Raw genomic sequence first — 72,089 nt, 5'->3', positions numbered from 1 at the left:
TTGATAGTGTGTATACCAAAAGATAGCCATATGATTTAGCTGATGGCTTTCAGAGTTCAATACAGGACTGTAACGTTAAATAGCTCGCTAACTTATCCAGCTAGGCTAGCAAGCTTGCTAACGTTAGATTACCTCTAATTGAGAATCATCCGTTTTGTAGTGAAAGAAAAAAATCACTTCTCAGCTGTCATTGAAATGGATTCTTGATCAGTTCAGCCTGAAAATCCCTCTGATAATCTTTGGTCACTGCATTATTCTTGATAGCCTCAAGCCACTTGCAGAGTCAGGGTGAATCTCTGGTCGATAGAACGGTAAAAGGTATAACATTTTCGCTCTTGTTTTGTAATTAGCACAGCCAGGCACAGAACACTTCAGATTCGTCGCCAAACCCCTGGCTCCAGGTCATCTATAAGTCTCTGCTAGGTAAAGCCCCGCCTTATCTCAGCTCACTGGTCACCATAGCAGCACCCACCCATAGCACACACTCCAGCAGGTATATTTCACTGGTAACTCCCAAAGCCAATTCCTCCTTTGGCTGCCTTTCCTTCCAGTTCTCTGTTGCCAATGACTGCAAAAATCACTGAAGCTGGAGACTCATATCTCCCTCACTAACTTTAAGCATCAGCTGTCAGAGCATCTTACAGATCATTGCACCTGTACATAGCCCACCTGTAAATAGCCCATCCAACTACCTCATCCCCATATTGTTATTTATTTATTTTTTGCTCCTTTGCACCCCAGTATCTCTACTTGCACATTCATCTTCTGCACATCTATTACTCCAGTGTTTAATTGCTAAATTGTAATTACTTTGACACTACGGCCTATTTATTGCCTTACCTCCCTAATCTTGCCTCATTTGCACACACTGTATATAGACTCTTCTATTGTGTTGTTGACTGTACGTTTGTTTATTCCATGTGTAACTCTGTGTTGTTGTTTGTGTCGCACTGCTTTGCTTTATCTTGGCCAGGTTGCAGTTGTAAATGAGAACTTGTTCTCAACTGGCCTACCTGGTTAAATAAAGGTGAAAGAAAAGAAAAAGAAAAAACACACGGGCATGATGACAAACATTAGTGAAAAACAAATGTTTTCAAAATAATCTTGCCTAGAGAATTTCTGAGATTACTGTTGGTCGAAGGAAATAACGCCATTACTCAAGTTTGTGGGAACGCCCCCTCTACCTAACGAGCAGTATCAGCATTTGCTAAGAATGCCAGACACAGGGAGACAAAACTTCCTGATTCTAAAGGTGAAATGAAAATGTGCGAGTTCTAGCTTGTGGTTTGGATAATTGTGATGTTTTATGATAAAAACGTAATGTTGTTAATATAGCAATAACTATATGCCGTGTGTCACGACTTCCACCGAAGTCGGTCCCTCTCCTTGTTCGGGTGGCGTTCGGTGGTCGACGTCACCGGCTTTCTAGCCATAGCCGATCCACTTTTCATTTTCCATTTGTTTTGTCTTTGTTTTCTACACACCTGGTTTCTATTCCCCAATTACATGTTTATTATTTAACCCTCTGTTTCCCCCATGTTTGTGTGCATGTTTGTATATAATGTTCAGGTCGTTACTTGTTGGCTGGTATTGTTTGCCGGGTTCGTTATTACGCCCGTTATTTTACGAGTGACCGGTATTTCACTCACCTTTTAGTATTTGTTTTATACTGGTGCTGTTCGTGGAATAAATTACCTCTGCTCTCCTGCGCCTGATTCCATGCACCAGTTACCCACAGCCTGACACCGTGGCAGATCCAGGGTGAAATTCCTTTTAATTTGAGCCAATTTGCTACAGCAGGAAAATTATTTTGCAGCAACAGGAAATGTGAATTATTATGTGGACGATAATAAATGGACATTTTTTAGGGTTGATACATTTTTCATAAGGGAAAATCTAAGTGCACATTAAAAACTTCAGAAGCCTTTTTAAAACTGAAATATACTGCAAGTTTAAAAGTTCCTGCATTGAAGGAAAGTTCTGCAACAGGGAGATACAATAAATGTCTTACATCTGTACTTGTTCAAGTCATTTTTTCATTGTTGTCGGCCATAGGACTGGACAAAGAATCAAACAGGGACAGTTTTAGTCCCAGAGGCTTCCTGCGTATGGCCGTCGTCAGCTCTCTGCATCCCAAATGGTACCCTACTCCCTATTTATTTCACTACTTCTGGTCATAAGTAGAAAACTAAATAGGGAATATTGTGCCATTTGGGATGCAAACATTGTCAACTGCCCGCAAGGCATTCACATTGCAGTAGGTCATGCGAAACATCTAGGTCACTAGTTCTGATATGAAGTGGGTCAGGCCTTGGGCTTCTCCAAGTGTGTGTTATTAAGTGCTCTCATCATTTTGATTGATATGATAGACAAAAGACTGTCCGATTATTTTCCAAGTCCGAGGAAGCTTGTTGCTCTGATTACGTTCAGACAGAGTCATCCAGTTGCTCAATCCCAGCATTTTCTGATTTACCAATGGGACGGCTATTGATATCTATTTCAATTGTGCTATTTAAGCAAACAGCCTGAAGCCTTTTTAATGAATTAACAATTTAGAATATGGAGCAACAATGTCTTATTAGATTACCATTATGTACTGGAAGCTTGTGTGTCCCCCCCGGCCTAGACCGTCTTTATTGAACAGTTTAATATCAAGACTGTTATTACATTACATTTTCATGTTGATGATTCAGCTGTGATTCAGGAGAAACCATTATTCTCACCTTGATCCCTCCCTGTGTCATCACGTCTGGGATTCCATGAACTGGTGGTTACAGTGTATCTCTGTGGGGTCTGTGTCTCTCTCGTCTCTCTTCTCTTTATCTGTCTGCATGGCTCATAACCTCAGACAGTATCTGGACCATGTCCAAGACATCTGTGTGCTGTATCTTTCATTAAGTTACACAAATAATCCAAGGTAGAACACCGGGGCGTGCCTGCCCAACTGATTGCCTGACTAACTCCAACAAGCCCAGTGTGCGCTCGCTCGCTCTCTCCCACTCCATCTTTGATTTGATTTCATTAAATATTATGAGTAACAAGCCTCCTTGTCGTAACGAGTCAGGCGGAGCAGAGTTGATTAGCATTGTTTTCCAACATGAGTGGGACATCAGCAGAAAATATCCCAGGAAGGAACTGTCTCTATTCTGGTGATTGCTCTTTCCATTGTACCAAAATGAGAGGCATAGAGAATGGATGGATCATATGTATTATATGGTAGTCATTTGTCTGTTTCATAGATTCAATACAGTGAGATATCATGGGTTTTCTCATTGTTTTTGCAACATCCTATCGTCATTGTATTTGTAATTTTTTTTTTTTCACATTTCATTTAATCTAATTGAAATATTATCTTTGTTGCAACAGCACACAGCATACAGTAGACTGGACAGTACGTCTGTGTATGTAGTGCCAATCAAGTTCTGTCTCAGCAAATGCAAAAGGATTATCCCAATTCTCAGGGTTCTTTGACTCGTTCATCTGCCAAATGTCTTTGTCTTTGACCTAGAGAAAGAGGGCAATAAATCATGTGTATTTAGACGTCAACAGCAGCTCAAACTGTTCATGTCTTTTTGAACTCATGTACAATGTGTGTCTTGGGTTAAATATTCAGTGTCATCGTGTTTTGATCCAGGGAACTCAACCCTATGGCGGGACTCAAAGGGCTTGATGAAAGATTGTTTCTCAGGTGTGTCTGTTCAGAGGACCAAGGAACAGGACACTGTCAAACACACGCCTACATCTCACCTTTCCCTTTGTGGGAACACTTTTACACGTGACATGAAATCAAGCTCTTTCAGGAGTGTTTAAAAACCACACACCCATGATATCAATTGATTGAATTCCTTTACTCTGGATATCACCTTATATCACCCACACAGTAACAGCCACCTGTAGGCGAAAACAAACCCTCACCAAAATAATAGCAACAGTGCAACTGAGTTTGAAAAAGATTCATTTTAATATTTGTTCTTCTGTTCCGTGTCCAAAATAATAGCAACAGTGCAGCTTGTAGTTTGCAAACGCCTTGCAGTAGGATTTGCCCTTTTGGTCCAAAATCAGGGCACCAACTTCAGATTGATAGTAGTGGTTTCTTTGCAAAGGTCAGGTTAGAGGTTAGGTTTATGAGTGTGTCCACTCCGGACTGGAATGAGGGTTTTCTGGCTGGCCTGCTGCCCCTGATAAATATAAATACAAAATAAGAATAAAAAATAAGAATAAAAATGACAATGGCAATGAGCGGGTGCAAGTCACTGATGGACAGAGTCACTGTCCAAACTCTTGGAAAAACCCCATTGACAGATAAGTACAGTGTGTAATCTCCAGGAGAGTGTTTTTCCATTGATTTCACTAGTGCTAGCTCTTTCCATTTGCATTTTTTTTGTATATTCTTCGTAATGTCAATAAAGTTTTAAGCGGTCTGATACCCACTTATGTTCCGGGGTTCACAGGGCAACTGAGTGGAAAACAAAACAAAAAAAGATAGTAAATGCATTCTGGGAAATATTTGAATTGATATGTCATCCATGTAAATGCATGTTTTCCGTGGGGTTGATCATTTGAAACATATTGATCTCTTTTCTAAGAAAGCACCATATGAAATGTCAACCCCATTTGAATGTATTGATATGACAACAGAGAGGTGGGTGGTTTGCGGTTCGAGCTTCACTGTGACCTCTGTGTCCATGTTGTACAGATACAGAATAAACACCACAATTATGTCTACATGTCTGGTGTCTTTTCTGTTGGTATCTCAGCGAGCTGTTTAGTTTTAGCATTTTGTCATGTGGTCAGCACTCACACGAGAAGCATGTTGGACAAAGAACGAGAAGTCACTCCGAAAATCTGAACATAAACGTTTTTGGGGGGAAGTGAATAGACTGAGAATGAATGAAAAGGTCTATGTTGGTCTGTTTGTGTCTGTGTGAATGTATGTGTCTATCCATTTCTAGGAAGCAATCTTAACTCCGGCATTTGCGTGTGTGTGTGTGTGTGTGTGTGTGTGTGTGTGTGTGTGTGTGTGTGTGTGTGTGTGTGTGTGTGTGTGTGTATTTGTATTGGGAGAGACCTGGGACTGGCCCGAGAAGTCTGGACAGACAGACAGACGACCGATAGACTCACAGACATGCCAAGACCAGACCGAGGGAAAGGGAGCGGGAGGCTGAGAAAACGAGGGTGGAAAAGAAAAGGAAAGATAGAGAAAATGAGTGGTGTAGAGAGAAAGGGAAGGGAAGGAGAGCGAGACAGGGCCCCTGACCTGACCACACTGACACACTCTGGTCTCTCTCTCCTTGCCAGCTGTGCACTGTGGTTAGGTCTGAGAGGACACACTCACACACACATATACTTATCTATGCATGTTGCAGATGAGGACATACTTGGCCTGTGTGTGTGTGTGTGTGTGTGTGTGTGTGTGTGTGTGTGTGTGTGTGTGTGTGTGTGTGTGTGTGTGTGTGTGTGTGTGTGTGTGTGTGTGTGTGTGACCATATCCGCATATGCGCAAGCGTAAAACAGGTTGCTAATGAGAACAAATAAGTAAGCGGTGTGTATTTGTTTTCATCACAGCGTGTGTTTGTCTATGACCGTGAATTTTACACAGACATACACAAACATGTATGTCCGTGTGTAGTTGCATTTAAACATCTACTGCTCATGTGAGCTCATTTCAATGTGTTAAACTTGCTGTGCTGTCTGAGTGGGACAGGATATCAATGGCCTTTTCCGAACACCCATATTAACGTATTAAATAGTATGAGTAAAAATAATGTTTTATAGTAAGTTACATTTTTAAATAGTACTCCGCATTCGTAATCTAATGCATGATTGTGTTGACTCCCGTCATTCGCTCATTTTTTGATACAGCTCGTCAATTCACCTGATTATCAGTTGAGTCGGAAAAGACAAGTAAATTATACTAGATCAAATGCTAAAATTAGTATGCAGTTTAAGTATGTATTACGCTAGTATGGATATTTGGACATGGCCAGTGTGTAGAATGTCCCCACACGGCACTCCATCATCCCTGGTGCTCCTTCTCCACGTGTGACATGTCTGTGAGCCATTAGTGCGAAGTAATTACAATATAGCAATTAAACACTGGAATAGTAGATGTGCAGAAGATGAATGTGCAAGTAGAGATACTGAGGTGCAAAGGAGCAAGATAAATAAATAAATAAATACCGTATGGGGATGAGGTAGTTGGATGGGCTGTTTACAGATGGGCTATGTACAGGTGCAGTGATCTGTGAGCTGCTCAGACAGTTGGTGCTTAAAGCTAGTGAGGGAGATATGAGTCTCCAGCTTCATTGATTTTTGCAGTTAGTTCAAGTCATTGGCAGCAGAGAACTGGAAGGAAAGGCGGCCAAAGGGGGAATTGGCTTTGGGGGTGACCAGTGAGTTATACCTGCTGGAGCGCGTGCAACAAGTGGGTGTTGCTATGGTGACCAGTGAGCTGAGATAAGGCGGGGCTTTACCTACAAGCAGAAACTTGTAGATGACCTGGAGCCAGTGGGTTTGGCGATGAGTATGAGGCGAGGGTCAGCCAACACAGGTAGGGTCAGAGTACAGGTCGCAATGGTGGGTAGTATATGGGGCTTTGGTGACAAAACAGATGGCACTGTGATAGACTGCATCCAATTTGTTGAGTAGAGTGTTGGAGGCTATTTTGTAAATGACATAGAAACCTTGCTGCTAACAGGCAGTGTGGGCACCCTGTGTTTTTAGAGTGGAGCTTTGCTACTGCTTTCCAGGGGTTATTTTTACCGTGTGTGGAGTTCCGTTCAACTGGCAAGGGAGCGAGCTGCAGGAAACGCAAATGGTCAAGGAGTCAAGGAAATGTACTGTACATTAGTGTGTGTGTGTGTGTGTGTGTGTGTGTGTGTGTGTGTGTGTGTGTGTGTGTGTGTGTGTGTGTGTGTGTGTGTGTGTGTGTGTGTGTGTGTGTGTGTGTGTGTGTGTGTGTGTGTGTGTGTGTGTGTGTACGACTGTGTGTGTTTGGGTGTATGACTGTGTATAAGTGTGGGTGGGCATTTACATGTGCACAATGGTGCCTCTTTTTATGCAAAGGCAACTTTCTATTTGTTATGTTTGTCTCTCCATTTCTAGGAAACAGGCTTTCCTTGGCACACAAAGCAGCCCGCAATCTGTATAACCTCCACAACCTCCACCCACCACCAGCACCACCTCCATCCTGAAAGAGAGGCGCAACACTGGGATTCAATACTCCACAATCTGGGGGAGCGAGCATGCCAACATCCGTGAGTTTAGGTTTGGGCACAGAACCTGTTTCTATCTCTCTCTCTCTATCTGTCTCTGTGGTCTCTGTCTCTGTCTCTCACACACGTATAGTACCAGTCAAAAGTTTGGACACACCCACTCATTCAAGGGTTTTTCTTTACTTTTTTCAATTTTTGACATTGTAGAATAATAGTGAAGACATCAAAACTATGAAATAACACATATGGAATCATGGAGTAAACAAAAAAGTGTTAAACAAATGTAAATATATTTTATACTTGAGATTCTTCAAAGTAGCCACCCTTTGCCTTAATGACAGCTTTGCACACACATTCTTTCAACCAGCTTCACCTAGAATGCTTTTCCAATAGTCTTGAAGGAGTTCCCACATATGCTGAGCACTTGTTTGCTGCTTTTCCTTCACTCTGCGGTCACACTCCTCCCAAACCATCTCAATTGGGTTGAGGTCGGGTAATTGTGGAGACCAAAGGACAGATTTCCACCGGTCTAATGTCCATTGCTTGTGTTTCTTGGCCCAATTTTATTTTTATTAAAAAAATATATATTTCACCTTTATTTAACCAGGTAGGCTAGTTGAGAACAAGTTCTCATTTGCAACTGCGACCTGGCCAAGATAAAGCAAAGCAGTGTGACACAGACAACACCACAGAGTTACACATGAAGTAAACAATAAACAAGCCAATAACAGAATAAGCAAATCAATGACACAGTAGAAAAAAGAAAGTCTATATAAAGTGTGTGCAAAATGCATGAGGAGGGAGGCAATAAATAGGCCATATGAGCGAATAGTTACAATTTAGCAGATTGACACTGGAGTGATAAATGAGCAGATGATGATGTGCAAGTAGAGATATTGGTATGCAAAAGAGCAGAAAAGTAAATAAAAACAGTATGGGGATGAGGTAGTTTAGATTGGGTGGGCTATTTACAGATGGACTTATGTACAGCTGCAGCGATCGGTTAGCTGCTCAGATAGTCAATGTTTAAAGTTGGTGAGGGAAAAAAAGTCTCCAACTTCAGCGATTTTTGCAATTTGTTCCAGTCACTGGCAGCAGAGAACTGGAAGGAAAGGCGGCCGAATGAGGTGTTGGCTTTGGGGATGATCAGTGAGGATGATCTGGGAGGATGATATGGGGATGATCAGTATACCTGCTGGAAGGTGTGCTACGGGTGGGTGTTATTGTGACCAGTGAACTGAGATAAGGCAGAGCTTTACCTAGCATAGACTTATAGATGAGCTGGAGCCAGTGGGTCTGGCGATGAATATGTAGCGAGGGCCAGCCGACTAGAGCATACAGGTCGCAGTGGTGGGTGGTATAATGTGATTTGGTAACAAAACGGATGGCACTGTGATAGACTGCATCCAGTTTGCTGAGTAGAGTGTTGGAAGCTATTTTGTAGATGACATCGCCGAAGTCGAGGATCGGTAGGATAGTCAGTTTTACTAGGGTATGTTTGGCGGCATGAGTGAAGGAGGTTTTGTTGCGAAATAGAAAGCTGATTCTAGATTTGATTTTTGATTGGAGATGTTTAATATCAGTCTGGAAGGAGAGTTTACAGTCTAGCCAGACACCTAGGTATTTATAGTTGTCCACATATTCTAGGTCGGAACCGTCCAGGGTGGTGATGCTAGTCGGGCGGGCGGGCGGGTGCAGGCAGCGAGTGGTTGAAAAGCATGCATTTGGTTTAACTCGTGTTAAAGAGCCGTTGGAGGCCACGGAAGGAGTGTTGTATGGCATTGAAGCTCATTTGGAGGTTAGTTAGCACAGTGTCCAAGGAAGGGCCAGAAGTATACCGAATGGTGTCGTCTGCGTAGAGGTGGATCAGGGAATCGCCCGCAGCAAGATCAACATCATTGATATATACAGAGAAAAGAGTAGGCCCGAGAATGGAACCCTGTGGTACCGCCATAGAGACTGTCAGAGGTCCGGACAACATATGCCCTCCGATTTGACACACTGAACTCTGTCTGCAAAGTAGTTGGTGAACCAGGCGAGGCAGTCATTAGAAAAACCAATGCTATTGAGTCTGCCGATAAGAATCAATCAATCAAGTCTCTTCTTATTATTGGTGTCCTTTAGTAGTGGTTTCTTTGCAGAAATTCAACCATGAAGGCCTGATTCACGTAGCCTCCTCTGAACAGTTGATGTTGGGATGTGTCTGTTACTTGAACTCTGTGAAGCATTTATGGGTGTTCCTTTCCTGTGGCGGTCCTTATGAAAGTCAGTTTCATCATAGTGCTTGATGAATTTTGTGACTGCACTTGAAGAAACTTTCAAAGTTCTTGATATTCCAGATTGGCTGACCTTCATGTCTTAAAGTAATGATGGACTGTTGTTTCTCTTTGCTTATTTGAGCTGTTCTTTCCATAATATGGACTTGGTCTTTTACCAAATTGGGCTATCTTCTGTATACCACCCCTACTGTACCTTGTCACAACACAACTGATTGGCTCAAACGCATTAAGAAGGAAAGAAATTCCACAAATTAACTTTCAAGGCATACCTGTTAATTGAAATGCATTTCAGGTGATTACCTCATGAAGCTGGTTGAGGGAATACCAAGAGTGTGCAAAGCTGTCATCAAGGCAAAGGGTGGCTACTTTGAAGAATTTCAAATATAAAACATATTTTGATTAGTTTAACACTTTTTTGGTTACTACATGATTCCATATGTGTTATTTCATAGTGTTGATGTCTTCACTATTATTTTGCAATGTAGAAAACAGTAAAAAATAGAAAAACCCTTGAATGAGTAGGTGTGTCAAAAACTTTTGACCGGTACTGTACACACAAGAAAGACTATCATTCATATACACACACACACACACACACACACACACACACACACACACACACACACACACACACACACACACACACACACACACACACACACACACACACATACACACACACACACACACACACACACACACACACACACACACACACACACACACACACACCACACAGCATACTCAAATCTGTGTGGCTATGGACATGGGGACTTCCCACACAAACACATGACATCTTAATTCAGCAGGCCCCGATGAGGCGAGGCAGTACCCTGGGGAGGGAAAAACAGACAGAATGGAAAACTGCAGAACTGAGGTCTGCCCTGGAGAAAAAGCCAAAATATGTGCCTTAATCACTGTCCTTACATTGCCCTCTAGGAAGACGTGACATTCTCCAGTGAGATTCAGATAGAAGAGAGAAGCAGGGACATGAACATTTACATACACAGTGCCACCATCAAACACACATGAATGAATGAAATCAATATACACACATGCCTAATCAATTATTCATACATACAAATCTATCCTGGTATGCATGCACTTTACGAAAATAACACACACGTGCACACACAAACACACACACTGAGGCACTGTGTGCCACCATAAATTACAGTCAACCCATCTGGGAGCATTAAGAATCTGTTAATGAATAGGGTGCTGAACAGCCACCACAAGTGGAGCGAAGGAGGAAGAGAGGAGGAGGGAGGAGGGGGAGAAGAAGGTGGGGGGGGGGGGTGAGTAGCATCTGGGATGCAGATACACTGTATGTGTAGCAATGTACGAGAGGTTGTGGTAACAGTGTACTTCTGGGGGAGGAGAAGATTCAAAATAACTGTGTCATAACTAGTGCTCTATGACCCATTTGAGCACAGACTGTCTTTGTTGTGTAATGTCAGCTCACATGGAGGCTGCATTCTGTTGTAGTCTTTGAAAGAACACTTTCTGTGTAAGGTTGAATATGTGAGCTTTTAAAGGTTGATTATATCCATGTAACATTAGTTTTACATATTGGAAGACCAGGGCCCATATTCACAAAGCATCTTAGAATAGATTTAGGATCAGATCCTCTCTGTCCATATGATTATATTAATTATTATTATTATTATCTACAATGCTAAACTGATGCTTAACCAGTGCTCCTACTCTGAGACACTTTATGAATACAGGCCGAGGAGGAATAGATCAATGCTGACCCCATAACCCTGTGGCCTACTGAGTGAGATTACAGGAAAAAAAGATGTGTCCAATTCCAGGCAGCAGAGGGAATGACAGTACCTTATTTGAGGAGGAGGTGTCGGAGGGAGTGCGGCAACAGAAGAGCCAGTTATCTTCAGTGACCTTTTAATACCCTCTTTCAGTCACAATGGTCTGCATGCGCTCAAAGTGGACACATGGGCATCGCAGAGCAGAAGTGTGCCTGGGTGGGGGGGACAAAGGTTGCCACCTGTATGCTAATGAAAATAAGGGCCCCTCCGAGAGAGGGAGGAAGCAGCAGTGCAGGGATGAAGAAGAAGTGTGCCACTCTTTAGGAGTGTGAAGGGGCCATAAACTGGGTGATAGAGCAATAAATGGATTTTCCCCTCTTTTTAAAGTAAAATGCGCCAGAAACAAGAAATGCGAAGTGTGCCACTTCTTTACGAGGGATGGAGGGGGTGCTATGAAATCCATGTTCTCTCTCCTTAGGATTGTGAGGGAAAGAAACAATGGAGCCAGTGTGGAATTGGTGGAGAAACGGTGGAGAGCAGAGCAGAGGAAGAAAAGGCAGTAAAATTCATTTCCAATCTTTCGGTTAAGTAATGAGAAGGGGGGGGACTGGTGGAGTGTGCCATGTCAAATAAGAGGGAGGGGGGCTGAGTGGGTGGGGGGTGAAGTGACTGATAGGTGCCCGGAGCTGTACAATTAATTTTCTCTTCCATTCGTTTAAGTAATGAGGAAGAAAGAGAACGGTGGAGTGTGTCGCTTTGCATACGAGCCCTTGTCAATAATAGGGATACGAAGGGAGAGGGGCAATACAATTAATTTCCTCGCTCATTCCTTTTCCTTATTTTCTTAAGAGGAGGAAAGAGGGAGTAGTGGAGTGTGCAGTGGCAGAGGGGGTGATGGAGGTAGATATGTACAGTCATGGCCAAAAGTTGAGAATGACACAAATATTAATTTCCACAAAGTTTGCTGCTTCAGTGTCTTTAGATATTTTTGGTCAGATGTTACTATGGAATACTGAAGTATAATTACAAGCATTTCATAAGCGTCAAAGGCTTTTATTGACAATTAACATGAAGTTGATGCAAAGAGTCAATATTTGCAGTGTTGATCCTTCTTTTTCAAGACCTCTGCAATCCACCCTGGCATGCTGTCAATTAACTTCTGGGCCACATCCTGACTGATGGCAGCCCATTCTTGCATAATCAATGCTTGGAGTTTGTCCGAATTTGTGGGGTTTTGTCTGTCCACCCGCCTCTTGAGGATTGATCACAAGTTCTCAATGGGATTAAGGTCTGGCCATGGAGCCACAATATCGATGTTTTGTTCCCCGAGCCACTTAGTTATCACTTTTGCCTTATGGCAAGGTGCTCCATCATGCTGGAAAAGGCATTGTTCGTCACCAAACTGTTCCTGGATGGTTGGGAGAAGTTGCTCTTGGAGGATGCGTTGGTACCATTCTTTATTCATGGCTGTGTTCTTAGGCAAAATTGTGAGTGAGCCCACTCCCTTGGCTGAGAAGCAACCCCACACATGAATGGTCTCAGGATGCTTTTCTGTTGGCATGACACAGGACTGATGGTAGTGCTCACCTTGTCTTCTCCGGACAAATGTTTTTCCGGATGCCTCAAAATAATCAGAAAGGGGATTCATCAGAGAAAATGACTTTACCCCAGTCCTCAGCAGTCCAATCCCTGTACCTTTTGCAGAATATCAGTCTGTCCCTGATGTTTTTCCTGGAGAGAATTGGCTTCTTTGCTGCCCTTCTTGACACCAGGCCATCCTCCAAAAGTCTTCCCTCACTGTGTGTGCAGATGCACTCACACCTGCCTGCTGCCATTCCCGAGCAAGTTCTGTACTGGTGATGCCCCGATCCCGCAGCTGAATCAAATTTAGGAGACGCTCCTGGCGCTTGCTGGACGTTCTTGGGCGCCCTGAAGCCTTCTTCACAACAATTGAACCACTCTCTTTGAAGTCTTACTGGCAGCAATATCCTTGCCTGTGAAACCCTTTTTGTGCAAAGCAATGATGACGGTACGTGTTTCCTTGCAGGTAAGCAGGGTTGACAGAGGAAGAACAATGATTCCAAGCACCACCCTCCTTTTGAAGCTTCCAGTCTGTTAATCGAACTCAATCAGCAGGACAGAGTGATCTCCAGCCTTGTCCTCGTCAACACTGTGTTAACGAGAGAATCACTGACATGATGTCAGCTGGTCCTTTAATGGCAGGGCTGAAATGCAGTGGAAATGTTTTTTGGGGGGATTCAGTTCATTTGCATGGCAAAGAGGGACTAATCGCAATTCATCTGATCACTCTTCATAACATTCTGGAGTATATGCAAATTGCCATCATACAAACTGAGGCAACATACTTTGTGGAAATTCATATTTGTGTCATTCTCAACACTTTTGGCCACGACTGTATATGGGTAAGGTGACTGGGCATCAGGATATAAGATAAACAGAGTAGCAGCAGCTTGTATGTGAGTGGGTGTGCGTGTGTGTAGAGTCAGTGAGTCAGTGAGTCAGTGAGTGAGTGAGTGAGTGAGTGAGTGAGTGAGTGAGTGAGTGAGTGAGTGAGTGAGTGAGTGAGTGAGTGAGTGAGTGAGTGAGTGAGTGAGTGAGTGAGTGAGTGAGTGTGTTTGTGGGGCAGTGGTGGAAAAAGTACTCAATTGTCATACTTCAGTAAAAGTAAAGATACCTTAATAGAAAATTACTCAAGTAAAAGTGAGTCACCCAGTAAAATACTACTTGAGTAAAAGTATTTGGTTTTAAATATACTTAAGTATCAAAAGTAAATAGAATTGCTAGAATGTACTTAAGTATCAAAAGTAAAAGTATAAATAATTTCAAATTCCTTATATTAAGCAAACACTTAGACATAATTTACAAACAAAACATTTGTTTTTAGTGAGGTAGTAGGGATGACCAGGGAATTTGACCATTTTCCTGACAAAATGTAATGAGCACTTTTGGGTGTCAGGGAAAATGTATGGAGTAAAAAGTACGTTATTTTCTTTAGGAAGGAAGGAAGGAAGCTGGGGGAGAAGTAAAAGTAGCCATAAATATAAACAGTAAAGTACAGATACCCCCCAAAAACAACTTATAAAATATTTTTACTAAAGCACTTTATACCACTTATGTAAGGTCCTGTGAGTAAGCACAGAGAAAGTGCAAAGATTAAAAATAAAAATAAAAAGATTAAAGGCCAATAAAGACACAAGGTAAACTGGACCAGACACATGCTGTACAGTATACTCACAAACAAACACGTGTCCGTAAATAGACTACACACATGCTATCATTCTTTACACTTTTATTTACCGGTTGTACACTCGAAGAAAAAATGTTTCAAAATGGTTCTTCGGCTGTCCCCATAGGAGAACCATTTTTGGTTCCAGGTAAAACCCTTTTGGGTTCCATGTAGAATCCTCTGTGGAAAGGGTTCTACATGGAACCCAAAATGGTTCTACTTGGAACCAAAAGGTTTCTACCTGGAACCAGAAAGGGTTCCTCAATGGATTCTCCTATGGGGACAGCCAAAGAACCCTTTTAGGTTCTAGATAGCACCTTTTCTTATATATTCCAAACTTGGAGTATATATTCCAAACTTTTCGATGCCACAATTACACGGAGTATCTATTTCCATTCATATTTCAATCTCAACTTGAAGGCATTAATCAGTAGGCTTATATCATATCATTCCTAATTGATGGCTGTTTACTCTGAATTCCCTGTTATGCAGCACAATAAGCTGCAAATTGCAACTTTTCGTAGTTGGGGCATTACTTCACATCACATCTGTCAGAGGAAATGAACAACAATGTCATGGAATTGGAATGTAAATATTCTCTCTTGTTAGCACCGGTGTCAGTCACTGTCCCCATCAATATGACAGGCTGGATCGCTCTGTTCCGGAAGTGACAGAGACCAGTCTCTTCTCCCCCATAAGGGTTCTGAGAGGATGTCAATGTCACGGAGGTCTGGGTGCTTTGGACAGATCACTTCTCTATTGGGAAGAGAGCTGCTGTGGCTTATGTTTCAACAATTTTATGAGGTAATGTGCGATTGCAGGGCTGGGACTGGTCCCAAATGGCACCCTATTCCCTATGGCCTATGGGCATTTTCAGGCCTTGTGGTGGTTTCGTTGACTATGTACTTTTGTATATGTGTAATGCGGTAATGTGTAATGTGTTATCATTTGGTTTTCCTTACACTCTGGTTGGGATGTAATGGTGTAATTGTGTTGTTGGCAACAGTGTAGTGTTGTAATTTGGTGGGCAGGTTGTTTGAGTTGGGCTTCTGCACTCAGAGCTTGTTGTTTTGTTGTGTCAGGGAAATGCAGGGGGATTGTTAACACGGCTTCTGGGTGGTCTCTTGTTCCTGCTTGTATCTCTTGGACATGCAGAAACGTCTTGTTACTGCAATAGAGTAAGAGTCCCTTTTCATGAACATTTTAATTCCTCCTTCTCCCTCTCTTTCTTCTCTCTCTCTTTTATCGCTATAGTATCGTCTCTACTTGCACAGAAAACCTTCTCAAACATGTTGAAGTAGCTATTGAGGACTACCGGCAGTGTGCTCTGGGCAATTTATTCTCTCTTTCTTCCTCCTTACTTTCTTGCTTTGTTTACGTGTGTTTGTGTGTCTCCCTCTTTTTGACAGTCCTTTCCCTTCCTTAATCTGTTTACAGTCTATTTGTGTCACAAACTCTCTCTCTCACTCCGTACCTTTCTGTCTCTTGGTATCCCTCCCTCAATCCGTCTCTCTTCGTCACTCCTTTTTGCATCTTTTTTGTTTACATTTCTTTACATCTTTTCTTTTGGCTTCTCAACCTGCTCCATCTCTTGACCCTGACTCTTTCTCACCCACTTTCTCTCTAAATCTCTGTCTCTGTGTTCTCTGTCAGAGAACCGTCTGGTTATCTAACACTGTGATTGCATTTCGCCTCATTCCTCCTCCTCTCCTCTTCCTCTCCTCCATTCTTTGATTCTGTGCTCTTAAGCCTGAGAGCACACCGAGTGCTGAGCTCACCGTGAGACCTCTGACTGAGATGTGTTGTCTTAATACAGTAGGTTTACCTGAACACAACACTCCGCTGGCAGCACACTGATCAATAACAGTAGCAAGGCTACAATAGTAGCGAGGCTACATACAGACACCGGTTAGTCAGGCTGATTAAGGTAGTATGTACATGTAGACATGGTTAAAGTGACTATGCATATATGATGACCAGAGAGTAGCAGTAGCGTAGAAGAGGGGTTGGCGGGTGGTGGGTGGCGGGTGGCGGGTGGCGGGACACAATGCAGATAGCCCGGTTAGCCAATGTGCATGAATGTATAGTTAAAGTGACTATGCATATATGATGACCAGAGAGTAGCAGTAGCGTAGAAGAGGGGTTGGCGGGTGGTGGGTGGCGGGACACAATGCAGATAGCCTGGTTAGCCAATGTGCATGAATGTATAGTTAAAGTGACTATGCATATATGATGACCAGAGAGTAGCAGTAGCGTAGAAGAGGGGTTGGCGGGTGGTGGGTGGCGGGACACAATGCAGATAGCCTGGTTAGCCAATGTGCATGAATGTATAGTTAAAGTGACTATGCATATATGATAAACCGAGAGTAGCAGCAGCGTAAAAGAGGGGTTGGGGGAGGCACACAATGCAAATAGTCCGGATAGCCATTTTATTACCTGCTCAGGAGGCTTATGGCTTAGGGGTAAAAACTGTTGAGAAGCCTTTTTGTCCTGGGCTTGGCACTCCGGTACCGCTTGCCATGCGGCAGTAGAGAGAACAGTCTATGACTGGGGTGGCTGGGGTCTTTGACAATTTTTAGGGCCTTCATCTGACACCGCCTGGTGTAGAGGTCCTGGATGGCAAGCAGCTTAGCCCCAGTGATGTACTGGACTGTACGCACTACCCTCTGTAGTGCCTTGGGGTCGGAGGCCGAGCAATTGCCGTACCAGGCAGTAATGCTCTCGATGTTGCAGCTGTAGAACCTTTTTAGGATCTCAGGACCCATGACAAATCTTTTTAGTTTCCTGAGGGGGAATAGGCTTTGTCGTGCCCTATTCACAACCGTCTTGGTGTGTCTGGACCATTCTAGTTTGATGGTGATGTGGACACCAAGGAACTTGAAGCTCTTAACCTGCTCCACTACAGCCCCGTCGATGAGAATGGGGGCGTGCTCAGTCCTCCTTTTCCTGTAGTCCACAATAATCTCCTTAGTCTTGGTTACATTGAGGGATAGGTTGTTATTCTGGCACCACCCGGCCAGGTCTCTGACTTCCTCCCTATAGGCTATCTCATCGTTGTCAGTGATTAGGTGTTGTGTCGTCTGCAAACTTAATGATGGTGTTGGAGTCGTGCCAGGCCATGCAGTTGTGGGTGAACAGGGAGTACAGAAGGGGACTGAGCACGCACCCCTGGGGGGCTCCCGTGTTGAGGATCAGCATGGCAGATGTGTTGCTACCTACCCTCACCACCTGGGGGCGGCCCGTCAGGAAGTCCAGGATCCAATTGCAGAGGGAGGTGTTTAGCCCCAGGATCCTCAGCTTAGTGATGAGCTTTGAGGGTACTATGGTGTTGAACGCTGAGCTGTAGTCAATGAATAGCATTCTCACATACAGTGGGGAGAACAAGTATTTGATACACTGCCGATTTTGCAGGTTTTCCTACTTACAAAGCATGTAGAGGTATTATCTGTATTTTTTATCATAGGTACACTTTAACTGTGAGAGACGGAATCTAAAACAAAAATCCAGAAAATCACATTGTATGATTTTTAAGTAATTAATTTGAATTTTATTGCATGACATAAGTATTTGATCACCTACCAACCAGTAAGAATTCCGGCTCTCACATACCTGTTAGTTTTTCTTTAAGAAGCCCTCCTGTTCTCCACTCATTACCTGTATTAACTGTACCTGTTTGAACTCGTTACCCGTATAAAATACACCTGTCTACACACTCAATCAAACAGACTCCAACCTCTCCACAATGGCCAAGACCTGAGAGCTGTGTAAGGACATCAGGGATAAAATTGTAGACCTGCACAAGGCTGGGATGGGCTACAGGACAATAGGCAAGCAGCTTGGTGAGAAGGCAACAACTGTTGGCGCAATTATTAGAAAATGGAAGAAGTTCAAGATGACGGTCAATCATCCTCGGTCTGGGGCTCCATGCAAGATCTCACCTCGTGGGGCATCAATGATCATGAGGAAGGTGAGGGATCAGCCCAGAACTCCACGACAGGACCTGGTCAATGACCTGAAGAGAGCTGGGACCACAGTCTCAAAGAAAACCATTAGTAACACACTACGCCGTCATGGATTAAAATCCTGCAGCGCACGCAAGGTCCCCCTGCTCAAACCAGCGCATGTCCAGGCTCCTCTGAAGTTTGCCAATGACCATCTTGATGATCCAGAGGAGGAATGGGAGAAGGTCATGTGGTCTGATGAGACAAAAATAGAGCTTTTTGGTCTAAACTCCACTAGCCGTGTTTGGAGTAAGAAGAAGGATGAGTACAACCCCAAGAACACCATCCCAACCATGAAGAATGGAGGTGGAAACATCATTCTTGGGGATGCTTTTCTGCAAAGGGGACAGTACGACTGCACCGTATTGAGGGGAGAATGGATGGGGCCATGTATCGCGAGATCTTGGCCAACAACCTCCTTCCCTCAGTAAGAGCATTGAAGATGGGTCGTGGCTGGGTCTTCCAGCATGACAACAACCCGAAACACACAGCCAGGGCAACTAAGGAGTGGCTCTGTAAGAAGCATCTCAAAGTCCTGGAGTGGCCTAGCCAGTCTCCAGACCTGAACCCAATAGAACATCTTTGGAGGGAGCTGAAAGTCCGTATTGCCCAGCGACAGCCCCGAAACCTGAAGGATCTGGAGAAGGTCTGTATGGAGGAGTGGGCCAAGATCCCTGCTGCAGTGTGTGCAAACCTGGTCAAGAACTACAGGAAACGGATGATCTCTGTAATTGCAAATAAAGGTTTCTGTACCAAATATTAAGTTCTGCTTTTCTGATGTATCAAATACTTATGTCATGCAAATTAATTACTTAAAAATCATACCATGTGATTTACAGACCTCTACATGCTTTGTAAGTAGGAAAACCTGCAAAATCGGCAGTGTATCAAATACTTGTTCTCCCCACTGTAAGTGTTCCTTTTGTACAGGTGGGAAAGGGCAGTGTGGAGTGCAATAGAGATTGCATCATCTGTGGATCTGTTTGGGAGGTATTCAAATTAGAGTGGATCTATGGTTTCTGGGATAATGGTGTTGATGTGAACCATTACCAGCCTTTCAAAGCACTTCATGGCTACGGACGTGAGTGCTACGGGTCTGTCATCATTTAGGCCCTTGTGTTCTAGGGCACAGGGGCTATGGTGGTCTGCTTGAAACATGTTGGTATTACAGACTCAATCAGGGACATGTTGAAAATGTCAGTGAAGACACCTGCCAGTTGGTCAGCACATGCCCGGAGCACACATCCTGGTAATCCGTCTGGCCCCGCAGCCTTGTGTATGTTGACTTGTTTAAAGGTCTTATTCACGTCGGGTACGGAGAGAGTGATCACACAGTCGTCCGGAACAGCTGATGCTCTCATGCATGCCTCAGTGTTGGTTGCCTCGAAGCGTGCATAGAAGTGATTTAGCTTAGCTCGTCTGGTAGGCTTGTGTCACTGGGCAGCTCGTGGCTGTGCTTCCCTTTGTAGTCTGTAATAGTTTGCAAGCCCTGCCACATAAGACGAGTGTCGGAGCCGGTGTAGTATGATTTAATCTTAGCCCTGTATTGACGCTTTGCCTGTTTGATGGTTCATTGCAGGGCATAGCAGGATTTCTTGTAAGCTTCCGGGTTAGAGTCCCGCACCTTGAAAGCGGCAGCTCTACCCTTTAGCTCAGTGCGAATGCTGTCTGTAATCCATGGCTTCTGGTTGGGGTATGTACGTACAGTCACTGTGGGGACGACGTCCTCAATGCACTTATTGATAAAGCCCATGACTGATGTGGTGTACTCTTCAATGCCATCGGAAGAATCCCGAAACATGTTCCAGTCTGACCACTTTTTTATAGACTGAGTCCCTGGTGCTTCCTACTTTAATTTTGGCTTGTAAGCAAGAATCAGGAGGATAGAGTTGTGGTCGGATTTACCAAATGGAGGGTGAGGGAGAGCTTTGTACGCATCTCTGTGTGTGGAGTATAGGTGATCTAGAATTTATTTTCCTCTGGTAGCACATTTAACATGTTGATAGAAATTTGGTAAAACTGATTTAAGTTTCCCTGCATTAAAGTCTCCGACCACTATGAGTGACGCCTCTGGGTGAGTGGTTTCCTGTTTTCTTATTTCCTTATACAGCTGGCTGAATACAGTCTTAGTGCCAGCATCTGTCTGTGGTGGTAAATAAACAGCCACGAAAAGTATAGCTGAAAACTCTAGGCAAGTAGTGTGGCCTGCAATTTATCACAATATACTCTACTTTAGGTGTGCAAAATCGAGAGACTTCCTTAGATTTCGTGCACCAGCTGTTGTTTACAAATATGCACAGACCGCCCCCCCCCCCTCCTGGTAGCTGAATATCCATGTCGTCATTCAGCCACGATTCCGTGAAACATAGGATATTACAGTTTTTGGTGTCCCGTTGGTAGGATATTTGTGATCGTACCTCGTCTAATTTATTGTCCAATGATTGCACGTTGGCGAGTAATATTGACGGTAACGGCAGCTTTCCCACTCGCCTTCTGCGGGCCCTCACGAGGCATCCGGCTCTGTGTCCTCTGTATCTGCATCTCTTCCTCTTGCAAATAACGGGGATGTCGGCCCTGTGGGGTGTTTGGAGAATGTCTTGTGCGTCTTGCTTGTTGAAGAAAAAATCTTTGTGATCACTGTCCTGATATCCAGCAGCTTTTTTTTGCCCTAAGATACGGTTGCAGAAACATTATGTAGAAAACAAGTTACAAATAACGTGAGCAAAACCCACATAATAGCACAATTGGTTGCACAATTGGTTGGGCGCCTGTAAAACTGCTGCCATTTCTTCCGGTTCCATGTCAAATACTGCAACAGTAAATGCTCCCTAGTTAAATGTTATGTCTATGGGCCTATGTCATGTTGGCAATGTCACCGGGCCTACACAAAACCAATCACTGAAATTGAGGAATGAGATTTTATTTTATTTAACCAGGCAAGTCCGTTAAGAGCAAATTCTTATTTACAATGACCCGGTCTACGCTGGGCCAATTGTGCGCCGCTCTATGGGACTCCAAATCACGGCCGGATGTGATACAACCTGGATTCAAACCACCACTGAGATGCAGTGCCTTAGACCACTGCGGCACTCGGGAATCAAGCATATAATGTTTTTTTGCATCCCAAATGGCACTCTATTCCCTATATAGTGCACTACTTTTGACCAGCGCACTTTGTAGGGAATCGGGTGCCATTTGGGAAGTAAAATAGCCTAAAGGTCTGTTAATTAACTGACCACTATAAAGTGGTTGTGGTGGAAAGCTATTATACAACTTATTTCCCTCAGATTGGGTCGTTTGATTCTGTGAAAATCGTGTTATTTCTTAATTTATATATCTATCCTTCTGCGAATAAGTCTGGAAAAAGAAATCGTCAATAGAATAGGTCCTAATACTTCTTAGAAATTCCCTTCCTTGTCCTGTACCACAGAGGGCGTGCATCCCGCATCTGACAAACAAAATGGGGAGAAGGGGGGAGCGGCGAGGCGCTATGTCTTCCCATTGGTTCTCATTCATTATGAGGCGTGTTTAACAATAGTAGGCGTTCCACAAAACTAGAAACCAAGCAAATTGTTGTTCATTCATTGCGGACTGTGCTTGACTGAAACAGGCTCGTCTTATTTTGCCGAGTGCTTCGTATTTTTGCTTTCTGTTTAGAGGCTGTTGCGTGCATAAGTACATTTGTTGAGTAAATAACCTACTCGAACGCATAGATATTTTCCTACATTTGTTTTGACTGCAAGACTCGCCGGTTTTCCTCTGAACGCAACCTCTCCACTCAAATAATGGATTTGGTCTGGAGCCTGTGCTTCGTTGGGAGTCTCGGCGCTTGGTTTGCTTCTGCAGAAAGGCACAGCATATATTGGAATAACACAAACAGCAAGTAAGTTAAACTATTTGTGATCGCTTACGTGTTTTTTTTGTTGTCATTCTATTTCATTACTGTTCATTTGTAAAGATTTGCAATTCAGATTCGCAAGTGCAACAAAGTAATACCATGTATCAGAAGCTGTGATTGTGACTTGCATGATTTGCTGACTAGGATTGTCGGCAAACTAGTCAATGCTCAATAATGCTACAGTACCTCTATCTGTGCATATAAATGACTATGCAATAGCCAATACCTTTCAATTACCACATGAATGTGATTGTTAGGGTATTTTAAATAGATTATGTTGTAGCCTACTACTTTAATTGGTTTACATTCTGAGTCTACTGAATATGCAGCTGGCCACTGTTGTCATGATAATGCAAGGCAGTTACAGTATCTTCTTGTTCACTAGCTTCACTACTGCCTGAGGGGAAACTTTTTTATTTATTTGTATCTGTAATTCCTTGTATAACCTGGTCAATTTCTGTGTCACAATCTGTCTGTCTACCCTTTCGGTGAATTGGTAGTTACACATAGTTATACCATAAGTCTGATTTATTTATAGGCTACCATCTAAATTGCCCCACTTTCAAGGACATATGGTATGGATTGGGAGTTGCATTATTATTAGCACCACTGTTAGCAACTGAGTTTAAGCTTGTGTAATATCTATTTAATAATAATAAAATGTCCTATTTTAAAAGACCCAACCACACTAACAGTAAATGTAATTCCACATTCCATTTGTATCAACAGATATAATTGTTTTTAAATGGGTTTGCCTATCTTTACCCAAGGCTTTATAACAGTCACCCAGAGACGTGACCGTGGTAGTAAATATCGGTTGCAAACCCATCCCCACTGATGGCGTTGATATCTCCATCTTACATTTTCATTACGCGTGTCTGTCTGTCCACTAAATCACTGGATATATATGATGGGCTGACGGGACAGGACAGGGAGACATATGAGGGTTCATATTTCAGATGGAAATATGAGGAATAATGGTCAATGACAGAGACAGAGGATGTAACTTGAAGCCTGCCTAGTAGGTCATATTGCGGGAGTGCGATGGATAGCTTGGGAATTGGAGCCCAAATTGTTGGGGTTTGGAGCCCACTCTGAATAAGTGGAGATCAATTAGAGTTATGGTGGTTGGGTCGGGGTGAAAAGTTGGGAGGGTGAGACTGAAACACACACACTCACTCATACACTAACACACTCTGGCACAAACTCACTCAATCACACACAAACAAACAAGACAAACGGCCATTCAATCACAGCAGGGCATACACTCTCACTTGAATGCAAACACATTTTTTAAAACCTTTATTTAACATGTCCTGTCTTGTATACATACATACATACATACATACATACATACATACATACATATATATTCAAATTCACACAGTACTAAACTGTTCAGTTTATCTTGCTGTGATCCCTAGAGATTTCCCATAAAGCCATGCCACTGCAGTCATTGTTCTCAGAAACACATCCATGTCATAATCTTAGAGAATTAAGTTACGAGTCCCAGATGTGAGCATGCTACGTCAATGCAGTGACAACAATGATCATAATTTCTGAAAATAAACGCATAATCCCCACGTTTGCTATTTTTACTGGATATCTGCACTAAATCTCTCCCTCTGGCTGCACTTAATCCCACACTCGCAGAAATAAAGGAGAGTTCGGGAGAGATGGTTTTTTTTCTCCATTTATTCTCCTTTTCTTGGTTTTCTCTAAATCTGTTTTTCCCCCTCAAACCCAATGCTTGATAAACCTACTGTTGTTGATTTGTTCATGGCTCTCTCTCAGTCCTTTTTGGGTCGACGCCCTCCCCCTCCCCCCCAGTTTGTGTGGCAGATCAATCAATGGTCTTGATTAGAAAGCTATAGCTAATCTACTTGACAACAGACAAATCATTTTGGTCAGTTAGGTGGTAACGATTTACCCTGTCTGCTTCCCTACGGAATAAACAGTGTGTGTGTGTGTGTCAGTTACAGATGCCCTACTATGCATTGGTGTGTACTATGTTTGTGCCTTGGGGCATGTTGATGCTGCCTGTGAGCGAGCTGCCGCTGTGTTTCAGTCCAACAGAGATCTGTTTCTGGCTGGGTTGTTATGTGTGTGCGCCCGGGGCTCTGAAGTGCGACCAATTTTGTTGGATGCGACAAAATTATTTTGCTGTGGGACCGGGAGTTTTATTTTAGGAGCACCGTGTGACTATAAAAACAAAATCTCGCAGATATCAATTGTTGTAATGATAAGGCTTCCCTGTACCGTTGCTTCCGAGTGCCCTAGAGAAACAAGCGAGTGCAGATTTGTTAGGGTCATGGTTGTACCATAACTACAACGAAAAGGCTTTGCTTTCAGACCAACTAGGTCAAAAGATCTGACTCATATTATCAGCGCCACATTTTTATCTTCCTATACCGGAACGTCGTGGGTAGTTCTAAAACAGATTGTGCGTCGTTAAAACATTAGTTTACACTTTTTCAGCCATGTTACCTCATTGGCTGGCTAGCTAACAACCTGGTAACTTTACCACTATATCTAAACATTTGGTGCCACTGAAAGAAAGGAAAAGTGATAGCTTCTTCAGAAAATCAATGAGCATGGTGATGCATGAATGACAGTCATCACAAACCGGACTTTTTTTTTTAACGAGACCGTGTACACTTTTAAATGTAATGCAGCTAAATAAGAAATGTGTGCTTTTACACAATGTAGGATCCTAATGTTCCACAACTTTCATATCAACATTTGAGCTTTTATAATAAACTAATGTATTTACAGTGTTACATATTTGTTTCTAGGGTGCAACGTAGGCTCAATATAGGCTGTATTTCAATCAATGAATAATTTTGGGGGGGTTCTCCTAACATTCTCTAATTTAGAGCCGTGTGCCTACATGTGTCAATCTGCAAGCTTGCATCATAGGTTAAGAAGGGCTTTATCATTCACAATGGTTCCCAGAAGTTGATCTATCAGTATGCTTTGCTCGGTGTGTGTCCGTACGTACGTGTCTGTGTGAAAGGTGTGTCCAATGGGGGAAGCAGTGTGTTAAAGCACCAGCTCCTAAATCACTGACTTGCTCGCTCACACACACATGAACCCAGACGTTCACCCTCACACACTGCTGGGCAACGGGCACACTGCACTGCATTGCTGGGATTTGATGTTAACATTCATAACCCAAAAGTAAAGTAATACTGTAGCCTACTCATTCAGCTTGCTCTTTCTCCCTCCTCCTCCCCGTACCTGTTTCTTCCTCTCTCCACCGCCCCCTCGCTCATTTTGGCTCTGTTCCTTGTTTCAAGCTGGTTGTGGCAGAAAGTTCAACACGTTCAATGTTAACGCTTTCCTTACTCCTTACTTACTTAGATTTTTTTTCTATTTTTAATTGCCTCTTTTCCATCTTAATGGCTTTTTTTCTTATCACATAATTCCAACCATCCCTTTTTCTCGCTGCACATTTTATCTTTTGGGGGGTTTAATCTTCTTCGCTAATGTATAGCATTTTTTTTTTTTACCTCAATAAGCTTTGTGATATTTTCACTCAACAGGCTTATCGCTCTATAGTGTATTTCATCAAAATAAGTGACCTTTACAGTGCATTTGCCTCGAATTAGTGATTTTTATGGTAAGTTTCACCCATATAAGTGATTTTTGCAAGTTTTATACAGCCAATTTGGAGGTTTTTGTAGTGCTTCCTTTACAAATTGGGGGTATTCTCTTCACGGAGTGCAACAGAAGAGAATAGTAACTGGTGTGACTGATTGGGGGTCAGAGTGCACACGGTGATGAAGTGCCATTGCCTCTATCAGTCTGTCAGTCAATTCTGTCACTGAGGTGGCCTTTGAATGCTGTCTGCCGCTCAGGCCTCCCCTCTTCACACGGTTTTGGAACGGCCTCGGAGAGATTCATTCTTCCTCATGTCTCTGGTTCCCTCTCTGCTCCCTCCACCTTTTATCTCATCTTTACATGCTGCCCCCAGTCCATTATTTCCTCACCTCCTAGTCTCCCTCTCTAAAGGGAGGAAGGAGAAAAGAATGGTAAGAGGTGTGGATTTAAAATAAATAAAAACATTTTGGCACCCTTAGCCATTCGTCACTAGGCACTTTGCCATCTTTTTCTCTTTCTCCCGGCTTTACCTTTCCCTCAAGCAAACCCCTACCCACCTCTCCTTCCAGCTGCCATGGGTTATTCAATGAACTCAAGCAATTTCGACCCCTCTTTCAGTTGTTGGCTCACTCTGTATGCTTTTCTCTTCTTGTTTTTTTCACGAGGCAGTGGAAGTGGTCGAACCAGTCTGAGAACTCTCTGCCACTGAAAGGAGTAAAATTGAGAATAACAAAGGTGTGTGTGTGTAGAGCGGGTTGGATAGCCACGTCTTCTGGTTTAAGTAGGTGGTGTGTGAGAAGGGATTTCTACATTGCTTAGACAATCTAAATTGTATCTCATCTCCTATTTTCTGCAAAAAGGGGCAGTTTTTCCTCTTCTCGCTAATCTCATATTATTCCCTTCTTTTTCACCCCCTTTCTAGTTATTTCTGTGAATGACTCTTCCACGCCCCACTCATTCTCTGTTTCTCTACCTCTCCCAAATCCCATAAACTGCTCCCTAATCTCTGTCTAGTGAATTGGAATCAGAGAAAACACGCTGAGATTGAGGACTACCAGTAGTCTGATGTGATAGCCTCAATTTTTTTTAAATTTTTTTATTAGGATCCCCATTATCTGTCGCAAAAGCAGCAGTTACTCTTCCTGGGGTCCACACAAAACATGAAACATGACATAATACAGAACATTAATAGACAAACCACTCAAGGGCAGAACGACATACTTTAGAATTTTTTTTTAATTCTTTTTTTTTTTTTTTACAAAAGGCACACGTAGCCTGCATATCAATACACACAAACTATAAACCGTTGAAGTCGGAAGTTGACGTACACTTAGGTTGCAGTCATTAAAACTCGTTTTTCAACCACTCCACAAATTTCTTGTCAACAATCTATAGTTTTGGCACGTCGGTTAGGAACTCTACTTTGTGCATGACACAAGTAATTCTTCCAGCAATTGTTAAGACAGATTATTTCACTTATATTTCACTGTATCACAATTCCAGTGGGTCAGAAGTTTACATGCACTATGTTGACTGTGCCTTTAAACTGCTTGGAAAATTCCAGAAAATTATGGCATGGCTTTAGAAGCTTCTGATAGGCTAATTGACATCATTTGAGTCAATTAGAGGTGTGCCTGTGGATGTATTTCAAGGCCTGTCTTAAAACTCAGTGCCTCTTTGCTTGACGATTTGAGATTCTTGTTTCAAGTGCAGTAGCAAAAACCCTGAGCGCTATTATGAAACTGGCTCTCATGAGGACCGCCACAGGAAAGGAAACTCAGTTACCTCTGCCCCAGAGGATAAGTTCATTAGAGTTAACTGCACCTCAGATTGCAGCCCAAATAAATGCTTCATAGAGTTCAAGTAACAGACACATCTCAACATCAACTGTTCAGAGGAGACTGCGTGAATCAGGCCTTCATTATCGAATTGCTGCAAAGAAACCACCACTAAAGGAGACCAATAATAAGAAGAGACTTGCTTTGGGCCAATGGACATTAGACTGGTGGAAATCTGTCCTTTTGGTCTGATGAGTCCAAATTTGAGATTTTTGGTTCCAACTGCTTTGTCTTTGTGAGGAGCAGAGTAGGTGAACGGATGATCTCTGCATGTGTGGTTCCCTCCGTGAAGCACAGAGGAGGTGTGGGGTTGCTTTGCTGGTGACACTGTCAGTGATTTATTTAGAATTCAAGGCACACTTAACCAGCATGGGTACCACAGCATTCTGCAGCGATACACCATCCCATCTGGTTTGGGCTTAGTCCCACTATCGTTTATTTTTCAACAGGACAATGACCCAACACAGGTCTATTTGACCAAGAATGAGAGAGTGATGGAGTGCTGCATCAGATGACCTGGCCTCCACAATCACCCGACCTCAACCCAATTGAGACGGTTTGGGATGAGTTTGACCGCAGAGTGAAGGAAAATCAGCCAACAAGTGCTCAGCATATGTGGGAACACTTTCAAGACTGTTGGTAAAGCATTCCAGCTGATGCTGGTTGAGAGAACGCCAAGAGTATGCAAAGCTGTCATCAAGGCAAAGGGTGGCTACTTTGAAGAATCTAAAATATATTTTGATTTGTTTAACACTTTTTTTTGGTTACTACATGATTCCATATGTGTTATTTCATAGGGTTGATGTCTTCACTATTATTCTACAATATAAAGAACCCTTGAATGAGTCGGTGTGTCCAAACTTTTGACTGGTACTGTATACACACAAAACAATGGCTGTTTTGAAAATCATACCATTAGTATTTTGAAATACTACTGTATAAACAGTATCACCCAAGGGACAGTATTCTAGTTGACAATCATCGGTTAAGCCGACTAACTACCTTGACGACCATAATGAGAAAGCCAATTTCCTGTATGTCTGGGTGGGAGAAGGAAGGTTGCTAAGTTTTGAGTAAAGTAAGATAGTGATTCAGGCCAAAGGTTTTCAGAGGCAGTGTTACAAGCGCGTGTATGTGCGTGTTTCCCTACGAATGTGAGCTTCCTGGCCTAGTCTTTTCCCGGGAAACGGCATATCCTGCCGACACAATAAACAATACCGTTCTCACACACTGGCACACGCAATCACCAAACCCTGTACTTATTACTTAAGGGGGTTGATGAAATGATCCTGAGAACATTTTTATCAAAATTAACACAACGCGTTTCCTGCCAGTGAGAGTAATTGGATGAATAGTGATTGGTTGTTTGATTGTGTGTGTGTTACACTGTCTCCCATCAAGATTTTCCTTCTGATCATTTTCACCTCAATCAACCCCATGGGTGTTTTTCTGCCCCTGTCTCTGCCTCTTCCTTATCTACGCGCCAGACTTCCTCCACCTCCTCCTCAATGTTTTACAACCTCTCAACCCCAAATACTGTGTATGAAAGACTTTCCTGGTAAACAGGCATAGGAATATGATAAACATGGAATTGTGTGTCCAGACTTGTCCAACTACATAGTCTTTGTCTTTGCACGTATCCATGCATTTGTAATGAAGTGTGTGGGGTCGATTATTGTCTCTGAAAATGAGCTACCCTAAATAAGGGTAGTTTTGATGTGTTTGTCCTGTTGTTGAAATGGCTGGACTCTGGTGGTAACTTGTTCCCACAGCGATTGCATGCATATTGCATGCATATTGTCGTTAATCTACAGCAGTGGTACTCATTGCGCGGCCCACAGGCCAAATTTGCGGCTTGCAGTGATTTTTCATATTTTCCATTCATTGTACATAACAATGATGATACAATTTCAATTCAATGTGTCTAATGCATGCCCGAAACACTTGATTGAATATATATGTGTGTGTGTGTGTGTGTGTGTGTGTGTGTGTGTGTGTGTGTGTGTGTGTGCATATATATACACATACACACAGTTGAAGTCGGAAGTTTACATACACTTATGTTGGAGTCATTAAACCTCGTTTTTCAACCACTTCACAAACTATAGTTTTGGCAAGTCGGTTAGGACATCTACTTTGTGCATGACACAAGTCATTTTTCCAATAACTGTTTACAGACAGATTATTTCACTTATAATTCACTGTATCACAATTCCAGTGGGTCAGAAGATAGCATACACTAAGTTGACTGTGTCTTTAAACAGCTTGGACAATTCCAGAAAATGATGTCATGGCTTTAGAAGCTTCTGATAGGCTAATTGACATAATTTGAGTAAATTGGAGGTGTACCTGTGGATGTATTATAAGGCCTACCTTCAAACTCAGTGCCTCTTTGCTTGACATCATGGGAAAATCATAAGACTTACAGAATGTGATGCAGCAAGTCGTGTGTGTGTGGTGAACATTTTTATGAGCGGCAGGTAGCCCAGTGGTTAGAGCGTTGGACTAGTAACCGAAAGGTTGATAGATCGAATCCCCGAACAGACAAGGTAAAAATCTGTTGTTCTGCCAAGAACAAACAAGAATTTGTTCTTAACTGACTTGCCTATTTAAATAAAAATAATTATTATTGCGAGGGCACTGAATCACCGGAAATTCCGCGTGTTGCTGGAGGAATACCAGACAGAATACGGCGACTTGATATTTCACAATGGCTGTCTCGTGACAGAGTTTTGGAAAGATTTCTCTCTCCTCCCTCAAATCTGTGAAGGAGGATATTAAAGCTGGCTTTTTAAAATGACATCACCTGCCACCTGAACACGGTGAATCTCCAGCTCCAAGAGAGTTTGAGTCAAGATTCAAGGATATCAGTTCATTGCAATGTGAATTAAGATCAGGTGTTACCCATTTCTGGAGCCTTGTGTCAGACACGGAGTATCCACTTCTGAAGCAATGTGTGCAAAGAGGTGACCATTGTATATCGGCACTTAATTCGTGTGAAGCAACATTTTCAACAATGAACATTGTGAAACAAAAACAGAGACTGACCAATGCACACCTGGATTGCCTCACAAGGATAGCAACAACACTATACATTTAGAATGAATTCAGTCAAGGAGCAGAGGGGACATTTTCACTCATCCAACTACTGAGGTAACCCTTAATATGGGTCTTTATACATGTGATGTAGCCTATTTGATGTGTGTATGTATATATTTGTGATGTGCTGTACATCAAATCAATTGCATGTGCTCTCTTGCTCTGAATTTGTTCAATTGATAATATACGAAGAAAAAGTACAACAAATGTAAAGATCTGTGCGGCCCTCTGAATGATTGTCTCAACCCAAAGTGGCCCTCTTACAAAAAATAGTGAGTAACACTGATCTACGGTATGGGTCTCACACATACACACAGCTCCAGTTACTAGTGCCCCCTGGAGGTCAAGATGTGTAATGATTACCTCTTTGCATTGAATAGATTGTCTCAGCCAAACCTCCTTGTACAGTTTCAAAGCCACGGGCAGGCAAACAATGGTGAATGCTCACAGACTATTATACTCTGAGGATTGGGGAAATAATGATGACAAACAAGGTTTATCTTATGGAAATCAATTCTGCAAAAAATTGCGCCTTGAGTAATGTAATTTCAGTGGTGACATTTTTGGTCAGGCTCTCACACAAGTACAAATGACTCTGGGACCGTGTTAGACGTTAGAAAGAGCACACATATTCATATCCCTGTGGTTGTCCAAAATAAGGCAATTATGTTGCTGGTGGATTCTGGGGTTACTTTGTGGGAGGGAAGGCGTTGAAGTCTTTGGCCAAGGGCGCTGTCAGAATGAACAATGGACAAAGGTAAAGTAACAGATATAGAAAGGAGAGAGATTGATGACAGAAGTCAACACAACCCAAGTATGAACCTGCCTCTGAATATTATGTTAAGTGGGAGGGGCTAATAGTTGGCCCATTCTTGTTTCTATTAACTGTGTTAGCCAATACAAACAGTGGGTCACAAACTCACATATTTGGCATTCCAACAAGGCCGGGTCTGATTGGTTCGGCAAGTGCTAGGGGAGAGGTCGGAATTAAATGGGGATCTATTGGGCTTATTGAGTGATGCAAGATGGACTGGGAGAGGGTGGGGAGACCTGACAGAGATGGATAGATGAAACGAAGGAGAAATTTAGCTGTGTAAGAAAAATGTGAACCAGCCCCACAAGCACAGCCAGACTTATATTTCAGAGTGGCTCTCTTCTCTCACGCTCCTCAATTAAAAATTTTTTTTTTTTAAATCTCTTAACTGTTTCTTTTTCCAGGGGATAAATTGAGAAAGAAATGCCAGCCCTGTAACCCATGTCTTTCATCTCTCTTCTTTAACACCCCTCACTTTCCCATTTTCCCTCCATGGTCCTATGGATACACACACACACACACACACAGGACACACACTGTGTTCAGTCCTTTTTGAAGTCCCAAAGTCCAGAGTAATACCCCCTCTCTGTTTGGGAACAATGGACCCAGGGCCCCACCCTGCCCCACTCTCCCCCACTACCGTCCTCCCTCTCTGGGCCTCAGTGTCGGCTCTAAGCCCTTGTATTAGGCAGAGTCTGGTGCCGCTGAATGGACCCAAACTCAGCCGCTGCTCCACCTGATAATCCGTGCTCGGACGAGCCGATTAGACGCCCCCGCGGCATTCCGATCCACTCAGCCGTAACTCCGACCAGTCACCTCTTAGGCTGTATTAGTGTGGCATTATGACCCGATGTGGGGAAAAAAAGATTCTGAGGTTAGTGTAATTGCTCTAGATTTGAGTGATGGGTGATGGCTCTAGACTATGGCACTGATGGTAATTGCTGTGGAGTTTCACAGTGGTCAGGTGTTGCGAGCTTGTCAGCTGGTGTAACCTCATGTGCTTTTAAATAGACAACTGAACCTCAAAGCAGGTGATTCTCCACACAACATCCATCTCAGGGCTTTTAAATGCACGGGAGCAGCACATTACTTGCTGACCGTGTGTGTGCTTGTATGTGTGTGTCCAAGGACCCTCTGGTGCCGACTTTGCGATTGTCCGACCTTTGATCCCGAGTGAGCCCTCCCTCCCCTCAGATGTCCAACATTCCACAGGGCGATAGAGTGCAGAGATGAGAGAAGGAGATGGAGGGAGGGGGTAGAGGTAAAGAAAAAAGAAAAACGCTGGCCAGAGAGATTAAAGTAGATAGATCATGCTCCTGCCCCTGAAGAGGCACTAATAAATCAAGAATTCACTCGAGACGAGGAGAGGTTGAAACAGTCTGGAGTCTATTTTGCACATGACACAATACACACAAACAGACACAAAACCACTTGACGTTAGCTGGCTGTCTATCGTCGTCATTCATTATCCCCCTTATCATCTCACACACACACACAGATTCCTCAGTAAACCAAATACACGCGCGCACACACACACACACACAATCGTAGTTGCATATCTGTTATCGTTCCACAAATCCTCCATAAGCAGAGAATGCAGTCACCCCTCCCGTCTGTAAATGTTGCTGTCATTAAAACTGAGCATCCGAGGAACAACAGAGGGCATAAATGAGCTCTAACGATAGTGAGAAGCAATTCAGGTGCCATTTTCAATATAGAGTCTGAAATCAAGAGAGAGAAGATGTTTAGAGTCTGCCAGAGTGATGGTGACGTTTGACATTGAAAAGTTTTTAACAATCAGGCATTCTTTGAAGTGCCTTTAATCAGTCGTGCTGCAAAAGCCCCCGGGATAAATAAACTATTTACAATGAATAAAGGGGCCCCTCTTGGTGTGTATTCAGCCCCCTGTTCATTTGGGTTAGTAAGATATTCCATCAGAGGAGGGTGCGAATAGTACCACTGTATGAAACGGTGGCATTGATGAAGCAACTGCAATACTCACACACACACAAAGTTTACCACAGAGGAAAAGCCATTCGCAGCTAGAGGCCCCTGACCCTCTCATTCACATGGCTCCCTCACTCCCAGCCTGAGGGTGACTTTATTACCCTTTTTTGTGTGTTTTAATTGCACTGCCCTTCGACCCCCTTTTTGATGAATACTTTGGAACCATACCACAAACAACTTTTAAATCAAGGGGAGAGCGAGTGAGCGTGCGTGCGTGCTCGGTCGTGTGGTTACTGTTTGAGGAGGATACTAGGTCAAACGCAGCATACGAACATGTTTGCTCAATAGTATTATCGATTTAGCTGGAATTGTGAGTGGCAGGCAAAATGGCTTGTAAACAGTGTGTGGCAGCTAGGCAAACTGTAGATAAGCACTCAGCTGTCCTAGCACACAGTCAGTGGAATAATAATTACTGGCCCCGTGTTTGCTTAATATGCCACTATTATGCAGCTAGATGGATGTTGACTCGCTTAATTAGTATACAGAGCGAAACAGTTGCTCTTTTTACCGGCCCCAACACTATTCTTGCCACGGTGCTGTTAATCTGGTCATCTGCATTGAGGGAAAGCAATGAAGCGGGGAGGCAGAGGGGGTTGTGCTGGAGGGGTGGGGGAAGGGTAGTGGGCACTAGGAGTTTGGAGCCACAGCGTCTGTCCTTTAACCAGGGGGTCCACCGGTAACAAACAACACCAGCTAATGAGCGACAAGGGCCTCTCTCCGCTTGTGCACTTTGATCGTTACTCACACATATGGACCCCCCCCCCCCCCCGGAACACATCCCAAATGTCACTTCTTGTGTTCATTGCTTTCATGGGGTGAAGCTGGAATTCTCAACAACAAAAAACAGATACCCAAGAGCCAAAATGGCTCCAATGTGGAGTTTTCATTGGCAGATGTGCAAATACCCAACCCAGGACTATGGAGCAACCCATCTCTCACAGAGCTGTGTGGTGCAAAGGCGCCAGCATGCTTCAGTTCGACTTTGACTAGCCAAACTGAATGAGTATGATCCCATGCTCCCTGAAAAGATATTCACCTGAAAAAATGAAGAGGAAAGGGGCAATATTACCCCAGGACATTAGAGGCGGATGAGCTGGTTAATGGGCCATCTACAGCCAAACAAGGAAGAAACGACACACCTAAACAAGGAATACACATGCAGGAGAATAAAATTGTGTATATAGAGAGACACTTGACTGGCAGGAAATGCATTTTTCGAATTGCCCGGGATCTACTAGATTTGATGTGCCTAGTAACACACATAATAGGTGAAATACGGAGACAGAGAAGATGCCCGCTACAGGTTCACAATGGTGGATGTAGGGGCATATGGCCGAAAGAGCTAGGGTGAAGTGTTTCAGGAGTTCTTTTGGGTCCAAACTGCTGCAGAAGACCCTCGATTTACCACCGCCTGCTGTTCTGCCAGGTACCACAACGTCCTCGTGTTTTCATGGGAGATGCGCCTTTCCCCCTACATGAGAACCTCATGCACCCTTATCCAGGTATGTTGATAATAGAATGTTGGAATCAATTTCACTTTTTCTGCTTCTAATTTCCCTTGTTACTGCATACATGTATGCACCTCTACATGAAAGTGCCATTTTATCAAGGCTTTTGGAATATGGTTCCTGGAAACTTTGTTTTTGTTTACCAAATACATATATCTGACATTTATCTTGTTAGACTCCCATGAGAGGTATCTCAATAAACCTGGGTGTACCTGGAACTAGCACCACTCTTGTTGTCGGAGAGTCAGAAATTGCATTCGGCATCATGGCTGCAAGGAGGATTCTCGATGGACGCGCACACACTGTTCTTTGTGTGCACTGTGAACCGGTAGAGTTCTAATCTTTTTAATAAAAGTAAACCTGATTCTGGGACGTCTGTGTGCAGTTATTTACACTGAAAAAATATAAACGCAACATGTAAAGTGTTGGTTACATGAGCTGAAATAAAAGATCCCAGAAATATTCCATAAGCACAAAAAGCTTATTTCTCTCAAATTTTGTGCACATATTTGTTTACATCCCTGTTAGTGAGCATTTCTCCGTTGCCAAGATAATCCATCCCTTGACGGGTGTGGCATATCAAGGGGCTGATTAAACAGCATGACTATTACAGAGGTGCACCTTGTGCTGGGGGACAATAAAAGGCCACTATAAAATATGCAGTTTTGTCACACATCACCACAGACGTTGTCTAACGTTTTGAGGGAGCATGCAATTGGCATGCTGACTCCAGGATTGTCCCAGAGCTGTTGCCAGAGTATTGAATGTTAATTTCTCTACCATAAGTCGCCTTCAATGTCGTTTTAGAAACGACCGCAGATCACATATGGTGTCGTGTGGGCGAACGGTTTGCTGATGTCAACGTTGTGAACAGCGTGCCCCATGGTGGGGTTAAGGTATGGGCAGGCATAAGCTACGGACAACAAACACAATTGCAATTTGAATGCACGGAGATACCGTGATGAGACATTGTCGTTCCATTCATTCGCCGCCATCACCTCATGTTTCAGCATGATAATGCATGTCCCCATGTCGCAAGGATCTGTACACAATTCCAGGAAGCTGGATATATCCCATTTCTCCCATGGCCTGCATACTCACCAGACGTGTCACCCATGTTTGGGATGCTCTGGGTCGACGTGTAAGACAGCATGTTACAGTTCCCGCCAATATCCAACAACTTCGCACAGCCACTGAAGAGCAGTGGGACAACATTCCACAAGGCAAATGTTAGTCACACCAGATACTGACTGGTTTTCTGATCCACGCCCCTACCCTTTTTTAAAGTACAGTATCTGTAGCCAACTGACGAATATCTGTATTTCCAGTCGTAAAATCCATAGATTAGGGCCTAATAAATTAATTTCAATTGACTGATTTCCTTATATGAACTGTAACTCTGTTGTATTGACATGAAGAAATACAAACAGAGCTTTTTCAGCAAACAAATAAACCTTTTATTCTTGCTTCTGAAATTAAGCCACAATACAAAATTGTCTGCTGAGAACAGACGCGTAAACAAGTGCCTATGGAGTAAAATAAGTGTCGGGGTGTAGTTGCACATCTTTCTGAATATAAATATTTCTGAAAAAGAGTGCAACAGTGTCTGCTATGAACAGACATGTAAAACCAAGAAAAGTGTTGATTAGAATAAAATGAACGTGTCTAGTGTCTGACTCCTGAGATGTCTGAACAACAACAGAACAAGTTGTTAATTTCATTGCGGTCCCAGTCGTTTGGTCCATGTCATTTTCTTGAAGTCATGCACAAACTCATGCAGCTGGTGGTCAAATTCCTCCCTGAGTTTTGGCGAGAGTTTGTCCATGAAATCAGCTATAGGTGCCAGGACCCTGTGGAGCGGATGGGACGAGGGGGGAAATAAGGAGTGTCTGGAGAGCAGAGGAGGAAAAGAGACCACAGAACAGAGGAAAGGGGATCAAAGTCAAGTCTGAAATTATTATTATTATTTTTTGTTACTTCTGGGACAAGCTGGTGGCTCTATCTATGCATGACGTTTTCCAGATCTTGAGATGTTTTCAATTATTTGCAATGCCTTTGTGTCAAGGACTGAGTCTGCAGCTCTTTTTCCTCCCTTTACCAGACTTTGCTACCAAACTTTGACTTTGGTAACGCCAATGTGGGTAGCTTATGTTTTTCTTTCTCTGACAAAATTGTTTGATCAAAAGTTATGACGATCTTTAGTTTAGTTGGTTGTCTTTCTTTCCATGCACGAGTATGCTGCTAGGCTAGCTAGCCAATAGCCAGCCAAGAAGCTTGCGCTAGCTATTGCCAAACATGACTACTCTTCATTGACTACAATAGAAAATACAACAACATACCCCATCCTTTGGTGAAGACAGCATGTTCCTTTCTTGCTTCCCATGCTTTGTGTGCTGAACAAGCCAGCAGCAACATTTCTGGAGTAGCCTTTCTACCGGGATCTCCACTGCGGCCCATGTTTTTCTTTGCTTTGACAAACTTGTTGCAAACCCTACCCCACTTTTTCGAATGAATTGGCATTTACATGCTGGTCTTTATGTAATGCATAGGTAGAATCGTACTGGGGAAGGTACTTTTTACTTAAGCGGTCAAATGATGCTCGAAGTTGTCGTTCGCCGTGTTGAATCCACACTAGTTTCGGGCTGACTCGACAAGCAAAAACTTGCGCCAACCCGACAGTTGACCAATCACGGATGAAGGGGTGTCCATTTCAGCTTCCGAACTTCAGCTTGCCCTTGAGAAAAAATTGTTGTGTGCCCAAACAGCAGACAAAACCCTAACCGAACTCCAAAACGAACAAAAACGGCACAAAATGTCAGCATAATATATACACAAACTGTACCAAACTGTTTCGGTTGGGAAGCATGCGGCCGCCTTAATAGGGGGTGGATATAACACACCACACACTAGCTGGCTTTGTGAGAGTCCCCCAAATGCAGAGTTGCACATGTATTCATTGCAAAAGCAATAAAACTCTATCTAAGACACACATTTGGGGTGCGTGTTGTGAAAACATTTAAGCTGGGTGAGTTTACTCCATTTCTCCGTTATTCTGGGCACCCTGGTGATGCAGACCGATTCAGGCAGGAGGAGTTGGTAATGGATAAGCACAGCTTAAGTAACTGAACACTGGGTGAGGGGGTGGTGGTTGTTTTGCTAGAGGCTAGAGCCAGCTACTGCTCTCTCCAGTTTGGTGTGTGTGGTGATGGATGGGGATGAACGCATATCTCTGTGAGAAAGAATGACGGGGAAGAAAAAGGTAGAGAAGGAGAGCAAAAAGAGAAAGAGGAGGAGGGTGGGAGTGTAGGTGATTATTATTGATTTTTTTACTGGGTGGAACTAGGGGCCTCTTTACACTACACTACTTTGACGACACAAATCAGGTCCAGGAGAGGTGCTTGTGTAGTTTAGAGAGACAGATATACAGTTGAAGTCGGAAGTTTACATACACTTAGGTTGGAGTCATTAAAACTAATTTTTCAACCACTCCACAAATTTCTTGTTAACAAACTATAGTTTTGGCAAGTCGGTTAGTACATTTACTTTGTGCATGACACAAGTAATTTTTCCAGCGATTGTTTAGAGACCCGATTATTTCACGTATAATTCACTGTATCACAATTCCAGCGGGTCAGAAGTTTACATACACTAAGTTGACTGTGCCTTTTAAACAGCTTGGAAAATTCCAGAAAATTGTCAATTTCCAAACGCTTGAAGGTACCACGTTCATCTGTACAAACAATAATTCGCAAGTATAAATACCATGGGACCACGCAGCCTTCGTACCGTTCAGGAAGGAGACATGTTCTGTGTCCTAGAGATGAATGTACTTTGGTGCGAAATGTGCAAATCAATCCCAGAACAACAGCAAAGGACCTTGTGAAGATACTTTTGTACCCGTTTCCTCCAGTATCTATATCCACAGTAAAACGAGTCCTATATCGACATAACCTGAAAGACCGCTCAACAAGGAAGAAGCCATTGCACTGCCATAGAAAAGCCAGACTATGGTTTGCAACTGCAAATGGGGACGAAGATCGTACTCGTTGGAGAAATGTCCTCTGGTCTGATGAAACAAAAATAGAACTGTTTGGCCATAATGACCATTGTTATGTTTGGAGGAAAAAGGGGGAGGCTTGCAAGCTGAAGAACACCATCTCAACCATGAAGCACGGGGGTGGCAGCATCATGTTTTGGGGGTGCTTTGCTGCAGGAGGGACTAGTGCACTTCACAAAATAGAGGGCATCACGAGGAAGAAAAATTATGTGGATATATTGAAGCAACATCTCAAGACATCAGTCAGGAAGTTGAAGCTTGGTCGCAAATGGGTCTTCCAAATGGACAATGACCCCAAGCATACTTCCAAAGTTGTGGCAAAATGGCTTAAGGACAACAAAGTCAAGGTATTGGAGTGGCCATCACAAAGCCCTGATCTCAATCCTATAGAAAATTTGTGGGCAGAACTGAAAGTGTGTGCGAACAAGGAGGCCTAGAAACCTGACTCAGTTACACCAGCTCTGTCAGGAGGAATGGGCCAAAATTCACCCAACTTATTGTGGGAAGCTTGTGGATGGCTACCTGAAACATTTGACCCAATTTGAAAAAATGGAAAGGCAATGCTACCAAATACTAATTAGTGTATGTAAACTTTTTACCCACTGGGAATGTGATGAAAGAAAGAAATCATTATCTCTACTATTATTCTGAAATGTCACATTCTTAAAATAAACTGGTGATCCTAATGGAATTTTACGAGGATTAAATGTCAGGAATTGTGAAACACCTTAGCCAAATACATTTAAACTCGGTTTATGTAAACTTCCGACTTCAACTGTAGATTGAAATCTCTCTTTAAGAGAAAGTAGTTTGGAAGACATCTACACCACACCCCCATCTGAGTGGAACAGTGTAAGACAACCTCTCTCACACCACATGTCCCCTAAATAATTACCTTAATACCAGTAGACAACATTTTTGCTCTGTTAGCCACATAGAAAATGTATGGCTTTAAAAAATATCCACACATTTGTGTATCATTGCATTAATCAAGTTTGCAAACTTATGTGCAATATGGTTTAGATGAAGCTCCTGTATAGTTTGAATTGCTATCCTTATTTTGTTTGTCTACATACTATGGCATTTACGGTATGCTAAAAGCTGCACTCACACATGAAGCAGGAATCACATCCCAAGGCTAGTGTAAACCGAGAAGTTGCAAATCTGATGTTGAAGAGACATACTGTTGATCTCACTAGACATATTTGACAAATGTAAATCCGCCCAAGGACTGCTGGTGTAAAAAGCTTAGAGGACTGGAGGGAGGAGAGGCAGGCAGATAGTCTGACTGTATCTGCTCCCTGTGTGTGTAGCTGTAATGAGAGGGGGAGTGTGGCTGGAGACAGAAACAGACAGGGACCAGACGTGTGTCTGTTTGTCCTTAATGAAAGGGGTAAATGCTCAGGAGAGACCTGGCCTCCTCATATTCATGCCTCTCACTCTTTCGGGCGGCGGTGGTGCGTGTTTTGTGATTAGGCACCCCTTGTCTGTGCATGCCTGGTGTCTAGTTCTGTCTGCAGTTTAGTATCGATACTCATCTCCTGGCCCGGTGTCCTGAATGACTGCTAATGTTTCTCTGTAAACATCGCTGGGTGCCAGGGGAGCCGGGATCAATGTGCACTCAGGACTAGCTCCCAGCACAGACGGCACTGCTGTCCACAATCATCCATATTTCTATACATCCACCCAACTCACTTTCCCACTTATTGTGTTTTCTCCATGCCTGCTGCTCATGCCTCTCCATCTCCTCCATGATTTCCCCTGTTGAATACCGGCCGATACATACTTCAAAATGTGATTGTTGTATTTTTTTTTTTGCCGCCCTGAAGCCATCGCCATACTTATTAATCCCTATGACACTTGTGACTCGACTAACCCCCTCCTTCCCCCTTTGATCTTCGTCCTCAGGTTCCTAAGGGACAGCTATGCGGTGGAGGTGCGTCTGAACGACTACCTGGACATCGTGTGCCCCCACTACCCGCTGGGCGAGGTGGCATCGCAGGATGCTGAGCGCTACGTGCTCTACATGGTGGAGCGGGAGGACTACGACGCTTGCAAGCCTCAGTCCTACGACCAGATGCGCTGGGAGTGTGGCCACCCCTTCGCCCCCCACGCTGCTGAGAAGTTCTCCGAGAAGTTCCAGCGTTTCACCCCCTTCACCCTGGGCAAGGAGTTCCGTCAGGGAGAGAGCTACTACTATATCTGTAAGTGTCTAGTGATTTTTTTTAAAAATATTTTTTTAATCCATGTAAGTCAATTATTTCTTGAGAATTTCTAAGGGAACCCGAAAGTCAATGTTTGTTTGTCGTTTTCAGACCTCAAAAGTAGTCGTGTCAAAATGAGAGTGAGGTGAAATGTTCCTTTTAAGTCAGGGAAAAAATGTGAGGGAAAAGCACTGCCGATGACATAGATGTGTATGTATGACCCTTGGTAAAGCACCCAGACAAACAAGTCGCCACCTTGAAGGCTTATGTTAACATTCAGTGAATGTTGGCATGCTACTTTGTGTTGTTGGCATGCTATGTTGTGCATCAGCGCTCACATGGTAGCTAGCAGATAGCTGGTGGCCCAATCACCCAGAGAGGCGATGCTGTGACCCTGAGTGTGTTGTAATTAGATGAGCGATAGGACGGGACACCCTCCCCCTGTTCACAGATGGCTGCAGGTCGTGTGTGTGTGTGTGTGTGCGTGCGTCTGTCTGTGGAGGTAGATTAAGGTGACACAGGAGGATAAGTGCATTTGCTTTTCTGTAATTAACGCTAGTCTTTGTCCCTTCCCCTCTCCAGCCAAACCTCTGCACCACCACGGACAGGAGTGCCTCAGGCTCAGGGTAGACGTCGTAGCTACTGATGGTAAGTTTCACTGCCCAAGTGGTTGGGTGGTCAAAAGTAGTGTACTATATAGGGAATAGGGTGCCATTTGGAATGTAACCTTTGTCTGACGATGATGACGATGATGATTTTAGCTCCAGGCTGCAGTATGGCAGAGGAATTTATTGTTATTTTTCTCATCCAGGTTCTCAAGAGGCCAGGGTTGCAACTGGAGGAGCTGCAGCTTTACCTGGAGCTGAGGGTGGAGCACACAACCCCTCCAACAGGCTGCCTGCAGGTATGTTAATGAACAAACCATTGGGCCAATTGTATTCTCTATGGGCCAGTTGTACTTGATCCTAGTACTGAACGTTTAGGGCTGGTTTGAAAGACGTGATGGGGGGACTATTTAATACATGTTTGAATAAGACTGTAACGTAACAAAATGTGGAAAAAGTCGAGGGGTCTGAATACTTTCCAAATGCATTGTATTTTCCAATGGAGATTCTTCATTGATTATGCTTTTTTAATCCAGGACTAAGATTAATCTGTGTCCGGGAAACCAGCCCTTGAAGTTAAGATTAAGGATGAGTTAACATGGACTAATATATATATTCTATATTTTCACCATACAGATGACCCAGTGGTAATCCTGCCAGAGGTCCAGAAAAGTGTGCGGACAAATTCGTCGGTGTCAAAGGCGTCCTTCTCCATCCTGTCATTGTTTGTCCCAGTCTTATTATTGCTGCTGTTACAGTGAGACTACAAATCTCATAGACTTGGAGGACATACAATGAAGTTGGGTCTGTGGGGAACCACAGGCACAAAAGACAGTTCTCAAAGCCCAAAGTGCTGGTCACTGGGAGAGGGACAAATTTGAGTCTCGTAAGTACGGATGGACACATGCACCAAGTGTGCCGAGTGAGAATTTGGTTTGAATTTTGTGGGAAGGCACTGAGCTTTCTCAAGATTTTGTTCTCTTTAAGGTTAGTGTTTTGCTCTTCTCCTCCAAAAAAAACCATAATTCATTTTGGAAAAGTGCGGAAGAAAGTTTTGAAGAGGAGCATAAATGGACGAAGAACAATCACCGACGACAAAAGCTAAATGACTTTCTTATATGGACAACTATTTGGATTTGATATGAATTTGTGTTAGGAAAAAAACTGCATTTAGTGTTACATCTTCTCTAAGCTTTTGAGCCAAAGAATACAGTGATCATCTCTTCAGTATTTAACTATTCTATTCCAACCTTGACTATTGTGTTCTGTTTGTGTTATTGTACTGTAATTGAGTGGCGCTAAATGTCCTAGTGATTCTTTCTCAATGTAGCATCGACAAAAGCAGGGGATGTGTTAGCGAACTATCAATGTTCCTGTGCAGACTCGACCATGTGCTTTCACAGCACTAACCATACAGCACAACAACAACAGACAGACAGACTGACTGATGCACAGACTGACTGACATCACAATACAGACCCATGACATAGTAGACACTGCATGGAAAGGAAAGGTATTGTGTACATTCTGTGAAAAATCATTTGTAAAAGTTTGCAGCTGAAAGATTGACTGTATACAATACTGTATGTTTAACAAATGCTATGCTTACTGTTGGTAAGTGAGCTCTCTCTGAGGGGGGGGAAGAGTGTTAGAATTAGTGTTTCAGTGAGAGAGAAAGTGTGCGAGGGAGAGCTAGAGGTCAAATGTAAAAAGGTAAATGTTCAAACTGCCAAAAGCAAACACTGATACAGTACATTGTGTGAAGCAGTGTAAGGCAGGCCTTTTCTGTATGTCAGATCATGCACCCGTACCGTTTAAACTGACAAACAAAATAAACCAGACTGAACTATGCTCATCACAGTACTTGCCAGAGCAGTGTTTCACTATGCAACACTGTTCTCTACTTACACTAAAAAGTCAACCAAGTAAAAATGTTTATATTAAAAAACAGTTTAAATTTGGTTGGTAATACACTATAGTATGTGGATTTGGCTATTTCAGCCACACCAGTTGCTGGGACGTTTATAAAATCGAGCACACAGTCATGCTCTATAGACAAACATTGGCAGTAGAATGGCCTTACTGAAGAGCTCAGTGACTTTTAACGTGGCACCATCATAGAATGCCACCTTCCCAACAAGTCTGTTTGTCAAATTTCTGCCCTGCTAGAGCTGCCCCAGTCATAAATGCTGTTATTGTGAAGTGGAAACATATAGGAGCAACAACAGCTCAGCTGAACAGAACCGCTGTATCGTGCAAATATCATCTGTCCTCTGTTGCAACACTCACTACCGAGTTCCAAACTGCCCCTAGAAGCAACGTCAGCACAATAACTGTTCGTCGGGAGCTTCATGAAATGGGTTTCCATGGCTGAGCAGCCGCACACAAGCCTAAGACCACCATGTACAATGCCAAACGTTGGCTAGAGTGGTGTAAAGCTCTCCACGATTAGAGCAGTAGAAATGCTTTCTCTCTGATGAATCACGCATCACCATCTGGGTTTGGCGGATGAATCTGGGTTTGGCGGATGCCAGGAGAATGCTACCTGCCCCAATGCATTGTGCCCTGACCTCAACCCCATCAAACACCGAACCAGGCCTAATCGCCCAACATCAGTGCCCGACCTCACTAATGCTCTTGTGGCTGAAAGGAAGCAAATCCAGGGCAGCAATGTTCACACGTCTAGTGGAAAGCCTTCCAAGAATAGTAGAGGTTGTTATAGCAGCAAAGGGGGGACCAACTCCATATTAATGCCCATGATTTTGGAATGAGATGTTTGACGAGCAGGTATCCACATACTTTTGGTCATGTAGTGTAATTTACAATTTGGTTGTATTATAATGTAATTTGCCAGTCAGGGTTATACTGCTATGGTAATATTATAGGCCTACACACCCAGTCAGGCACACAGAACTCACTGAAACCACAAGACACCGTATCACAGCTGCCAAGCCCAACTTCACAGGGTGGTTTGAACAACAGACAACATTATATGACTAACATTGAATCAATCCTTTTTGTTACCTTATTTTGTATATGTGTAAGTAAAGTGTATTATATGTGTATATATATATATATATATATATAGAAGATTATATAAAGAACCCATTTGATAATTATGATAAATGTGAAATTCTCATGTGAAATAAAATATATTTTTGTGAAAACAAGAACAATTAGTGGTTTCCCTTCCTCTGACTTTATAATTTCCCCTTTCTTTTTTATCCCCTCCTAACAGATTTCTGTTATATTACAGTGGAAAGAACATCACGGAGATTTTTGTTTTATTTTCTCTTTATTTAACTAAGTCAGTTAAGAACAAATTCTTATTTTCAATGACGGCCTAGGACCAGTGGGTTAACTGCCTGTTCAGGGGCAGAACAACAGATTTGTACCTTGTCAGCTCCGGGGTTTGAACTTGCAACCTTCCGGTTACTAGACCAACGCTCTAATCACTAGGCTACCACTAGGCTACCCTGCCGCCCCAGATAAGTTGATAGCTATAATAATGATCACTCCGATTCATATGGAGTTAAATACAGATGTTCACGCCACTTTTTCCAAGGCCAATTTCTCCTCCCTGCCCTTCTCATTTCTCCTTCATATCCCCATCTTAGTCATCTTCTCCTGCTCTGTTTGTATTTCCATCCATTGTTCTCTTCCTTTCTCTCTTCCCAGAGGAGCTTTATGGCTGTGACAGTAAAAACAGCTGTGGCACCAAAGTGTGGTGCCACAGCACTCCCCTGTGTTTTCAAAGTGGTTGTCATAAATTAGGTCCAGCAGACTGTTGACCCTTCAGAGAGAGAACATAATGGGAGCCTGTTGAGGAGAACTGCTCCTCTGTTGACTTGCTGCTCCACTACCCTGACATCAGTAAACGTGAAGAGTGTTGAGTAACAGGTGTAAAATCGTTATCACCCGTACTGAACGTAAGGGCAGTCTAGACACAGCAAAGGCAAGAAAAGCCAGGCTGAGAGCAATGTCTTCAACTGTAAAGAAAAAAAAGGGCAAGGCATGGTCGGTAGTGCACATTTCTGTAAATAATAAAACAAAACATTTTCGGCTGTAAACATCAATCGTCAGTGCTGTTAGACATGTAGCCATATACAATGGATTAGGAAAGTATTAAGAACACCTTCCCCTTTTCCACATTTTGTTAAATTACATCCTTATTCTAAAATAGATTAAATTAAATGTTTTCCTCATCAATCTACACACAATACCCCATAATAAAGCAAAAACTGTTTTTTAGAAATACCTTATTTACATAAGTATTCAGACACTCGAAATTGAGCTCCGGTGAATCCTGCTTCCATTGATCATCCTTGAGATGTTTCTGCACATTGATTGGACATGATTTGGAAAGGAACACACCTGTCTATATAAGGTCCCACAGTTGACAGTTCGTAAGTGCAAAAACCAAGCCATGAGGTTGAAGGAATTGTCTGTAGAGCTTCGAGAAAGGAGCGAGAATCTAAGCGGCACGTCTGGTGGAAACCTGGCACCATCCCTACGGTGAGGCAAGGTGGTGGCAGCATCATGCTGTGGGGATGTTCTTCAGCGGCAGGGACTGGGAGACTAGTCAGGATCGAGGGAAAGATGAACAGAGCAAAGTACAGAGAGATCCTTGATGAAAACCTGATCCAGAGTGCTCAGCACCTCAGACTGGTGCGAAGGTTCACCTTCCAACAGGACAATGAACCTAAGCACACAGCCAGACAACGCAGGAGTGGCTTCGGGACAAGTCTCTGAATGTCCTTGAGTGGGCCAGCCAGAGGCCAGACTTGAACCCCATCGAACATCTCTGAAGAGACCTGAAAATAGCTGTGCAGCAACGCTCCACATCCAACCTGACAGAGCTTGAGAGGATCTGCAGAGAAAAATGGGAGAAACTCCGCAAATACAGGTGTTCCAAGCTTGTAAGCGTCATACTCGAGGCTGTAATCGCTGCCAAAGGTGCTTCAACAAAGTACTGAGTAAAAAGTCTGAATACTTTTGTAAATAAAAAAAATAAAAACTGTTTTGCTTTGTCATTATGGGGTGTTGATTGATGAGGAAAAAATACAATTTAATTAATTTTAGAATAAGGCTGTAACGTAACTAATTGTGTAACAAAGTTGAGGGGTCTGAATACCTTCGAATGCACTGTACGACATAACCACTTCCAAAAACTGTGAGCCAATCTCATCATCATATTCCAATCTCCTTTGCATTAGCGTAGCCTCTTCTGTAGCCTGTCAACTATGTGTCTGTCTATCCCTGTTCTCTCCTCTCTGCACAGACCATACAAACGCTCCACACCGCGTGGCCGCGGCCACTCTAATCTGGTGGTCCCAGCGCGCACGACCCACGTGGAGTTCCAGGTCTCCGGTAGCCTCTGGAACTGCCGATCTGCGGCCAACAAGGCAGAGTTCATCTCAGCCTATGCCTCCCTCCAGTCCCTCGACTTCTTGGCACTGACGGAAACATGGATCACCACAGATAACACTGCTACTCCTACTGCTCTCTCTTCGTCCGCCCACGTGTTCTCGCACACCCCGAGAGCTTCTGGTCAGCGGGGTGGTGGCACCGGGATCCTCATCTCTCCCAAGTGGTCATTCTCTCTTTCTCCCCTTACCCATCTGTCTATCGCCTCCTTTGAATTCCATGCTGTCACAGTTACCAGCCCTTTCAAGCTTAACATCCTTATCATTTATCGCCCTCCAGGTTCCTCGGAGAGTTCATCAATGAGCTTGATGCCTTGATAAGCTCCTTTCCTGAGGATGGCTCACCTCTCACAGTTCTGGGCGACTTTAACCTCCCCACGTCTACCTTTGACTCATTCCTCTCTGCCTCCTTCTTTCCACTCCTCTCCTCTTTTGACCTCACCCTCTCACCTTCCCCTCTACTCACAAGGCAGGCAATACGCTCAACCTCATCTTTACTAGATGCTGTTCTTCCACTAACCTCACTGCAACTCCCCTCCAAGTCTCCGACCACTACCTTGTATCCTTTTCCCTCTTGCTCTCATCCAACACTTCCCACACTGCCCCTACTCGGATGGTATCGCGCCGTCCCAATCTTCACTCTCTTTCCCCCGCTACTCTCTCCTCTTCCATCCTATCATCTCTTCCCTCTGCTCAAACCTTCTCCAACCTATCTCCTGATTCTGCCTCCTCAACCCTCCTCTCCTCCCTTTCTGCATCCCTTGATTCTCTATGTCCCCTATCCTCCAGGCCGGCTCGGTCCTCCCCTCCTGCTCCGTGGCTCGACGACTCATTGCGAGCTCACAGAACAGGGCTCCGGGCAGCCGAGCGGAAATGGAGGAAAACTCGCCTCCCTGCGGACCTGGCATCCTTTCACTCCCTCCTCTCTACATTTTCCTCTTCTGTCTCTGCTGCTAAAGCCACTTTCTACCACTCTAAAGTCCAAGCATCTGCCTCTAACCCTAGGAAGCTCTTTGCCACCTTCTCCTCCCTCCTGAATCCTCCTCCCCCTCCCCCCCTCCTCCCTCTCTGCAGATGACTTCGTCAACCATTTTGAAAAGAAGGTCGACGACATCCGATCCTCGTTTGCTAAGTCAAACGACACCGCTGGTTCTGCTCACACTGCCCTACCCTGTGCTCTGACCTCTTTCTCCCCTCTCTCTCCAGATGAAATCTCGCGTCTTGTGACGGCCGGCCGCCCAACAACCTGCCCGCTTGACCCTATTCCCTCCTCTCTTCTCCAGACCATTTCCGGAGACCTTCTCCCTTACCTCACCTCGCTCATCAACTCATCCCTGACCGCTGGCTACGTCCCTTCTGTCTTCAAGAGAGCGAGAGTTGCACCCCTTCTGAAAAACCTACACTCGATCCCTCCGATGTCAACAACTACAGACCAGTATCCCTTCTTTCTTTTCTCTCCAAAACTCTTGAACGTGCCGTCCTTGGCCAGCTCTCCCGCTATCTCTCTCAGAATGACCTTCTTGATCCAAATCAGTCAGGTTTCAAGACTAGTCATTCAACTGAGACTGCTCTTCTCTGTATCACGGAGGCCCTCCGCACTGCTAAAGCTAACTCTCTCTCCTCTGCTCTCATCCTTCTAGACCTATCGGCTGCCTTCGATACTGTGAACCATCAGATCCTCCTCTCCACCCTCTCCGAGTTGGGCATCTCCGGCGCGGCCCACGCTTGGATTGCGTCCTACCTGACAGGTCGCTCCTACCAGGTGGCGTGGCGAGAATCTGTCTCCTCACCACGCGCTCTCACCACTGGCGTCCCCCAGGGCTCTGTTCTAGGCCCTCTCCTATTCTCGCTATACACCAAGTCACTTGGCTCTGTCATAACCTCACATGGTCTCTCCTATCATTGCTATGCAGACGACACACAATTAATCTTCTCCTTTCCCCTTCTGATGACCAGGTGGCGAATCGCATCTCTGCATGTCTGGCAGACATATCAGTGTGGATGACGGATCACCACCTCATGCTGAACCTCGGCAAGACGGAGCTGCTCTTCCTCCCGGGGAAGGACTGCCCGTTCCATGATCTCGCCATCACGGTTGACAACTCCATTGTGTCCTCCTCCCAGAGCGCTAAGAACCTTGGCGTGATCCTGGACAACACCCTGTCGTTCTCAACTAACATCAAGGCGGTGGCCCGTTCTTGTAGGTTCATGCTCTACAACATCCGCAGAGTACGACCCTGCCTCACACAGGAAGCAGCGCAGGTCCTAATCCAGGCACTTGTCATCTCCCGTCTGGATTACTGCAACTCGCTGTTGGCTGGGCTCCCTGCCTGTGCCATTAAACCCCTACAACTCATCCAGAACGCCGCAGCCCGTCTGGTGTTCAACCTTCCCAAGTTCTCTCACGTCACCCCGCTCCTCCGTTCTCTCCACTGGCTTCCAGTTGAAGCTCGCATCCGCTACAAGACCATGGTGCTTGCCTACGGAGCTGTGAGGGGAACGGCACCTCAGTACCTCCAGGCTCTGATCAGGCCCTACACCCAAACAAGGGCACTGCGTTCATCCACCTCTGGCCTGCTCGCCTCCCTACCACTGAGGAAGTACAGTTCCCGCGCAGCCCAGTCAAACCTGTTCGCTGCTCTGGCCCCCCAATGGTGGAACAAACTCCCTCACGACGCCAGGACAGCGGAGTCAATCACCACCTTCCGGAGACACCTGAAACCCCACCTCTTTCAGGAATTCCTAGGATAGGATAAAGTAATCCTTCTCACCCCCCCCCCTTAAAAGATTTAGATGCACTATTGTAAAGTGGCTGTTCCACTGGATGTCTTAAGGTGAACGCACCAATTTGTAAGTCGCTCTGGATAAGAGCGTCTGCTAAATGACTTAAATGTAAAAAATTTAAATAGGTCAGGACAAAAAGCATTTTACATCAGCAGTCCATAGCCATAGTTGAACTGAACAAGAGCTACATGTACAACATAAAAGCAGGACTGACGTCAGAGACACAGGGAGAGGACCACATTAGGATTACAACAGAGGGGGTTTGGCACAGCCAGCTGGTCTAGCCCTGTGGACCGAGTCAACCAACCAATCAGCAGGACACAGCATGGGTCGTCACCAGCGGACGTTTAACCCAATCACAGAGTTGGGAGGATACAATAATCTGGAGTTTCCAGAGCCTAGGGGGTTGTTATCTAAAGTTATGGTCATTGTATGCGTCCAAAATTGCACACAAATCATTTTTTTTGTGCACTACTATTGACCAGCCCTATGTGCCCTGGTCAAATGTAGTGCACTATATAGGGAATAGGGTGACATTTGTGGCGCACCCATGTTGTAGCATCTGTAACCTTGCTGGGCAATACTGTGGTTGTGGAAACGGAACCGTGTGATCACAATTGGCTGACCTGTGGCTGACTTTATAATCTCATTGTAGTTATTTATTATGCAGTGGTGTGTGCAGATTACATTTACATCAATATCAAATGAACACAAATAGAACATAGCTCGCCAAAGTGTTCGGAAGGAGAGCCCCCTGAGTGGTTGCCTAGCCCACTGGCTAGAAATGACAGATAGAGAGTAGGTCTACGGGTCAGGGTCACAGAGGGCTGAAGGAAAGGAACACAGACTGGTCACTGTCAACAACACAGCCAGGCAGCTCGGCTCAGGCTCTCTCTCCAATCAGGGAGCATCCTGGCACCCTGCCATCGGAGCGTGGTCTGGGTGTGGTCTGCTCTTCCCAGCAAATAGTCCTGTCACACGCTCTTCTCACCCATCATGCCTCTGCCAGGGTCATCTATCTTGTTTTCCAGCTCCAGCTCAGCTTTCCTGACCTTGTCACTTACCCAGGCTTTCTCTTTCTCTCTGTCTGACCCTGTCTCTTGCTCTCTTTTCAGCCGTTCATCCCTTTCTTTCTGTCTTTTTGTCCTCCTTCTACCTCTCTGACTTCGCCATATTCCTATCTTTTTGAAGGTTCTTAGGTTTACTGTGAAATGTATAGGAGAGGAAAGGGTTTTTCTGTACGCTAGAAGAATTAGCTATACTTTAAACTCGTCTGTGTTGATGACTCTAATCTTAGTGCTGTCAATGCCTCTGGATCCCTGTAGGACTGGCGAGGACCTAAGTGTGACCCTCTATCCTTCCCTTCTTGCTCGATCTCTGGTTTGTTTGTTCCCAGTTTTTCGGCACTCCTCTCACACTGTTGTAGCCTATGCCTCTCAGCAGCTCAGCAAGCAGAGGGAGTGCCGAAAAACAGGGGGAACATTCTGCGTGCATAAGTCATCTCTTTCTCTCTCTTGCTGCCTCTCTGTCAGATCCTCCCATGCCAAAACCAGTCCTCTCATGAAATTGTTAGACGAAATTTCAACAAAAAAAAAAGTCTACAGAAAGAACAGGCAAACACCACTAGGGAGTGTCTGCAACAAAAATAATTATTAAGTAACACTGAGCGTGTCTTTCTGTGAGAGAACTCAGATGAGTTTGACTTGTACAGAACGTATCACTTCATGTTTCAAAACAAATTAATCATTCAAAATGAACCATCCTTTTACCAGCAATGTAGAAACAATGGTGTGTCAACTCTAAATCTATCAAACATATTTTATGCCATTTAGCAGACGCTTTAATCCAAAGCAATTTACAGTCATGCATGCATACATTTAACGTACAGGTGGTCCCAGAAATCCACTGAGCTGGCATTGCAAGTGCCTTGCTCTATCAACTGAGCCACAGAGGACCACAAGGAGCATATCTCATACAAACATCTATTCAGAACATTTGTTCAAGGTAATTCACGATTTGACGTTGATGTTACGAGTTAACGTTTGGCTTCCAGACTAACAGCTCATGGTTCCGAAAAAGGGGGGTATTTGATAGTTGGCCGTGTTAGTGAATAACAGATAATTGATCGATCTATCTTGGTATCAGATAATGACTCAACCTACTCATGACACAGATTCATACAATTCCACATAAAATCAGACAAAAATATGAAAATAATCTTTCTTTGAATTTAACAGTGTCGATTGAACCGGTTGAATATTCTATACAAAGAATTCAATCTGTTGACTATACTATTCAAATAGTTCAAGTGGTAGGCATTATCTGATAACAATAATGAAGCAGTCATTTATGAATATACACTATTTCATTACTAACATTCCCAACTACACTGTCAAAATGAAGTGCTTTATAACACTAAATCTAGTGGCAACTGAGGCCTATACCATAGGACCAGGAGCTATTGGCCTGGAGGTCAAAGGTTAATTCATAACATCAACATCAAATCAAATTGTATTAGTCACAATGCGCCGAATACAACAGGTGTAGACCTTACAATGAAATGCTTACTTTCGAAACCCTAACCAACAATGCAGTTAAAAAAAAACATAAGAATAAGTGATAAAAGTAACAAGTAATTAAAGAGCAGCAGTAAAATAACAATACCGAGACTATATACAAGGGGATACCGGTACAGAGTCAATGTGCGGGGGCACCGGTTAGTTGAGGTAGTATGTACATGTAGGTAGAGTTATTAAAGTGACTATGTATAGATAACAACAGAGAGCAGCAGTGGTGTAACGGGGGAGGAGGTCTGGGTAGCCATTTGATGAGATATTCAGGAGTCTTATGGCTTGGGGGTAGAAGCTGTTTAGAGCCTCTTGGACGTAGACTTGTTGCTTCTGTACATAAGAGACGGTAGCGGCAACATTATGTACAAAATAAGTAAAAAATAAGTTTAAAAAAAAGTTGCAAATAAACTAACAAAAAAACAATCGGCTGGGGGCACGTAAAACGTCTGCCTTCTTCTCTGGCGCCATCTTACGTATCACATCATGAATGAATATACTCTGTACAATGCAAGTCAACACATGCTTTTCACCTGAGAAACTGTATGGATGGTAGCTGTGAGTTTGACTTGTCTGTCCTGGCCAGGGCTCACTTGAAAAAGAGATGTCAATCTCAATGTTACTTTCCTGTTGAAATAAAAGGATGGTCCTTCAGCAGTGAGAAGATGTTTAGACCGATTCTAAGAATATCAGATGAATTAACCTATTTTGAATGTCACACTATTTGGGGAACAAACATGACACATTTTCGATGTAACTTTTTAACATTATTCTTCTTCTCTGGCTTATTACTTATCACAGAACACATCTAACAAAGACATAATGCTTGGGCCCATAAGGCATACAAAATTGTGTCTCAAGGTCTATCATAACTGCTTCTCTTCCAAACATCACATTGAGTTATAACAGTCTTCAAAGTTGATATCACAGAATCTGTCAGTGGTCGCTCTGGATAAGAGCGTCTGCTAAATGACTTAAATGTAAATGTAAATGAAATTGAAATGCAATGGTAGCATTAAACCGCCTTTGCTGTTGGAATCACAACTCATAGTGCTGCAAGTCCCGCCTCTCTCATCTCCTCATTGGTTTTTAGGAGCATATACCCACAAGGGTTATTGAAAGATGAACTGAGGTTTCACACTCCAGTCCAGTTGGTGGTGGTAATGCGCCTTAAAGTTGGTTGCAAACAGCCATATAAAGTCAAAAGAAGAAAAAGCCTGAAGGAGGAGTGATGATTAGAAACTAAATCAGTTAATCTTTTAATCTGTGGATTAGTTGTCGGAGTAGAGGACCTTGTGCATTTCAGGTAAAATAACTACCCAATGTTTATATCCCAGGACAAATTAGCTAGCAACAGCAAGCAAGCTAGCCAAATTGCCATAAATGTTTAATGCTTTTCGACCTGTCCCCAAATTAATATAAACTCAGCAAAAAAAAGAAACGTCCCATTTTCAGGACCCTGTCTTTCAAAGATAATTCGTAAAAACCAAATCACTTCACAGATCTTCATTGTAAAGGGTTTAAATACTGTTTCCCATGCTTGTTCAATGAACCATAAACAATTAATGAACATGCACCTGTGGAACGGTCGTTAAGCTTACAGACGGTAGGCAATTATGGTCACAGTTATGAAAATTTAGGACACTAAAGAGGCCTTTCTATTGACTCTGAAAAACACCAAAAGAAAGATGCCCAGGGTCCCTGCTCATCTGCGTGAATGTGCCTTAGGCATGCTGCAAGGAGGCATGAGGACTGCAGATATGGCCAGGGAAATACATTGCAATGTCCGTACTGTGAGACGCCTAAGACAGCGCTACAAGGAGACAGGCTGGACAGCTGATCGTCCTCACAATGGCAGACCACGTGCAACACCATCTGCACAGGACCGGTACATCCGAAGATCACATTTGCAGGACAGGTACAGGATGGCAACAACTGCCCGAATTACACCAGGAACGCACAATCCCTCCATCAGTGCTGAGACTGTCCGCAATAGGCTGAGAGAGGCTGGACTGAGGGCTTGTAGTCCTTTTGTAAGGCAGGTCATCACCAGACATCACCGGCAACAACATCCCCTATGGGCAACTCACCGTTGCTGGACCAGACAGGACTGGCAAAAAGTGCTCTTCACTGACGAGTAGCGGTTTTGTCTCACCAGGGGTGATGGTCGGATTCACGTTTATCATCGAAGGAATGAGTGTTACACCGAGGCCTGTACTCTGGAGCGGAATCGATTTGGAGGTGGAGGGTCCGTCATGGTCTGGGGCGGTGTGTCACAGCATCATCGGACTGATATTGTTGTCATTGCAGGCAATCTCAATGCTGTGCGTTACAGGGAAGACATCCTCCTCCCTCATGTGGTACCCTTCCTGCAAGCTCATCCTGACATGACCCTCCAGCATGACAATGCCACCAGCCATACTGCTCGTTCTGTGCGTGATTTCCTGCAAGACAGGAATCTCAGTGTTCTGCCATGGCCAACGAAGAGCCCGGATCTTAATCCCATTGAGCACATTTGGGATCTGTTGGATCGGAGGGTGAGGGCCAAGGCCATTCCCCCCAGAAATGTCACGGGACTTGCAGGTGCCTCGGTGGAAGAGTGGTGTAACATCTCACAGCAAGAACTGGCAAATCTGGTGCAGTCCACGAGGAGATGCACTGCAGTACTTAAAGCAGCGGGTGGCCACACCAGATACTGACTGTTACTTTTGATTTTGTCCCTCCCCCCCTTTGTTCATGGACACATTAGTCCATTTCTGTTAGTCACATGTCTGTGGAACTTGTTCAGTTTATGTTTCAGTTGTTAAATCTTGTTATGTTCATACAAATAATTACACATGTCAAGTTTTCTGAAAATAAACACAGTTGACAGTGAGAGGACGTTTCTTTTTTTTGCTGAGTTTAGTTGGTTCAGAGTTCATTTTGATATTTCAACCTGCGTTGTCCTGATCGCGTCTGGTGTGGGTGGACAACATCAACATGTGTGCGAGTGGTCTGGACAGCATGTCAGCCTCATCAGTGGGCTGGCTGGTAGAGACTTTGCATTATTATGCGATCATTATTATGGATTTGGCTCTGTGTTTCAAGTTACAGTACTGTACTAAATCAAAAGCTTCCCTCTTGCGAATAGCCTTTTGCCCAACACACAGCAATAACACTAATGGTAATCCTCTCACGTGCATGGTAAGCAAAATGCAAGGAGATTTAACAAAGAGCTCTAGTAGTGGAAAGGTCATTTCTAATGGGAGAGCTTTGTGTATATTACTGGCTCTAGGTTACATTAGATTGCAGATTTATCGCTAAACCATAAACATACTCAATGTCAGGCAATGTCATTTTTGAAGATTTGGTATTAAAGCCAAGATGGAAGTTAGTGCTTTAGTCTAGAGTTCTGTTGCCCTTTTTTGATTGTCTGATGCAAAACATTGACATCAACAAGGATATTTGTATGTATTAGGCCAAGGTTAACTACAACACTATTTGTGTCAGCATACAAGCTAACAACCAAAGTTGGATCATCTTGGAGATAAAGACAAACAGATGAAAACAGATGAAGTCAGAGTTACGCATGCATGTGGTTATGAGTGGAAAGTGCAAATCTGCCAGACTAGAGGTCTGTTTTTCTGTGGTGTATCACAGGTTCCTTTTCATCATTGAGCCAGTCAGCGCTCAGTCAACAGCTTGCAACAGATCCATGGGGGGTGGCAAGGCAGAGCTTGATCCCGTGCCAAATCAGGCACATGGAACACGTTGGCCGAAAAACTGCCAGTTCGTTTGCATTCGTTCTGAAGTTATAAGAGGGCTTTAAAACCCTTTAATGATGCCTTTGCTCAGATTGTGCTTTGTTTGTGCACAGCAGGGGTCACTGAAAATGAGCATAGGCAGCCATTTTAGCCTGACGAGAAAGAGACACTTGATGCCAAAATCATCCAATTAGTTCAGAGATATATATTTTCACCTATTTATTTAAAGTCAAATCTTATTTGTCAACAGGTGTAGACCTTATTGAAATGCTTACTTACAAGCTCTTAACCAACAATAAAGATTGAAGAAACATATCTAAAAAAATAAGAAATAAAGTAACAAATAAAGGGCAGCAGTAAAATAACAATAGCCAGACAGTGGGTACCGGTACAGAGTCAATGTGCGAGGACACTGTTAGTCAAGGTAATTGAGGTAATATAGGTATCAAAGTGGCTATGCATAAATAATAACAGAGTAGCAGCAGCATAAAAGAGGGGGAGAAGGGGGTGGCAATGCAAGTAGTCTGGTTAACCATTTGATGAAATGTTCAGGAGTCTTATGGCTTGGCGGTAGAAGCTGTTTAGAAGCCTCTTGGAACTAGACTTGGTGCTCCGGTACCGCTTGCTGTGAGGTGGCAGAGAGAACAGTCTATGACTAGGGTGACTGATGTCTTTGACAATTTTTTGGAGCTTCCTCTGCCACCGCCTGGTATAGAGGCCCTGGATGGCAGGAAGCTTGGCCCCAGTGATGTACTAGGCCATACGCATTACCCTTAGTAGTGCCTTGCGGTCGGAGGCCGAGCAGTTGCCATACTAGGCAGTGATGCAACCCGTCAGGATGCTCTCGATGGTGCAGCTGTAGAACCTTTTGAGGATCTGAGGACCCATGTCAAATCTTTTCAGTCTCCTAGGGGGGAATAGGTTTTGTCGTGCCCTCTTCACGACTGTCTTGGTGGGCTTGGACCATGTTAGTTTGTTGGTGATGTAGACGCAAAGGAACTTGAAGTTCTCAACCTGCTCCACTACAGCCCTGTCGATGAGAAATGGGGGGCAGGCTCGGTCCTCTTTTTCCTGTAGTCCACAATCATCTCATTTGTCTTGATCACATTGAGGGAGAGGTTGTTGTCCTGGCACCACACGGCCAGGTCTCTGACCTCCTCCCTGTAGGTGGTCTCGTCGCTGTCGGTGATCAGGCCTATCACGGTTTCTTCATCGGCAAACTTAATGATGGTGTTGGAGTCATGCCTGGCCGTGCAGTCATGAGTGAACAGGGAGTACAGGAGGGGACTGAGCACGCACCCCTGAGGGGTCCCGTGTTAAGGATCAGCGTGGCAGATGTGTTATTACCTACCCTTACCACCTGGGGGCAGCCCGTCAGGAAGTCCAGGATCCAGTTGCAGAGGGAAGTGTTTAGTCCCAGGGTCCTCAGCTTAGTGATGAGCTTTGAGGGCACTATGGTGTTGAACGCTGAGTTGTAGTTAATGAATAGTATTCTCACATAGGGGTTCCTTTTGTCCAGGTGGGAAAAGGCAGTGTTGAGTGCAATAGAGATTGGATCTGTTGGGGCGGTATGCAAATTAGGTGGGTGTAGGGTTTCTGGGATAATGATTTTGATGTGAGCACTTCATGGCTACATACGTGATTGCTACATGTCGCTAGTCATTTAGGCAGGTTACCTTAGTGTTATTGGGCACAGGGACTATGGTGGTCTGCTTGAAACATGTTGGTATTACAGACTCGGAACAGGAGAGGTTGAAAATGTCAGTGAAGTCTCTTGCCAGTTGGTCAGCGCACACTCGGAGTACACATCTTGGTAATCCGTTTGGCCCTGTGAATGTTGACCTGTTTAAAAGGTCTTACATCGGCTGTGGAGAGCGTGATCACACAGTCGTCCGGTACTGCTGATGCTCTCATGCATGTTTCAGTGTTATTTGCCTCGAAGCGAGCATAGAAGTAGTTTGGCCCGTCTGGTAGGCTTGTGTCACTGGGCAGCTGAAAGCAGTGCTTGACTTGGACTGAAAAAGGTTCTGGTACTCATTTTGGGTGCTGGTACTGTTTATACACTACATGACCAAAAGTATGTGGACACCTGTTCATCGAACATCACATTCCAAAATCATGGGCATTGATATGGAGTTTGCCCCCCCCCCTTGCTGCTTTAATAACAGCCTCCACTCTTCTGGGAAGGCTTTCCACTAGATGTTGGAACATTGCTGCTGGGGACTTGCTTCCATTCAAGCACAGGTGCAGCAGTGAGGTTGTACACTGATGTTGGGCGATTAGGCCTGGCTCGCAGTCAGCATTCCAATTCATCAGAAAGGTGTTCAATGGGGTTGTCAGGGCATTGTGCAGGCCAGCAAAGTTCTTCAACACTGATCTCAACCAACCATTTCTGTATGGACCTCGCTTTGTGCACGGGGGGCATTGTCATGCTGAAAGGGTCTTCCCCAAACTTTTGCCACAAAGTTGGAAGCACAGAAACGTCTAGAATGTCATTGTATGCTGTAGCATTAAGATATACCTTCACTGGAACTAAGGGACCTGGCCCAAACCATGAAAAACAGCCCCAGACCATTATTCCTCCTCCACCAAACCTTACAGTTGGCACTACGCATTGGGGCAGGTAACGTTCTGTGTGATTCATCACTCCTGAGAACGGATTTCCACTGCTCCAGAGTCCAACGGCGGCAAGCTTTACACCACTCCAGCCGACACTTGGCATTGCGCATGGTGATCTTAGGCTTGTCTGCGGCTGCTCCACCATTTCATGAAGCTCCTGACGAACGGTTCTTGTGCTGACTCTTGCCTTCAGAGGCAGTTTGGAACTCGGTAGTGAATGTTGTAACCGAGGACAGGCAATTTTTACGTGCTACAAGCTTCTTATATACTTTTGTATATATAGTGTATTTAAGTGCAGGAGCTCCACAATACTTTGTAGCAAGTATTTAGGTTCCGGTACTCAGCTCCGGCAAGGTCCTGCCCAAATCAAGCACTGTCTGAAACCGAGTCTAAAGGGAAACAACAGTATGTATATTTGTGTTGCCAAATATATAAATATGATATAAGACCATTCCATAGAACAGTACAGAGCATTCATTCTGTGGTTGAAGTAAAGAAGCCCCTAAGCCATATGTTGAGAGTTCCTCAAACACACGCACACACACACAGAGCTTTGGGAAAAATGTGTCAGTCTTTATTAAGTCACAACTGCCTCAGGACACAAGTCAGAAACATCTCAATGGAATGTGTACTTCTTGAACACAAAAAAACTAGCTGGCGAAATCAACAGCCTAATCTCCAGACACACTACTCAATTAGCTAGAGGGTATACAAGTGTTTGACAATCCTTGGGCGGAAACTAATCCTAGTCCCGTTCTGTATCAGCATGACCCTCGAGTTTTATTAGTAGGCATTTCACAATTAACTACATTTGGCCACACAACAGTGATTTGACTGTGCTGCATGTTACAGACTTCCCTAAAGGGTCTGGTCTATTACCTTAACGGTGCACATAGCGCCCTTTATATGGTTGATGTAATAGTACAAGCATTAGTGATGTAACAATACAAACAGTTGATGTGTTGTTGTGCTCCATTTCCCTTGATGTTATTGGTCGAAACTGGTACTGGATAGCGGTCGGTTTTGGATGATGGATGAGTCAGCCGAGTGACTAGGCATCTGTATAGGGTGAATCATGAATACAGAATAGGGACAACAGCATTCAATGGCGTATGTAACTAAGCAAGAACCGCTTTGACTTTATCCACTATGGACATTGTATGAAATAAAATAACATGGTCCATGATAAGAACTTTGAGTTGTATATGAGTCCAAGTCTGTCATTGTGGTGTCTATCGCATAGTCTCTCAAGAGTCTCTATAGTCTGTACTTTTCACATCTTCAACCCTTTTCTCCTCAGGTCCTCCTTGGCCTCCTTTATCTGATCCTGTAGTTCTTTGGATGCCTCCTCACAGTCATTGAAGGTGGCCACCCTGTATCCCACAGTAGCCAGGGAGTAGCAGCCGAACACCACCAGCAGATACACAGGCATGGGCCAGGCCACCTCCTTGTAGGCCACTGGGAGCCTCAAGTTCAGAAGGTCAAATGTCACGAGAGCCCATGCTGCACCTATTACCGAGACGCCAAACACCCACTCCAGGAGCTTGGTCATGGTGAGCAAGATGATGGGAAACTTCAGGGCCAGGAGACCAGATGCCAATAAGCCTGAGATAGGAAAAGAGTAACTTAGGGTTGAAAAGAAAACTCAGATCTTGTGCGTTTTACTAACTAATTTATTCAATGCAGTCCAGTGACTGCCCTTATCATGATTTAATGGATATATCAGCAAGAAAAAAATACATGCATCTTAATCATATCAATCTCAAATTCTCCCTCGCTATCTACATCTTTAGATATTTTCTACAGTCACGTTCAGCAGTGTTGCTAAAACACTGTTACAAAACAACTGTAGCCAAAATTATGTGTATGCTCTGGGCTAGGCTGAACAAGCATCTGAGCAAAGGCGGAGACGATGAATATGATAAGTCTCCTCTCTAGCCCAGTTAGCTACCATGACATTTTCCCATTAGACAGCTCTGCAAGCGTTATAATGTCAAAATACGTTCGTTACTCACAGAATATGGAGTTTTGCTGAGCAACTATTGTTATTTATTGCCGTCCCACTCGGTACGTACTTCCCAAAAAGTTTTACAAGCAACTGAAAAAGTGTCTCATCTATGTATTGTTTTTAAACAATTGTTTTAACCAACTGTAGGGTGTTCACCCATAAAATGATTCATTCATTCAAAGTTTATACAAATATGTCCATTCAATAGAGAATTGCATCAGAAAAACAGTCCAAACCCCATGTCCTACTATATATGGTTCAAAGGTTAGATGATTTACTCGGAGAATTTAGCATATTTAGAGTGAATAGAATGTCGTCATTGGCATGATCAAAAAGTGGTCACTGCTCAGAACTCTGTGGCGCTGCTTTGCGGCACAACGTCACCAACTTTCGAACGTCAACTGACGAGCTAACTAGTGGCTGCAGGTTCGTGTGTGAAAATGGGGGTTTTCGAAATTAAATCTGCTGAATACAAAACAAAAAATATATATTTATTTACAAAGCTAACGGACTTAATTTCAATATTCGCGAAGACAATCTGTTCCTGTTTTCAAGGCCACTCTAAAATGTGCCGTTTTGTCACAACACAATGCCACAGATGTCTCAAGTTGAGGGAGCGTGCAATTGGCATGCTGACTGCAGGGATGTCCACCAGAGCTGTTTCCAGTGAATTGAATGTACCATAACTCGCCTTCAACGACGTTTTAGAAAATTTGGCAGCATGTCCTACCGGCCCGGCCTCACAAGCTGAGGTCACGTGTATGGCATCGTGTGGGTGAACGGTTTGTTGATGTCAATGTTGGCAACTCAAATCAAATATGTCACATGCGCCGAATACAACTGGTGTAAACCTTACCGTGACATGCCAAGCCCTTAACCAACAGATCAAGAAAGTTAAGAAAATATTTACTAAATAAATTAAAGTAAAAAATAATAACACCAACATTTAACAATAATGAGGCTATATACAGGGGCCATTTGATTAATTGTTCAGCGGTCTTATGGCTTGGGGGTAGAAGCTGTTAAGGAGCCTTTTGGTCCTAGACTTGGCTCTCCGGTACCGCTTGCCGTGCGGTAGCAGAGAGAACAGTCTATGACCTGGATGTCAGTGATGTACCGAGTGCCCTATAAATTACAGACAAACACAATGGCATTTTATCAATGGCAATTTGAATGCACCAAAATACCATGACGAGATCCTGAGGCCCATTTTGAGGCCCATTTTTTTTAAAGGTATGTGACCAACAGATGCATAGCTCCATTGACTGATTTGCTCATGAACTGTAACTCAGTAAAAATCTATGAAATTGTTGCGTTTATATTTTTGTTGGGTATAGATTCATTCCAGACAATACAGTTTAATTTCAAACTGTTATTGAAGTACATACTGGGCGGGACAGTAGATTCGGGCTCCTGAGTGACGCAGTGGTCTAAGACACTGCATCCCAGTGCAGTACCTGGTTCCGGGGCACAATTGGCCAAGCGTCATCCGGGTTTGCCTGGGTTAGTCCATCATTGTAAACAATAATTTGCTCTTAACTGACTTGCCTAGTTAAATACAGACAATAGTTGCTCGGGGAATCTCCATATTTGGTAATGAACGTATTTTGACATTATAAACTTGGTGGTTCGAAAACGGGATGCTGATTGGCTGAAAGCCAATGACAAAACATTTATTTTTACTGCTCTAATTACGTTGGTAAGCAGTTTATAATAGCAATATTGCCAATATACCACAGCTATATGCAGGCAATCTGCGTTACGTCGGGCGTAAGAACAGCTCTTAGCCATGGTATATTGGGCATGTACCACACACCCTTGAGCCTTAATTGCTTTATTATAACGCTTGCAGAACTGTCTAGTCGGACAATGAATGGAGAAGACTCGTCATATTCATCGTCTGTTCTTCTGCCCTGATACTGGTTCCAGGCTAGGCTATTCGTTGCTAAGACTACAAATGAGGTAGCTAACAAGCTACCCTAACTCAACAGGTCACAGTAGATACTGGCGACATCACATAGCTGCAGCTCTATGAAAATAGGAATAGCTTCAGTTAGTTGGCCTATATGGCGACTATTTTGCGATATGTGAGTTTTTACTAGATTAGAGAGAACAGAGTATTTAGCTAGCTAGCTCTGTAGCTAACGTTAGCCAGTTTAGGTTCCAATGCTACACAACAAACTAGCGACAAAAAAGGCATTCAACGTCGAATTTGCGGAACATGTAGTATTTGACCTAGCTAAATACATTTGAAAATTGACTTAAAAATACAAATATATATCGTTAAATATTAATACGTGTTCTTACCTTCTTCCTAAAGCCAACTCACCACTAGGCGCAGAGAAATGACGTCATAAGTAAATAGGGACTTATGGGATATGTACTGTCAGAGAGATTGAAGGGACTACAAGTTGTGTCCAACAAGTGACACATTTCTTTAGAAATACTCAGACATGAAAAGCAATCTGTTTTTTATGGTCCTAGGATATGTAAAACATATTGGAAACAGATTACTCAAAGTACCTCTAATTGTTTCTTTAAGCAAACATATGCCCACTGCTCTAAATGTAGAAATAAATGTTCAAATATTGTCATTCACAACCTTGGTCTCATCCTATGTGATGGTAATGATATACTAAGTTAAAAGCGGACCAACAAAGGTTACATGCGCTCAGTGGCACAGACGGTGTCATTAATTCAATGTCTCTTTATGTTTTTTATTTTTTATTTATGTCACCTTTATTTAACCAGGTGGTTAAGTTCTCATTTAAAACTGTGACCTGGCCAAGATAAAGCAAAGCAGTGCGACATAAACAACAACACAGAGTTACACATGGAACAAACAAACATACTGTCAATAACACAATAGATACAGTGTGTGCAAATGCGGTAAGATTAGGGAGGTAAGGCAATAAATAGGCCGTAGTGGCAAAGTAATTACAATTTAGCAATTAAACACTGGAGTGATAGATGTGCAGAAGATGAATGTGCAAGTAGAGATACTGGGGTGCAAAAAAATAAATAACAATATGGGGTAGTTGGATGGGCTATTTATAAATGGGCTATGTACAGGTGCAATGATCTGTGAGCTGCTCTGACAGCTGATGTTTAAAGTTAGTGAGGGAGATATGAGTCTTCAGCTTCAGTGATTTTTGCAATTCGTTCCAGTCATTGGCAGCAGAGAACTAGAAGGAAAGGCAGCCAAAGGAGGAATAGGCTTTGGGGGTGACCAGTGAAATATACCTGCTGGATTGCGTGCTATGGGTGGGTGCTGATATGGTGACCAGTGAGCTGAGATAAGGGATTCTTTACCTAGCAATGACTTATATATTGACCTGGAGCCAGTGGGTTTGGCGACAAATATGAAGCGAGTGAAAGTCAAGGAGAGCATACAGGTCGCAGTGGTGGGCAGTATATGGGGCTTTGGTGACAAAACGGATGGCACTGTGATAGACTGCATCTAATTTACTGAGTAGAGTGTTGGAGGCTATTTTGTAAATGACATCGCTAAAGTCAAGGATCGGTAGGATGATCAGTTATACATGGGTATGTTTAGCAGCATGAAGGATTTTTTGTTGCGAAATAGGAAGCCGATTCTATATTTAATTTTGGATTGGAGATGCTTAATAATGTGAGTCTGGAAGGAGAGTTTACAGTCTAACCAGACACCTAGGTATTTGTAATTGTCCACATATTCTAAGTCCGAACCGTCCGGAGTAGTGATGACGGACGGGCAGGCAGGTGCGAGCAGCGATCGGTTGAAGAGCATGCGTTTAGTTTTACTTGCATTTAAAAGCAGTTGGAGGCCACGAAAGGAGAGTTGTATGGCATTGAAGCTCATCTGGAGGTTAGTTAACACAGTGTCCAAAGAAGGGCCAGAAGTATACAGAATGGTGTCGTCTGCGTAGAGGTGGATCAGAGAATCACCAGCAGCAAGAGCGACATCATTGATGTATACAGAGAAAGAGTCGGGTCGAGAATTGAACCCTGTGGCACCCCCTTAGAGACTGCCAGAGGTCCGGACAACAGGCCCTCCAATTTGACACACTGAACTCTGTCTGAGAAGTAGTTGGTGTACCAGGCGAGGCAATCATTTGAAAAACCAAGGCTGTTGAGTCTGCCGATAAGAATGTGGTGATTGACAGAGTCGAAAACCTTGTACAGGTCGATGAATACGGCTGCACAGTATTGTCTTTTACTGATGGCGGTTATGATATCGTTTAGGACCTTGAGCGTGGCTGAGGTGCACCCATGACCAGCTCTGATGCCAGATTGCATAGCAGAGAAGGTACGGTGGGATGTGCCAAGGGTCATATCTGTTCATTCACGGCCCTCTTTAGTGTCTACTTAGGAGCCAGAGAGACATCAACATAATTCACTTAGGGAGGGCAAGGGAGACAGCGAAGAGCCACTGAGACATAAACATCATTCAAATGGAGAGTTCTTCTTGGGACGTTGGTGTTTGTGTGTGTCACTGTTAAATGTGTGAGTGACGGTGTGCATGTTGGGAGGCACATGTTGCTCTTTCTGTTTATACAGGGTTTTCACATGCGTACGAGTGTAAGATACACATATTCTACTAACATACACAAAATATAGTGCTACTCATATAGGCCTACCCTACACAAACATTTGGTGCATATTTGACTGTGATTGTATGTTGAGTACTGAGCCTGAGTATATATAACTGCAATTGTCAAATAGTATTTATTACATACAGTGAATGTGAGTATCCCTCTACATATACATTTGCAATAGTATGTGCCTGCATCTACCTACCTACGTGTATCTGCCTTTGTGTACGAATGTGTGTTGTGTTTCTGTGATGTGTAGTGTAGTGTAGTGTAGTTGTCAATGTTACGTCAGTGTGCGTGTGCGAGTCTCAGTGGGAACGGCCGTGCTGGCGTTTCTCAGTGTGTTTCTCTGCCAGCTCCTGTTCCTGTACTCAGGAAACCTGTGCTCCAGCAGAGAGGACCTGGCAGACACAGCACAACAGCCTGCCTGGAGGAGGGAAGCGGCACAGGGAGAGGCAGTGGGGAGAGATGGGGGAGTGACTGGGAGGGAGAGAGGCAGGGGGAGAGAGGTGAAAGAGAGAGATTGGGAGGGAGAGTGGCAGTGGGAAGAGAGGGGGGAAGGGAAAGAGGGGATGAAGTGGGAGAGAAAATAGGGGGGGTTGAGTCTGGGGTGTGGAGAGGGAGGAGAGGAGAGGAGAGGAGAGGAGAGGAGAGGAGAGGAGAGGGGTTGAGAAGGGATGCGGTTGAAAGGAAGGGAATTTGCAGGTGCAGGTTGAACAATTGATGACCTGAATGGTGCATTAAATCCAGATGCTCATCCAGACTTTTCTTCAATCCCCCAACACCTCCAACCACCTCCCACGTGCAAACAGAAACCTTGCTTCCAACAGTGTGAAGTTACAGCTTGGAGGGAATAGAAGGAACAGAGGTACCGAGAGAAAGAAAGAATGAGTTGAAAAAGAAGATACTGTATCATTAAGTCAGGAAAGAGGAGAAGTGACTCATGACTCCAGAGAGTGAGATAAAGCTGAACATTTTGTTTTAGAGATTTATGTTGTATGTGTGTGTGGTTAGGTCAATATCAGTCGAGTGAGAGGTTCAGATAAGAGATTGTGGTCTAAAAGAACAGAGGACATATTGAACATTTTGTACTGATAAATATTGACGTACAGTATATAACTCAGAATATAATTCTGAGTAACACAAAGAGCAACAAGGAGAAGGGGAGAGAGAGACTCACTGAGCTGAGGGTATATACAGTATAGGAGAGAGTCAGCCAGGGTAACAATAGAGCTTGGCGAACTAACAGGAACCCTCTGTTTCCTGAGTAGGAGACCTAGTCCGTTGTGTGTTATGTAGCCAAGAGATGGTTGTAATGAGTGTTTGTGTGCCCAGGGTGACTAACAGTGTGTCGTTGTGTGTGTGTGTGCGCATGTGCGTGCTTGCACGAGCTTGTGTGTACGTGTGGATATTCTGCATAAAATTTGTGTTCCAGCTAAGGGAAGAATATGCAACTGGGGTGTGAGGTGAGCGTGTGGCTATGTGTGTAGTCAGTCAGTGTGTCCTATGAAAATCATATGAGGATGGCACTGCACTTGTGTGCCCTCGCTGCCCTAAGTCAAAACACACCTGTTTCAGCTGCTGTTGTGACGGAAGAAAGGCCCAGAATTCGCCTCCCTGCCCGCCATCCTGTAGGCTGATGTGATGTACAGTTACCTGCTCTAGGTGTGTGTGTGTGTGTGTGTGTGTGTGTGTGTGTGTGTGTGTGTGTGTGTGTGTGTGTGTGTGTGTGTGTGTGTGTGTGTGTGTGTGTGTGTGTGTGTGTGTGTGTGTGTGTGTGTGTGTGTGTGTGTATATGTGCGCGCGCGCGCGCGTATAAATCATTATGGGGCTGATTGGACTGGACTGCTAGACTCTGACGACCTGCCTGTCAATGGCTTTAGTCTGGACACTGGGGATATTGTACTCTCCACAGAAATCTGACCCCTGGACCCTCAACCCCAGTCCCCTCAGGCACCTGCCAACCTCTGACCTGTGAACCTGGGGAGCGTTTGGAGAGGGTTAAGTGTTGACACTGTAACAGAGAAGGGCCAACAGTTCCAGACTTTAAAGAGACAGGTCAACTGTTTTAACTACCCCCTCCTCCCTGGGCTGTCTAAACCTTCTCCATACCTCTCTCCAGTCTTTTCTGTCTTTCCCTCCCTCACTGCCTGTCTCTCCCCTGATCCTTTCTATCCGTTCTCCCACTCTGTCCATCTCTCGGGGTGCGTGTCCTGTGTGTCTCCCGGTGGCTATACACCGTCAGGATTTTGATGTGCACAGCTGCTCCTGACAGAGCGGTCCAGGAAACGTGTGGTTTACAAACCCCCTGTTGACACTCGGATTTGCCTCGACTTTCGCTTTTCAGGGACCTGGAATTTTAACAGCTCTGGGGCTGTTGGTTGAGGTTCCAGTCAGTGCAGTGTGTTTGACCATGGAGGGAAAGCCCTGCCGCATAGATCTGTGACAGGATGTAAAGCTCAATCAAAATAACACTATATCATTACTCTTTCCAGATGCTATTCCAAAATAACTGAAGTTGCACCAGCCTTAAAGTTACACCAGAGGGCCACAAAGGCATTAAGTTAATGTTTAGTTTGATAAATACATTATAGAATGGACCCAGTTTCACCACATGCACTTGAGGTTCACCAAGAGATTTCTTTCCAGATTGCAATTCAGTATGAAGAATAGTTAAAGATGGAGATCTTTGTACCATAGACCGGTTAGGGGTTTTGAAATGTGTTGGATTCCTCCTATACACTTGATTTAAGCCTTTGAGGTTGATGCCACAGTTTAAGTCAGCATTATTTCAAAATCAAAATCAAATCAAATTGTATTTGTCACATACAAAAGGTGTAGACTTTACTGTGAAATGCTTACGAGCCCTTCAACAACAATGCAAAGTTAAAAAGTAAGGAAATTGGCAAGTAGAAAAATAGTAACACAATAAATAAATATAAGGAGACTATATACAAGGAGTAAGCGTACTGAGTCAATGTGCATCGGTAGGAAGTAGTTGAGGGAATACTGTATGTACATGTACAGTTGGTAGGGGTAAAAAAAATTACTACGCAATTAGGATAGATAATAAACAGAGAAGCAGCAGTGTATGTGAAGAGTGTGTGTGTGGTGTCAATATGCATGTTTGTGTGTTTTGTGAGCGTGAGTATGTTGGAGTGTAAGTATGTGTGAATGTGTGAGTAGAGTCCAGTGAGTGTGCAGAGAGTGTAAGAGTCACTGCAAATAAGGGTCAATGTAAATAGTCTTGGTAGTGATTTGATTAACTGTTCAGCAGTCTTATGGCTTGGGGGTAAAAGCTGTTCCGGTCCCAGACTTGGTGCTGCGGTACTGTTTGCCATGTGGTAGCAGAGTGACCAGTCTACGGCTGTTGTGGCTGTGGTCTTTGACAATTTGGCAGGATGGCAGGGAGCTCGGCCAAAATGATTGCCTGTGCCTCTACTCCACCCTCTGTAGAGCCTTGCGATTGAAGGCGGTGCAGTTCCCTCTGTAGAGCCTTGCGATTGAAGGCGGTGCAGTTGCTTCTGTAGAGCCTTGCGATTGAAGGCGATGCAGTTGCCATACCAATCGGGGATGCAGCCAGTCAATTTGCTCTCAGTGGTGCAGCTGTAGAACTTTTTGAGGATCTGAGGGGCCGTGCCAAATCTTTTCAACCTCCTGAGGGTTAGCATTAGGGTTAGGGTTTACAAAGAAGGGCATACCCCCCCTCCCCCTTTGTTTTTGTCTGCTGTCCGATCTCGATGATGCATGGAGAAACCCTAGAGTTTATTGTCAATATCACATTTCAAAGTGTGTGGTGGAATAGCTTTAGCTATAGTTTACCCTAACTGGGTTAAGGATATACTGTAGCTGCAGCAGCAAACCAATGACTGAGCCTTTATGCTTGCCTGTTCACATTCACTCTGCCAGTTCATCTTCATTGTGTAACAATAAAAGCAGAGTTTGTCTGTATAGGGAAAATGGAAATATTGAAAGACAATCCAAATGGATGAGGCTTTGGGAGTGTAAAGGGTAATTTAATTATCCATTAGCCCCCCCATGACCGTAGTGCACCCGGATACAGTATGTGGCCATATGGGCTGTCTAGTATTACTGTCACCCCTAATTTATTATAGTGAATGAAGATGACCCCACAATGGCTTCTCAAATCCTCTTACCAAACATTTAGTTGATTGACCCTGCCCCCCGCCCCCGCACTTCAATTCAGCTTATCAATTTGATGAAGGCAGCCAGACAGGAATGTATTCATGCTGCTGATGGATGAAAGAAACAGTATAAATGTTTTAACCAGAGGCCTATTTTTTTTTTGTAAAATGGTTTTATAATTAGAGTTTAAAGTCCAGGATGAAAAAGTATAATTTGGGACAATGGGTAATGTGAATGATACAGCATGCCAAAGGTGAAAAGGAAGATAAATAGAATAGTTTTATTATGTAACTTGTGCTGATTGGGTTGCAATTCAATCAAAGCATTTATATTGCAATCAAACCAAAGTGGGACAGTCAGTGCCATGTAGGTGGGATGTTAGGCTACTATTTATACTGGTTAATAAAAGGCATTGTCTATATGTATCACTGAGAGCCTCCATTTCAGCAAAGCATGGTAATGATGACTTTAACTGTGCGGGATAGGACAGGTCATCAACAAACCTTGAAATATGGGCCATGTACACAGACAGTAGCCTGGTCACAGATCTGTTTGTGCTCTTGTTTATTCCATTGCTGCTGACAGGGAGTTGACATGATAGCACAAACAGACTGGAACTCATGCTATATGGATATTATTTAGTACACTGGGCCGTACAAAGGATATTGGCTTAGAGTGTGTACTAACACGGATCTTGTATACAGAAAATCATTACCAGCCTCAACAACCAGAATGTGCAGCGTGGGTCTTCAAGATGGTAGACTACAGTACAGCTCTTCCAGATTTGATCTCACAGCTAGCCAGGCCTTCATCAGAAAATGTCAAATGCCTTTTCCAGTCCCCCATCCACCTCCCCCCTCTCGTTACAGTACATGTTAAATAATGATCATGGCGATGAAGTATTGGTGGTAGTTGTTCTGAGGTATTTAAAAGAAGGCCCATGCTGGGCTTAATGCTCAATAGGAGGATAACGTGGTCCCCCTGCATGTGGTGTTGTGGCAGCATACCTCCAGCCAGTCTAAACACAATCTGTTACAGATTTAGACCAAATATAATATTTTTTTTAAAGAGAGGTGCAATGCCAAACGAGCGAGAGAGGGAAAGCAGGAGAGAAAGAGAGAGGAGTGGTAGAGTACAATACATTCAAATTCCAATCCCTCTATCATGCGGCGATAGAGAGATAAAGCTATCCAGGATTACTTTTATCTATGTCTTAAGACATTAAGAACCTCTGTATTGTGCTGTTGGCTTTCTATAGTTTTTTGGTTATTTCTCCTTGGTGGCTGAAGCTAGCAAACCCATCCACCCTTTGGTCCCCCTGAACATGGACCCAATTAAATACATATGTGGATTTTCATATCGAGGTCTCGTAAAAAAAAAAAAAAATGTAGGGATTTACATCACGCTCATCTACATATGCTGAACATTCTTACATGTCCTGTACAGTCTTACAGTTTTCATTATTGTGTAAATTATATTTAAGGGCACATCAGATGTTCATTTTATTCACATGATTCATGATACAACATTATTTCTCACTTCAGTCAAGTGTTATTTCATAAATACAGCATTTTACAGTCAGAATTTTGTTTTTTGTTAAACATGAGGAATTTGTTAAAAATGTACTGTATAGTCTACAATGTCATCCATCTTCAGCATTCAGGCTACTGAGAAGGAAACCTACATGTTTCCTTCCATTCAACTACAATAAAGCATCATAGATGCAAACCATATTGTTTATATTATGAGGCTGGGATAGCAGCATTGCTTGTGTAAAGATCTGTATGTGTGCTTTAGCCAAGTCGTTTGACTATCATCGTCATTCTGAGGATTTGCTATTGTACATAGAGATTAGCGACCAGGCTAGTGACTCTATTGTCATTGTCTCCCAACAGGTGGCTCCATGCCTCCACAACGCTAAAGTATACCACTGTGGTATAATATAAAATATATTTTTAAATCCGTAAGATTGTTTGTTAGGCCAGGCTGAGTTTTATGTACCATGGTTTTTATGCATAGTTGATACAGTGAGCTACATTCCCTCATCACTGCTGTCTATCCCAGTACATAGTACATATA

At 43.7% G+C, this 72,089-nt stretch overlaps 2 protein-coding genes across 2 annotated transcripts; one reads left to right on the top strand and one right to left on the bottom strand.

The window, feature by feature from the left end:
- The first annotated feature begins 22,086 nt into the window (after window positions 1-22,086).
- On the top strand, window positions 22,087-45,033 carry LOC115131783 (ephrin-A1-like). The gene is made up of 5 exons (XM_029663768.2): window positions 22,087-22,393; window positions 41,243-41,538; window positions 42,121-42,186; window positions 42,350-42,442; window positions 42,780-45,033. Exons 1-5 carry the CDS (start codon window positions 22,296-22,298, stop codon window positions 42,902-42,904), a joined length of 678 nt encoding a protein of 225 aa, XP_029519628.1. The 5' UTR covers window positions 22,087-22,295; the 3' UTR covers window positions 42,905-45,033.
- Window positions 45,034-59,834: 14,801 nt separating this feature from the next.
- Window positions 59,835-63,681, bottom strand: LOC115131782 (dolichol-phosphate mannosyltransferase subunit 3). Its single transcript, XM_029663767.2, has 2 exons — window positions 63,598-63,681; window positions 59,835-60,887 (listed from the first exon to the last, which is right to left on the bottom strand). Exon 2 carries the CDS (start codon window positions 60,832-60,834, stop codon window positions 60,556-60,558), a length of 279 nt encoding a protein of 92 aa, XP_029519627.1. The 5' UTR covers window positions 60,835-60,887; window positions 63,598-63,681; the 3' UTR covers window positions 59,835-60,555.
- Between the last annotated feature and the right edge of the window lie 8,408 nt (window positions 63,682-72,089).

This window comes from Oncorhynchus nerka, linkage group LG7 (assembly GCF_034236695.1).
Source record: "Oncorhynchus nerka isolate Pitt River linkage group LG7, Oner_Uvic_2.0, whole genome shotgun sequence".
NCBI classification, from domain to species: Eukaryota; Metazoa; Chordata; class Actinopteri; order Salmoniformes; family Salmonidae; genus Oncorhynchus; species Oncorhynchus nerka.
This window is presented reverse-complemented; position numbering and strand designations above follow the sequence as displayed.

Coding starts and splice junctions, on each gene's coding strand:
- LOC115131783 (XM_029663768.2), top strand. CDS start 22,296: ATGGATTTGGTCTGGAGCCTGTGCTTCGTTGGGAGTCTCGGCGCTTGG. Junction 22,394..41,242: donor TGGAATAACACAAACAGCAA/GTAAGTTAAACT, acceptor CTTCGTCCTCAG/GTTCCTAAGGGACAGCTATG. Junction 42,187..42,349: donor AGACGTCGTAGCTACTGATG/GTAAGTTTCACT, acceptor TTTCTCATCCAG/GTTCTCAAGAGGCCAGGGTT.
- LOC115131782 (XM_029663767.2), bottom strand. CDS start 60,834: ATGACCAAGCTCCTGGAGTGGGTGTTTGGCGTCTCGGTAATAGGTGCA.